This window comes from Cyanistes caeruleus, chromosome 1 (assembly GCF_971803275.1).
Source record: "Cyanistes caeruleus chromosome 1, bCyaCae1.hap1.1, whole genome shotgun sequence".
In the NCBI taxonomy this organism is placed as follows: domain Eukaryota; kingdom Metazoa; phylum Chordata; class Aves; order Passeriformes; family Paridae; genus Cyanistes; species Cyanistes caeruleus.
In genome coordinates this window covers 13,203,452-13,275,540 of record NC_141701.1, presented here as the reverse complement: position 1 = coordinate 13,275,540, position 72,089 = coordinate 13,203,452, and the positions used below count along the sequence as shown (strand labels likewise).

The 72,089-nt window shown below is 41.1% G+C and overlaps 1 protein-coding gene and 3 long non-coding RNA genes across 7 annotated transcripts; 2 read left to right on the top strand and 2 right to left on the bottom strand.

Annotated features, from left to right (window-relative positions):
- Positions 1-15,359: 15,359 nt before the first annotated feature.
- LOC147655314 (uncharacterized) lies at positions 15,360-21,577 on the bottom strand. The gene is made up of 4 exons (XR_015283987.1): positions 21,488-21,577; positions 18,526-18,704; positions 17,476-17,555; positions 15,360-16,363 (listed from the first exon to the last, which is right to left on the bottom strand). It is a non-coding gene; the product is annotated as an uncharacterized LOC147655314 (long non-coding RNA).
- Positions 21,578-21,773: 196 nt separating this feature from the next.
- LOC147655312 (uncharacterized) lies at positions 21,774-53,013 on the top strand. Of its 3 annotated transcripts, none has more exons than XR_015283980.1 (3): positions 21,774-21,890; positions 25,510-25,598; positions 52,760-53,013. It is a non-coding gene; the product is annotated as an uncharacterized LOC147655312 (long non-coding RNA). The 3 variants fall into 3 exon arrangements; XR_015283971.1 differs by having other exon boundaries at positions 21,880-22,079; XR_015283975.1 differs by lacking the exon at positions 21,774-21,890 and adding an exon at positions 21,924-22,079 and having other exon boundaries at positions 25,507-25,598.
- LOC147655313 (uncharacterized) lies at positions 26,363-39,377 on the top strand. Its single transcript, XR_015283990.1, has 2 exons — positions 26,363-26,543; positions 36,017-39,377. It is a non-coding gene; the product is annotated as an uncharacterized LOC147655313 (long non-coding RNA).
- HAS2 (hyaluronan synthase 2) lies at positions 34,147-53,139 on the bottom strand. 2 transcript variants are annotated; one of them, XM_023921445.2, is made up of 4 exons: positions 53,007-53,139; positions 43,717-44,343; positions 39,118-39,219; positions 34,147-37,091 (listed from the first exon to the last, which is right to left on the bottom strand). In XM_023921445.2, the coding sequence occupies exons 2-4, from the start codon at positions 44,341-44,343 to the stop codon at positions 36,159-36,161; spliced, it is 1,662 nt and encodes a 553-aa protein (XP_023777213.1). In that variant the 5' UTR covers positions 53,007-53,139; the 3' UTR covers positions 34,147-36,158. The 2 variants fall into 2 exon arrangements, with proteins under 2 accessions (XP_023777213.1, XP_086735569.1); XM_086879443.1 differs by lacking the exon at positions 53,007-53,139 and adding an exon at positions 45,147-51,563.
- Positions 53,140-72,089: the final 18,950 nt, after the last annotated feature.

The following is a 72,089-nucleotide window of genomic DNA, read 5'->3' as shown; positions in this document are numbered from 1 at the left end:
AGAGAGCTGACAGTACTGGAAAAGACACATTAATGATGATACTGTTTGTGCTTGTGTTAGGGGTTTTTGTGGATATATATATGACACAGAAAAAATTACAATTTTTTAAATCTCTATGCCGGTCAAAGTATAGGTTTGGTCAAATAAAGAGGGAAACATATGAAATAATATTTAAATCAGTTAAAATAAATATACAGGTGGAAGTGGCCAATCTCTTCTGTAGCTAATTTCATTCGTCCTATGAGCTAAAGACTGGAAGAAGATTTGGAAGTTGACAAAAATGGGAAATTTTGTTCTATATCTTCCTTTACCTTGAACATTTGCAAGGTTCAAAGACTTGACTGAATTAATAATTTTAAAATATATTTATAATTTATTTGTGTGTACTGAGTGAGGTGGATTCAAATCACTAAAAGGGCTAATACATGTCAGTTACCCATTTTGACTTATAGGCTTTGACTGCACAAAAATTACGTAAGATTCTTTTTCTTTGTTTCTCTTTTGGCTACATGGTCAAAAAGTTCATGTGAACTCTGAAAACCATAAAAACCATAATCACTGACCTTACGTTATTTGTCATGGCAATAAAAATGTATGAAAATGATTCATATGGTGCAGGTGAGATCACCAGAGTACTTTTGAAATATGTACCTGTGTGTGTTTTATTCAGTATTTGTTGGAGATTGCCTGATGCAAATTAATTTTATGGAAAACTGAGCAGATAGCCACAGCTGCACTTCACAACTGCCAGAGATTTCTGTAACTGGCAATTTTCCAACAAGTCTGCTAAGAAAGGACTGAAAAGTTTACCACAAGCAGCTATACTGAGGCAGTCTCCAGGACTGAAACCAACTGGCTGTTGTTTTACCATGTGGTTACTCATAAATGTATAGAACATTGGAGCTTGTTTTGAAGTCAGGTTGTTTATAACTCCAAAGAGACATGTTAGAAACCATTGTATCAAAATTCATTGCTAGAATTAATTTTAGGCTATTCCATTGCTTAGAAGATTTGATGTCTTTTGACTTTCATAATATTTATTCTAGTTCCCAAATGACAATATCTTATGAATTACCTCATAGGTTTAAGGAAGGAGTAATTTTTGAAGTATTACTTTGGCTAAATATTTAAGCCATTTGTGACTATAAGTTAAGCTTTTAATTTAAATGATAAAAAGCTAATTCAGCAAACTACAATAATAACCTTATTATTTATTGTTCTTATCATATTACTGGCAGAGAAATGAGGTGAGCAAACTTAGAGGATAGACTTGTCAGGATACCGGAGGGAAGCTCTACAGAGACAGTCTCAGCCAAAGGTCCACCTCTAAAACCACAATTTAAAGGGAAGACTCCCCTGGATTACTGAGACAGCAGGTCTTGGCTCTCCTGAAGGGGGATTTTTGCACTGCCTCAAATCAGGATTGTGGAGTTGAAGAGTATGGGCAGCGATGAAGAGTGAATTTTGCTAAAAGTGGTTTTAACTGTTAATTGAACAGTTAAAACATTTCAGAATGGTTTTACATGCAGCAACAGAGAGCACAAGCAGACTCTATGTTTCCTTCCAGTTCATTCACTGACGTGTTTAAACAAACCTTTGAAAAATGTTTCTATCTACATTTTTTTTTTTTTTTTCCCATCCAGACAGCTCTGGAATAAACAAGGAGAATATTTGAGAAAAGAACATGAGAAAATTGCAAATTGTTCCGGTAGCAGCTTGAGGTGATGTTTATTTTTTGTTTGATTCTACATTTTGTGGGGAGCACTGTCTACAGTTAGAAGCAAACAGCTTTGTGAACAGACACAAGAAACTAGGCAGAGGAAAAATGTGTGCGTGCTTTGCTGGATACTAGCTTGTCCTAATCGATGTGATCAGATCATTTCCCAATGCAAAGTACCATCTTAATTAATTTATTTTTTTTCTAGCTGTTCTTCAGTTAATGGTAAGGAACTGAAAAGGTAGAAGGAACATGTCAAATTAAAAATTGCTTACCATTTATTCTTATTTTACTGTAAGGGAAAAGAAACAAAAGCTGGCAAATGTGGTTAGTCCAGAAAACCACTCTGTCACTTCTTAATTTTCAACAGCTTAAATCAGGAATTTATCACAAATTCATGCTCAACTGGTTTCCAAGTATGGGAGCCAACAAAGTTGGAAATTGATGAGCACTGTATTGGCATAGTCAGTTTTCTGTCTCTTTGGTGTGGACGTATTTGGACAAGTCAGTGATGTGATGCATTGCTATGGGTGCTCTGTGTCCTGCTTGGGAAATATTGACATCCTGCCCTGCCCAACCCATCTCAGTGGCCTAAAGACACTGGAGCCAACCAGATCTGAGTCATGCAGCCCACAAACACATGGTGGCCACAAAACTGAGTTGGATGCCTGCTCTTCAGAGCTAAAACATTAGCTTTGGACGTTCTACTTTTGTGTCCCTCTGTATTGAAAGTTTAGGACCCAACAGGAGTCAAATTCAGCTCAGTAACTTCCTAAGAGTGTATTTTGTTTTGAAGAGAGGTGAAGAACTTTAGAGGAATGATGCTCTACAGCAAAACGTTCTTCTCATTGGTGAGAAAATGCCTGGATGGGAGGATTGGCTCCATCCCAGGCAGAAGATGACGCTGTTTCATCAGGGACAGTTCTGCTGACATCAGACATGTTCAGCTGGTCATTAATTTAGATCTTGAATTTAAAATAGCACAGACCTCACAGAGTAAGTCTTGTTTTATCTGAGCAGGTTTGTGTATTTTTTCTGTAAGTCAAATACTTGCACAGTGTTCATTCATATAGCCTGAAGCAGGTCACATACATGAAAATCTGATCCTGGGTAATGCTGATCAGGATTTGTCCATGGAATAATTCTTATCAGAGCAATAAGAACTCAGAGAAACTGCAGGAAGTGCTGACATTTGTGAGTGAGACAGTGGACAAAAATGGATGAAACAAGGACGAAAAATCAGTCAGCTCACAAACAACTCTGGGGACAAAGGGAGGATAACTCTAAAACAGGCCTAAGCTTCAGTGTCTCTCCTTTGAGGTGGGAAACAGCAGATGGGACACAGAAAGACTTTTTCAACATTTTTTTAAATGAATGCAGGACACTGCTGCTCTAAGCAGGAGTTAGATCACTTTCCTAAGATGACAATATCCACATGAGGACTCTTCTGACAGAGCTGGGAGCTATTTTGGGGACCCCTTGAGCTTTCCACATTCCAATTCCTTTACAGTATGAAATGAAACCAAGTCTTTATATTTTTTTAATCAAATAAGTATTATTGCTTTCATCTGGTCCTTCCACCGTCTATAAATACTTTCTGTATCTTCACTGGACACATCACTCTAATAAAGGCAGGGATCAGAAGCTAGCACAGTATCTATTGCTGGCTCAGGCAGCCCCTGACCAAGTCTTGCTCTTCTTTCCTGGGGTTTTTCAGGGAGAGAAGAACAAATCTGAAGAACAACTCTCTAGGCCAACAGATGTTTACTTAGCAGCTGTATTGAAAAGAGGGCAACAAGAGAAGAGATCAGATCTTCTGTCTTCTCCTTGCTATAGCAAAGTGGAGTCAAATATTCTGGTATAAAACTTGCAGGGAAGGTGGTTTTAGCAGAGAAAATGGCTAAAGGAAAGAGACCACAACCTCTGTAAATACAATGGCTAACTATATTGCAGTATCCAATGGTCTCAGGCACCATGGCTTTCAGGTAGATGCTAAAAAGCTTGTTCCAAAACAATCAAGAATACAGATCAAAGAATACAGAACTTACTCATACCAGGAGAATAGATATTTTAAACCTTAATGATTTACAGAACATATCTCAAAGCTGTTAGCATTGCTGTACAGATTTCATTGCTCATGCAGAGGTGGGCAGGGCAACCTGCAATAGTATTGAGAAGAGGAAGGTCCAGAGTGGGACTTTTATTTAAACCATTTCCAATCACAAATCAAGGAGTGGCACTGCATGAAGAAGATTGTGGTTTTTTTTTTCATGGAGATGAGCCCACAGGCCAGGAGCAGGGCAGAGGAGCAGTAAGAAATCTTTCTTTCTGTTTACAAGACACCCTGCCCAAGCTTACAGGATTTAGTGCTAAAGGTGACAAGGCTGCAGCTCCTTTTGTAATGTTATTTCCAGATTAGGGTATCATCTATATTTTTTGGCCAAATCAAGCACTCAATTCTTAGTAGTCATTATCCTAAAGTTTAGGCAAGCATTTCTCTAGGCACTATTTCCTATGTAAAAAATCCAGTGATGTAAGTTATCATAGGGAGGCTTGCTGTTAAACCCAATTAGACAAAAAATCATGGAACAAGCAGTCATAAAAAGGGCAAAATTAACTAGTCCTGGATGTCTTGAATATGCTTATTTGTCTGGCAGAGCTCTTATGATTCCATGATTAATGAAAACACGTGCTCTGGCCACCAGTTCACATTGATGATGGTTTTTGTTTGCAATCTGTGAGTGACAGAGACATTTCCACGAACAGTCAGAAAATCCTCAGTGATGGATTGCTGTTCAGGCAGGGTTTTTAGTGTGACACTGTAGAACAGGCTGTTCCTGGCCAGCAGACCTGGGGCGTTATGCCCTGGCTCTGCTCCTTCTGGAGGCAGCTCTGACAACAGCGGGAAGGGGCACCTCACACTCTGGCTTACTTGCTTCCTTGGATTTTTCATGTGCACATGTAACACTGGCATCACCTCTCCCATGGCCTGTCCTATCTATGAAGTAAAAAGGACCCATCTCTCATCTTGTATACAAAGTGTTAAACAATTACATTTGGACATCTTTTCCTTTTGCACCTTGCTTTTCTGCAAAGTCAGAATGAGATTATACATATCTGTACAGGCTTCTATTTCTGGAAATGTGCTTGTTGCTGTTTATCTTCTCCATGTACCCTTGGGTTTAATGACCTTATAGGCCTATATTATAATATGGATCTTTGTGAAAGGAACTGAAGCTGAAGTTGCAAGTTTATGAGTTTATGACTCAGAACCAGACTTGAACTGAGACGGGATAAGAGGTCTTCCTATAAAGACCTAATTTTATCTATAGCAGTAATACAATCTGTTAAGGACAGTAAAGGTAAGTGTCAGGAAAGCTGAACTCATGCTTGCTTTCATACCCCTTCTCTGCTTTGGGACAGGCTGTGCTCATATTATTACTATTGTTCCTGGGAACAACTCTCAGCTTGCATGCAGGAGCTTTCTATATCCCTCCTTTCCTCATTGTCTTTTCTTCTGGCTGTAGCACCATGAAATTTCAGCCACAGACTCAGCATTTCCTGGACTTTCCTTTAGAAACTTACTATTTTCTATTTTCCTCCTCATTTTTTAAGAGTTGTGAACTCTCTTTTCAGAGACTCACCCTTTATTTTCTCTGTGCCTTAATATAAGACCAAGGTGAATTTTTACTCCCATTGTGTCAAAACAGTTTGTGCAGCCCCTGCTCAAAATTTGCTCACAACCTATGATCTACTTCCTTTCCTGCCCAGTGGTTCAAACCTTCACCCTACCCCAACACTAAATACTGTGTTTAGTAACAGTGTCCTCTTTGCTCATAAAAACCATCATCAATCTCATATTCCTGGTTAGGTGGGTTTTAAGACTTCCCTGTGAAACCACATAGAAAATTCCCTCCTATCCTCAGCCACTCAGATGCCCAGCTTCCTTAAGACCTCCAACCCAGGCAGCCCCATACATTAGAGAAAATGGTGATATCTCCTTTCCTTCCTTACTGCCTTGTGGCAGATGGGTTCTCATGCCACCACTCTTAGGTGAAAATTACCATCCACCTTCATATCTTACTGGCCCTGGGGAGAAATGTCAGAATTGCAGAGCAGGGATAGTCCTTGGCTTTTCTTACTCTGACACTTGAGCCTGATGCTTCCTCGCTGTCAGGGCACAGTATCTGTTCTTCAGCTTCACAGGTCTAGAGTATGGGTGAGATGTCTGGAAAAAGTACTGCCTCCAGAAACTCCTCCACAACTGGTCCTACACAAGTCTCTTTTCCTTTTTGGCATGTCTCTTTTCTGCTAAATCATAGAGTTTCTCAGTTTGGAAAAATGATAATGGAGGCAGAATAGAGCACAGTTCCATAAACCCTGGCTGGTGCAGGGAAAACAAACAAGGTCTGATCTTACTGATCATTCACAGTCTCACAGAATATAAAATCTTTTGGAGCACCCAATAAAATTGTCAAGCACAACTAAAAATAGGCAAAAAAGGAGAACTTTCTGTGTGGCCTGTAGTTACATCGTGGCAAAATAAATAAAATAAATAAATAAATGCCAAAAGGGATTGACACATTATTGGAGGATGAGTGCTTTGTTGACTATTAGATACAATGCTCTGGATGTAATTTCAGCCTCAGGAAATCTCTACACTGTTGATTTTTCGAGGCTGGAAGGCAGTAAAAGGACTCTATATACCCAAATTCTCATACTTTTGTTTCAGTATCTGCTAATAATCATTGTCAGAGACAGGACACTTGGCTAGACAAGCTTTTGATTTGACTGGCTATGGTATTTCTTATATTTTTTTTTAACATACTGGAGCAGCTTTGCCCAGAACTTGGAGTACAGAGTTTATTCTGGTCTGCGTGCTGCACTTCTGTCCTTTTGCTGATAGCCAAGAACGACAAATTTAAAATAAGGCTTATGACAGCAGCAGCATGCATGGCACAGGCTGCATGGTAATGAGTTGGTTTCCTGAGTTAAGCACAGGAATGACTTCAGTTACTGCCCATAAACAGGATCTGAACATCCAATCCCTTGATGGTGGAGAGGGCCTGCAGTTGGGGTGGATCACACCCTACTGAGCCCAGAAGCTCTCAGCCCTGCCCGATGCTGTGATTTCAATCCACAGTCTGAAATTCAGGCTACTCTGTCATAACCACAAAGCCTGCCACAGCCTGGGAAAAACACATGATCCTCTTGTCAGACTCAGTAGGTAAGAAAAAGGATGCTGGCAGCAGGTAATGATCAGTAAGCAATGTTGCACACCATGTTCACAGAGGGAATGGAAGCACCCTGCTAAGTTCACCTGATCCTTGGGATCTGGGCAGTATTATGTTAATGGTTGGACTCGATGATATTAGAGGATTTTTCCAACCTAAATAATTCTGTCTGATAAAAACTCAAATCTCAGAGTTAAGTCAGTGAAATATTCCCCAGGCAAATCCTTTTCAAACCCTTCTCTGAAATGTAGAATGATGATGTGTATAGAGTAAAGCCAAAGAAAATATTCCCTAATATTTGGAGAAATAAAGCTTTTTTTTTTTTTTTTCTTTTTTTTCTTTTTTTTTTTTTTTTTGCATTTACACAGCAGGACATGCAGGAAATTTCAGGGGCACACTAAAAGAATCAGTGCAAATATTGGTCAGCATTTTCAGCAAATGCTGGTCTTTTTTGCGTGTTGGCTTTTGTATTGTTTTGTTTTGTTTATTGGCTCTTTTCAATACCCCAGGGGTCTGCTGGAAAGGACAGAAATATAAAAATCAGCCCTACAAAATGCTGAGAGCCCTACACTGGCCTGGCTGTTGTGAAGGTTGAAGACACTTTGCACCCATGGGCAAGGTCTCTGCTGCAGGATGAGTCCTGTTAACAGGTGTGTGATTCTATAGGTTACTGAAGCATAGATTCAACTGTCCTAGGTCCCACAAAGTAGTAGCATTTGGCAGACCCTATTATTAATGATACTGTGTTTGCCAGTAATGTAAAACAATAACGCTTGTGAGTTAACCAAATTCAAATCATATGAAGATTTTCCTGTATTCTGTCCAAAAAGTTCTTGTAACAGGCTGATTCATCCAATATCATTTCTATCCCAAGAGCAAGGGAAGATCATTTTCCCACTCTTTCACTGTGGGAAACAGAACCCAAATCAGCTCAGATTTAGTCCTCTTGGTGGTCACAGACAGACACTACCTTTTTTCTAAGAGAGTGTATCTAAATTTTGCTTGTAGCTGTTTCCTAAAGAAGTGACTGCTCTTTTGCTGTAAGGTTGCTCATACTGTGGAAATCCACCTAATCAAATAGAATTGAAAAACAGCAAAAAACTATTTTCCTTGCTGCATCAGAGCCATCTGTCTGGGTAGCAGGTCCCTGTGGATTAATGTGTGAAATTCAAGACCTGGTACTGTGGTCTTTATTTAGGGAGCTGTAAATACATGCAGAGCAAGTGCTCTGAGCTTCCTTCTGGATATTAGGGTAAGATCTCAAACCATGTACAAATTAATCTGTTAACTCTTACAGACCCTCTCAGAGCCTTTCCACTCCTTATGCCATGAACTTGTCACAGGAACTTTCAGGACTTTTTTGGGGATTTTTTTCCTCTTTAGGACAAAACTTTGGTATCATGAACGAGGTATCATCTTTGCTGTCACCTAGTTTACTTCCAGTGAGAAGACAGAAGCAAATCTCTGCCTATCACGTTGATCAGACTACCTCCTGCTTCTCATGGCTCTGTGATCCCTGAAAATCCACACTCATACTCTGCTGCTTCCCTATAGGGAATCACAGTTAATGCACTGCTCATGAGGATTGGCCCACCTGCCTTGGGCAGTGACTTTAGTTGTTTGCAAGTTTTGACTCTACAGAAGTTGCTTAATTAGCCCTTTTATGAAAACCAAAAGAGTGCTCAGGCCACCTGAAATCTGATATTACAAATATTACAGTTGCTTAGTGCTGCACAAAGGTGCAGGAAGAAGATGGTGTTCTGCTACAAAAGGTACTTGTTGTAGATCAGTGATAAAGCACAACAGACAGGTAAAACAAATTCAGGAGAGCAAAGGTCAAAGTCAAAAGCATTATTTCAGATCAGTGTTGTGATCAGTCTCCATGTGTCAAATGCACTCCCACATTTGAAACCAAAGTGAGGAACTTGGGGTGGCTTGTGCCAGTTCTAAGTCCCATGGTTGTGTCTTCCCCATGAATTGGACCAACTGCAGGACTTTCTTTCCAGGCCTCCTCCATCTCACTTCTGGAAGTTCTGACCAGACCCTGGATTCTCACACTGGGGTGATAAAGTTCAGTCTGTCTACAGCACCCTATAGACTAGTGATGTTTCTGTGGAACATAATTTAAAGATATTTTCATTTTCTCTTAACAGATCTAGAGGTGGAGGCAAGGCAAGGGTGCACACATGTGCCTTGACAAGGTTATTTAAATCCTCCCGTGGCTCTTTTTGTCACAGTTTGTAAACTCCTGCAGACAATTCTGGTGAGTCAGATATCATCACCCATTTCAGTGACAGCATCACTGCCACATCACTGTGCTTTCTGGCATTTTTCTCATTCCTTGAGTGACTTCTGTGAGCTGTTCTACAAAGCAGATACCTTCTCTTCATGGATACTTCTAAAATCTTTCAGGGAAGGCATAATTTCTCTGCCCAGATTAGGAAGGGGCTCCAGTTTACTGGGCAAGTGGGGAAAGGCTGGGAATAAGAGATGGCCATCACTTATTATCACATTAGCTCTACAAAGATCACATTTCAGAAGTAGCTAACAATGCTGTATAAGCATAGAGCAACTAACAAGAAATCAGAACTTAACTTGCCCAGTTAAGAACTGTGCCTCTGAGGGCCCATGAACAGTAAGAAGTTTATTTATATGCTGTATCCTGTTCATCCATCTTGCCATCATGCTAGAGACTGTGTATTCTTTCAGTCCCTCCCCTCCTCCTCCCTTTCCTTCCCTTTCCTCTTTCCTTCTCTCTTCTTCCCTTTCCTCTCCTTTTTATCTTCCTTTTTCTCTTCCCTTTCCTTTCCCACAATGTACATAAGCACTCAAAGTGTCAACATGTTAGAAGTAAAAAATATACACTGAAATGACTAATGGGACTTAGACCTATGTGGTAATGGGCGTCACACCCAGACTGACCTCCATATGTTCTTTTCCCTCTGTTTCCCTTTCTGGAAAACATGATTTAAGTTTTTATCAAGTGCATAGTTAACATCTTTTAGTTTCAAGGAAAAGTTTAATTTGAAATTGAATCTGCTGTAACATTACTCAGTTTCTGAATATTGCTATTTTTCCACAGATTACCTGTGACTTCCACGTAGAAATTATTAAAAAACTTTAGAGATGGAAATTCAGGTTATACACTTTCTAAGTATTAAATTTAAAAACAGCTTTTCAGGCTGATTGTTGTAGGACTAAGTACTACAGTACTCAATGTAAGTTTTACATACTTGCTAATTAAATCCACATGTACAGATGTATTATAGACATATAATATGGGAGAATGATTTCTGAACTTCCTCCTTTGAAGAATTCCAACATGTAGTAAGGTCCTTAGGTATTTTGGAGTAATTTTTTACCTCATAAAGGTCATTAGCAGAAACTTATTTCCCTGTGAAATAAAAATACATTTTTTTGATGAGGAAAAGTACTGCTCTGACTGCTTTGGGATACAGATAGAAAAGGTACTTCTTCTAGAGAAGTTAAATACTTTACTGAAACAGATGGGTAGAAAATAGAAAAGGATTTCTGAAATTGCAACAGTATCCACAAAGGAGAGCAACAGAGCTGTGATGGGTCTGGAGCACAAGTCCTGTGAGGAGCAGCTGAGGGAGGTCAGGGAGCTCAGCCTGAAGAAAAGGTGGCTCCAGCAGCATCTTATCATTCTCAAAAACTCCCTAAAAGGAGGTCATAGCTGACCATGGTCTGGCTCTTCTGCCAGGTCACAGTGATAAGACAGGAAGGAACAGCCTCAAGGTGCACCACAGGAGGTTTAGATTGGATCTTAGGAAGAGATTGTTCATGGAAAGGGTTGTCAAACTTTGGAACAGGATGCCCAGGGAAGTGGTAGAGTCACCATCCTTGGAGGTATTTAAAAGATGTGTAGTTGTGGCACTTAGGGACATGGTTTAGTCGTGGATTAGTCAGTGCTGGGTTAAAGGTTGGACTTGATATCAAGGGACCTTTCCAAACAATTCTGTGATTTTACAAAATTAACTCTCAAAATGAGCTGAGCTGTCAAAAATGCTTGAATCTGTTCATACAAATGTAGTTTAGTTAATTTTAAAAGTCTGATTGGCTTTTACATAATTCTTCCATTGATTAAGAAGAGATGTACATCAGAAACATCAATTTTTATAGAATCTTCCATAGTGTCTATCAGTGCACCCTTAGCTTCAGGACTATACAGATATTTTAATGTCTTTCTCAGTCCATTAGAGAAATAGGCAGGTTGAAACACTCTTCCAACTCTACATACAACATCAAAAGTATATTCAATTTACTTTAGACTTTAGAAAGCACCACAGACATAATATATATTAATATGCCAAATTTTAATAACTAATCTCTTTCCATTGTAGTGGGAGGAAATTAATTTGCAAGTACAATTAGTGATTTAGAAGCCATCAGTGAAGTTCTTATGATGAAAACCAATTTGTGGTTACACATTTTTGCTTTCTTTTGTACATAAAAATAATTAATTTCTGTCCTTCATATGGAAGAATGGAATTAAGTCACTGCACTTTTTAAGATGTTCCAGTGTACCCCTTGTTTTAATAAGTTTTGAATAAATAAGGAAAAAATTGATAATATCTGAGTTCAACAAGAAAATGTAGGTTACATGGTTCTGCCTTAAAGATGAGAAAATGTTAGGTTACATGGCTCTGTTATTTTGCTTTTTTTCTTAGAGCTCATGAGAAAATTGATTTCCAAGAATTTGTTTTTAATTAGTTAACTGAAATTCTCACAAGTGTCCTGCAATCTGAGAAGTGTTTACTTGAAGACTTCCATCTAAAATGAAGGGCATTGATCAGCAGCTGAGACAGCAGAAAGACAGTAGTTAGGTGCTGGGGGTAGCTTCCATCACTGGGGTTCTAGCCTAAAAATATTAACATTCTTTGAGATCTTTACTGTGCTGTGCAGCCTGAATCTGTGCTTCTCAGACACAAGGACAACATCACCCATTTGTGTCTTATTCTACTCCTGCCCCTTTGACTTGTGTTTTTCAGCCACACCAGTTCTGACATACTGAGAGGAGGATGTTCCCTCCCACTGCTCCTGTGGGACCTTGCAGATCTGAGCTGGAACTGCCTTTGGCTGAGGAGGAGTAAAGCCTTGAACTTCAGCTTCCTGGGTAAATGCTTTAAACCTCTAAATTGTTAGATTAAAAGCAACAGTTCTGCTTCCCTTCCAGATGCAGGGTTCATCCAAGGCTGGTTGTGCTTTGTGCAGAAGTGAAGGCTGTCAATACACATTCAGCTTTTCCAGAAAACACTGGCTGGACTGAACCTGTGTCGATATCAGTGTGGGACTGGCCAGTTTGCAAGTCTCAAAGGACTGCAGTCATAAGAAAAGTACCAAAATGTTCAGCTCTGGAGGGACAGCAGCAAACCAAGCTGTCAATCACTGGAAGTACCTAGTGAACTTCACAGGGAAAATGATCACTAGTTGTGGCTCTTTTTATCTCCTGCAGGGATAGGCAAGCTTTTGTGGATTGTAGTTTTAGACTTAGACATTTCAATTCTGCTCCTGCTCCCTGAAAGCATCTGTTGGTGTGGTCCCCTACATCTAAGCATGCAGGCACATGCATGCAGGCACTGCCTTTACATGAAGCTTCCCAAAACTGAAGCAATAGTGCCTGGAAATATTGCAAAAAATATTTCAATGCATTGGTTATTCCTTGAGAATTTTCTAAGCACACCGTTTGTAAATGTAAACATATTGTTGGCCAGTTAATGGAGTCAAATGTTTTAGCAGCTCTATGAAAACCATCATGTGGCTAATTCAAGTCTTTGGGAATTAGCAAGCTGACTTCTGCCAGAATCTGCACAGAAAGGGAACTCTGTAAAACAGGATGAGGCAGGACAGAGATTTACGCAAAAGTGGGGCTATTTCCAAAATTACTTATTAAGAAATGGTTATTTTTTTTTTGTTTCAAAACAATACTAACTAGAAAGTCCTCTCTATCTGTATGTCATACTGAAAAGAATTCACTAACACAAACATTTTAAATGGAAATTTGTATGTTATTTTAAAAGCTCCAAATTTCTTGTGGGAGGTGATAAACCCTTCCTTTCTCCTGCAGACCAGATGAGAAAAAATCCATGCTGTTTCTAGTGTGATCTTTTTCCTTATAAGTAACATCAAAATCAGCAGTTCTATTTAAAGCCATGTGTTTGTCTCCTATTTTTCAAAGCAGCTTCTTTTGTAGGAAGGAAAGCTAATGAGTTACATTACCTTTATTATTATGAGTTACATTCCTACATTTTTCTGAAGCAATACTGTAACTATGCATACATTTACTAGCATCTGTGCACTTTGGCATGCTGCTGCTTCCAGTGTGGATTTGGGGCCTTGACTAATGGAGTCACCTTTTTTTTTTTCATTTGCAAAAGAACACTGACTGCTGATGTGTACTGGATGCCTCAGGGAACAACTGAAACCAAGAGAATGGCCCAGTAATTATGGAACATGCTTGAGGAAAGGTTCACTCTTGCACAAGTGTGCAGCAATTCCAGAGCAGGACAAAAATCTCAGGCTCTTTTTCCACGTGGTTTTATCCTTCAGGGACATAGAGCACATTTTTTTTCAAAAGCAAATTCAAGTGGCTAAACTTAAATAGTATAAATAGAAAAACTCTTTAGCTTAGGATATGATGCAGCCTTTGAATCACAAGGACATTTTTCCTTCTAAGCCTGCTGTTCTTTTTAGTTATATAATATTTACTCTTCTAATTCATTCTAGTTCTACAGAGAGTAGGAGGAAATCTTTTGTCCCTAAGTTTCTGTTACTGTCCTTTCTTTTGAATTTCTGGGAAAGAAGCTTAATGTAAGAAAGCTATAGAGCTGTGATACGTTGCATGTCTCCACTGTGAATTTGACTGATCTTTTTGGCCTATGACTAACTTAGACCATGCAATTCTAGACACTGAGATAATTTCAGGATACCTTAGCTCTTCAGAACAGTGTAGTAGAAAACAAACTCACATGGATAGTGTTACTCAAACTGAAAAAAAGGAGATCAGATGGCTTAGATTCTTGTGGTATTGTAAATTCCCTAAAGCATGGAAAACCTGGATTACTGCCTATAGTTTGAAAAGGTGAACTAAGAAGAATTAATTGGCAATTGAGCATATCAAGAGAATAAAAGGGAATTAATAACAAGGCTCCCAGAACTTTCCTGGAAATCAAGTACATCTACACCATTCACAATTTTGAGCAGCTCCACTGATTTAGCTGTAGTAACCTGGGCTTCTCTCATGTAACTGAGAACAGAGTATGATTGTTAGTTTTAGATGAAAAATTCTCCATGCAGATGGCATTCAGCTTGATCTTTCTATGAACTGCCAATCTTATTCTTAGCTAGCTGCTGTGTTTCTTCTGGAAAACTTATCTGTGCCTGACATGAACAGACAATGTGCCTCAAGAACACCAAAATGTTATCAGTTCCCTCATGTTATCAACACCATGAACATGAATCCTAAGGACACTGATTTGACAAAACATTTGCTTGCATCCTGGTTCATGATAAGGCTTTTTGAGTTTGATTCCTGGTCTCTGCTCAAGAATGGAGATTTTAAGGTTTTACATCTATGGCCCTTTCTACTGTTTTGGAGATAAGGGCGAAAGAAAATGCTGTAAAGGGAATATAGCAGACTATCAAATGGGGGAACAGAACAAGAAAAATATAAATTTATTGTATCATCTGTAAAAATTGTTTATGGAAGTCTAAAGTCTTTGCTTGTGACTAACTCACATCCTTGGCCCTATATTGGCCAAAGTCTGATCTCTGCAACTGTTTGATGTATGTTTCTGGAGAAAAGGACATGCTCTTTATCTCTGACCATATGGTAAAGTTTTCTCTTCTCTCCTTATTGGATTTATACTGACAGAGAAAAGGAAGGAGGTTTTGGAATAATCCCAGCAATGTACAGAGACAAATGATTAATGCTTCCTCTCCTGGATGCTTGATAAGTAATGCAACCTCAGACATCCTGAAGGAAGATACTGCACGTGTGGACCATACTTCTCATAACCCCCTAAATCTGAAACCTTGAAATTAGTTAAATACAGTCAGCTCTGCAGTTAGAAATTCTGTAAGGTAATGCCTACATAAAAGGAATCTGAAGTGTTTGGATTAAATGGGTGTCAATTGCATCTGGAAAATTAAAAGTAATGGAGAGAAGACAAGATGAAGCAAGAAACAGACTTTATCAATCTCACAAGGAAAACATATAAACATCATAAAGCTGATTTATAGTCTCTTATTTTGCGTATTTAAACTAAATATTTTATAGAAACTACCAACATTGACTGATAATACCAAAGACAAGTAAATTTATCCTGAATGGTCTTCAGTTTATTCACTTCCTGAGACATCCTGTTTCAGTATAGAACACCCCACAAAATGCCTAAGACGATTAGAAGGTTTGCACATGCAAAATAGGGTTCCTACAGGCTGTGGATGGGTATTGCCACCACTTCTTTATGTCCTGTGGCCATGTTTTGCATGGCCACATGCAAAACATGCACTAATTGCATGTGACATTGTGCTGCATGCTAGGGTGGGCATCCAAGATTGCTCAAAAAGACCATGCAACCAAACTCCCTCTTCCCACATAGAAAGAACCAGCATCCCCTGAAATGACAAAGAATGAAGCAACAGCATGAGTTTCCAAAGCAACTATGCTTTGTTAACACTTCATGAGAGAGTATTACCATTTATCTAGAGCTCTGAAACTCATCCCAGAATTTGGGTTAATAAAGAAATCAACATTTTGTCACTTTTTTATTTTTTTTTTGCTAGTATGCAGTAATACAAGAAAGCAGCAGCAGCAGGTTTCTCATTTTGTGTGAAATTGCTCACCGTGTGGGCATTTTGTTGGATATTGGAGAAAGTGAATGGTTTACATCTGACTCACAGTGTTTTGGTGAGTAGCACGAAAGTCTCTCTTCATTCATTTATCCTTATTCATGTTGCCTATGAACTAGGTTGCCACACATTTTTATGACATCAAATTATGCACTTAAGTGCTAATATGCTCTTTCTAAATACTCAGGAAACTAATATTCAAAGAATTTGCATCTCTATCCAAAGTTAAACTAGTGTTTAATGGCTCTCTATTTAAAGAGTAATTATACTATCAGAGATGTAGGCCACATGCAGATCATCCACATAAATACTGTCATACTTTATAAGTTAAAAGACCATTTTAGACTGTGGAGCTTTCCAGTCTGTCTGACCCTGGTCCCTTCAGCAGTAAAGGAGCACCAGCAGGTGATTCAGTGCCAGTTGTAGCAACATGGTCCGGATGTGTAAGTTGAAGCATAGATGAGTCTAAATCTGTCTCAGTGGATAGGAATTAGTCTTCATTTCTCAATCTATTTATGACATTGTCATAAAGTCCTGCCTGGGAGAGGAGAACAAAAAAGTCACCTTATGTCTTAAAAATTCATCTTACCATGAATTAATGGTGCAGAAATGTGAAACTAGCAAGAATAAAGCATTTCCTTCCTGACTGCAAAACTAATATAATCCTAAATTTAACTCTGGTGGAATAAAGACATAAATGTATACTGGGAAACTGAACTAAAGACCCAAAAATACATCTAAGATTAGAAAATCTCCACATTCACGTCTAAAAAGAAAACTAAACACATTTTTCAAAGCATGTTTTCCATATGTAGCTAAATTGCAGAGTATTTCTCACCATTTATCACCCTGATCCATCTGGATGGCTGTAATACTGAAGGAAGTGGGGCTACTCTGCAGTTTCAGAGGAAACCAAAACAATACAAGGAACAGCTTTTGACACCCTGCCACAAAAACCCAGCTCTGATGCAGCCCCAAAAATTATCATGTTCTATCTTAATGTTTCATAAATACAATTTTCTAAGGTGTCCTCTCCATGGGTGCCCCTCAATTCTGCAAGTTATTTAAGTACAAGCTCATGCACATGGTTTCCACAGGAAGGGCTGCATTGCACAGACTGCTGGGAGCCAAAGGAGAAATCAGACTTTAGATTAAGTTGAAGTCATTTGCACTACTGAAACAGCAGTTTCCAGACAGACTTCCTGGCTATTTTAGTGACCCTGCTCCCTCCCTTGTCCCAGCTTCCCCCCGCTTCATCACCCACAGTTCTTGTGCATTAGTTCTCACTCAGGACCTTTCTCAGCTACAGAGGATTTGCTCCAGGGCCTGCTTCCCACTGACAGTAGGAGACAGTACTTTTCTCACTCCCAGACATCCCCCAGACCTGTATCAGACAGCTTTTGCTGTCTGAAATCCCTCCACACCATCCACAAACACATTCTACCCATCACAGTGCTGCAACCCAAACCCCCAGGGTTGTGCAGAAGAGCTGCTCCGGGAATTGTAGCCAGCAAATGACTGGCTACAGTTCCTGCTGCAAAATGCACATATGCATAAATGTGTTTTACTGCCTGTAGTGAAAACAATGGCTTACAGGATTATGTCTTGCCCTGGGGCATACCAGGATCCTAGCGGCAAAAAAACCCCTACCTGTGTCCATGTGAAAGTAGGCATCTATGTTTGAATGGATAAGTAGATCCCAGAAGATTCATAACTCTATCTTCTGCCTACTGGACAAGGATAGAGTGAAACTTAATTTTAAATAATTTTGGTAAGCTGAGAAAACATCTACACCCAAGATTTGTTCTTTGAATTACTTATTAAGCAAAGACTGAGGTAGAAGTAACATTTTTCTACATGAAAGGTGATATTAAAATAATATTAACTAACCATGCAGTGATCTTGTATTTTATGTGTGTGTAATTTAAAAAAAGTTTAAAATACCTATAATTTGCAGATGTAGTGGTCTCAGTATAAAAATATCTTGGGACCTGAGAGCTTGTTTACTCTTTCATCTCTGTCAAATGTCTTCATATAATATAAGTAGAAGATAAAATACCAGCTAGTCCCATTCCTAGCTGCTAAATAAATGTAGTGGTGTTACTGACAGGGAAGGAATTAAAATTGTCTGGTGGGTTTTTTTGAGATTTGCTTTGAGATATATTTGCTATGTAAGCAACATGGCAAGCTTGAATGCCAGCTGGCAGAATGGATCCAATGCATCCACCTTCACCTCAGGAGGGGTAGGTAGTTTACTCTCCACAATTTCAACCCCTTGCTTTCAGAGATGTTAAAAACAAAAAAAAGGAGTTCACCAATGCCTTCAGAGATGAGGGGGCTGCAAGGGGAAATGCAATTCTCAGTTTCTTAGCACAGTAGGATAAATAATCTGATGACATCATAGAAACTGTGACAAAATCCATTTACAGTGGTGTGCCCACAAATTTTCATTCACTCTTCCTGTAAGTTCAGGTAGGCAAACATCGACATGTTATTTTAGGAGAGAAGGTTTAAAAATACTGACAGCCGGCTGTTAGAAAAGGCTGTTGCTTTCCTGGGCCAGGAGACACACTCATTTCAGCCAAGGGCTTGGACAGCACAAGAGCTTTATTGTATCTGTGCATCATACCACACTGCTCATAAACAGTCAGATTATTCATGACTGAAAACTTTTATTTAATTTTAAGAGTGAAGACTTACATATCTTTAGCTGGAAATGCAGTTGGTAGCAGTTTAAATTTCTTTTTCTTAACTAAGTGTTAAAATTGTTAGTGTTCTGGAGAGGAGCAAGATGACAGAACAGCCTGTTTGTCTCTGGTGTTTACTCACTCAGGACAGGGAAGAGCCTAAAGAAACATCTGGTGTCAGCTTTTTTTCCACTGAGGAAAAAAAAATAAAGCCAGTAAGTTTTTTAGATAGAAAAGATCATGAGTCATGAAACTTCAGCTAAAAATCACAGAAAGTTAGAGATGGTGAAGAGCAGCTATATTTGTTTTTACATAATCCATAATGGAGAATGACATTCTTACTCATGTTTGGTTTTTGTTTTTATTTTTGTTTTAAATTCTGAATGCGTCTTGATTTACATTTCCAGCTGGGAAGAAGTTTGTGAGAAATTTAGGTGCACAGGCCAAAGGGGCGTGAAGGGTGGGAGCTAGGCAGGCCACAGCTGGGAGCTTACAGTGAGTGCAGAGTAATGAGGTAGCAGAAAAATTTCTTCCCCTCTGGCCTCCCTCTCCACCTTCTCTCTTTTTTTTTTTTTTTTTTCACTTTGAAAAGGGACAACAGTTTCAGAAAGGAAAAAGAGTGATTTCTTTTCCCTTTTTCTTCCCCCTTTCCTTTCTATTCTCATTCAGTCTTCCCACAGGTCACCCCAGGTTTCCTGTGTCCTAGTGGGAGCTGCAAGAGACCAGCATTGAAGTCCCAGGCAAAGCCTCCTTGTCACTTGCAGCTGGACACAAAAAGCAGCAGAGGACCAGCCCAAAACCTATCACTGCACCCTGTGCTTGGGACACCCATGACCGTCCATTGAGGCCTCAGGGTGGTGTGGTGTGAAAATCCTTGAAACTGTTTCCCCATGCAAATTTCTATGGGGAGAATGGAGGGGTTGATATAAAAAAACCACCTTGTGTTAAAATTTCCTCCCTCTCAATAACGAAATGGCCTTGCTAGGAAATTCTGTAATCTAAGTACAAGCTTAGCAGCATCCATCAAAGACAGGATGTGAGCAGTGCTTGTAAAAAGTTAATAACCTCCATGGTGGGACAGGGCAGAGCAAAGGGAAAGTGCTGAGCAATGGCCAGGAGGATCCTTTCATCTCCCAGTGAGCTCAGTGACTGGAAATGTGAAGTTCACTTAAGTTAATAGCAGTTTTTAAATGTCTTTTAAAATTACTCTGGATAAACAAACAGAAAGACTCAAATCCAGTTTTTTCTGACTCTAAGGGTTTTGGGGTTGTTTTGGGCAGCCTCATAGGTCTCGAATTCATATGAAAAAAATGAAGTGCACTTTTTAAGCAAACAGTAACCAACCAGGGCAAGTATCCATCTGTTCTTGACATGAAAGATTACCTGAAAATACAAGGTTAGTGCACATCTCAGTAACTGGGGAGGAGAAACATAAGCCCTACATATTTTTTTTCTGTGTATTTAATCCTCTTCATTGTTAAGAAAAACCTCTTAAGTGCTTACATGCAGTTCATGCAACTTCTGAATTCTTGATAACTGCATCCCTTTTAAAAACTGAATACAAATGCCTACGTGCACAATTGCACCTAGATCATACACAAATGGACCTAATTTATTTTGGTGACAAACAATGCTGTGAAATACTCTGACTTAATTTTAAAGAAAAGAAAACAATGACCAGTGCTTGTGATGCCACAAGCTGTGTCATAAAATGCACCCAACAAACCATTTACATTGCAAAAAAGTTGCCCCAACTGTTGTTTATATTGGAAGTAAGATTAGCACATTCATATCCTCTGGCTAGCAGATAACTATCAGCTGCAATCACTTGCTACCCATCAGTGGCAGTGAAGAAGAGGACATTCTCAAAGCTGAGAAATGCATAAGTATTTATATTGTTTTAAAAGGACAGCTTGAGCCCATTTCGGTTTGCTGGAAAAAGTATTGGTAAAAATGTAGTAAAATATACTAATTTATGTGAGTACTGTGTAGAATGCAATCCAAAACTCATTATGAGTTTAACTGGTGCAAGTCAGCATAAATCTGCTGAATAAGGCTGATTTATTCCAACTGAGGAAGTATATTTGGATATGTTCTACTTGATATTTCTTTACATTTCTTGATGAAAAAATGTCTGAGGTTGGTGAATTATTCCCAGTGCACCTGATAGATGGGCTGTTCCCAAAGGCTCCCCAAAACATTTCTACTCTCAGGTCTTTTGCTCTACTTCACCTGCTCAAGATAAGACTTCCGACTCAGTCCGGGGCTAGAAGGAACATGTCTCAGGCCATGCTGGCAAATAAGGAGATATTTTGGTTTTATGTATTGGTGCTCAAATTTTAAAGAACACCTTGTGCTTTAAACCAAGCTAATACAGGACACCAACAATGTCTTTTTATTCTTCTTTTCTTTCTAGAGGAACAATTTTATGGCTGAGGTGGATTGATCTGTCAAGACACCTGCACTATACAGACTTATGATTACAGGCTATGATTAATAATCCAAGGGGGCTTCTTCAGTTGCATATTTCCTAGTATAATATACAGAACAAAAAACTGTAACAGGCTCTTTACCTAAAACTCTAATTCATAGAATGATCCAGCCCTAAATCACATATTATGAATGATCTTTTGAATGTGTTACAGTGTTGTCCATGTGTAAGTTTGCAGCTGGGGCAGAATGTGAGTGAATTTATCATGTAATTTTTTCTTTTTTAAGTAACATTTCCGATTTTTGTTATGCAGTTTGATTTGTTTATTCCCCATGAGAAAAATATAAGTATTAAAAAAAAAAGTTATTTTATAAATAACAATGTCCACTGTTTGTTTACACATTTAATTTCTGCAGATTTTTTGTGGACTGAGTCCAGTAAGAAGAAAAATAATTTCATAAATTCCTATTTCTTGAAAGTGTTAAGGGGAGGATACGTGTGGGGGAAGGATGGCACAAAAGAGGAAGTAAAGGGAGTCACAAACCAATGACCCATGGAGGCTTCCTGTTGGAGTTATACATTGAAATGATCTTAATGCCCTTTTAGAAACCGGGCAGATTTGGAAATGTCTTCAGATTTCACAATTGGCTTCTGTTTTGTCACGAGACCAGCTGAGTCCTCACATCGAAACACTTTCAATCTTTCAGACCCAGCTCAGGCCCTCAGGCCCGTGGTTGTCTCTCAGCAAAATGGAAACATTCATCGAGCAGCAAGTGCCCCACTTCCAGCCCGGGAGATGCATTCGGGCTCCCCCCGCGGTGCCGGTTCCCACAGTAGGCCGGAGCCCTTCGGGGAGGTGTCGGCTGTCAGGAGTCAGCTGTCAGGATAATTCATGGCCCCGGGGGAAAGGCGAGCCGAGGAGCAGCAGCCCGCTCCAGTTGTGGGAGGTCAGCCACATCAAAGGCGGGATGTGCCGCGGCCTCCGAGCGGGGAGGAGCGGCCGCTGCTCTTGAAGTTGCCAGCTCTCCTTTCTCTGTGAGGGCCGGGCGGTGTCGGGGGATCTGTTTGAAGATCTGGGGAAAATCTGGGTTCATTCAAGCTGGAGCTGAGGAACAAAAGAAGAGGGCTCTGACTTAGTGAGTCTCGATGTAGTTTTTGTCAAATGGGTTGGAAATAAGAATATGTGGGGCGCTGCTGCTTCACTTGGCTTCTGCACTGGAACGGTGCAAATTCGCTTCGACTTCTCTTTCAGAATGCAGCAGACAAGGAAGAGTAGATCCATCTTCTCAGCACAGGAAAGCTGTGTCAGGGGTTCAGGTCCCTCAGAATGTGTGTTTGTTTCTAAGACCGTATATCTTTCCCACTCCTTGAATTAAGAAAGTTTGGAAGTGAAAAAAAACTTACTGAACTTCTGTTTTTCACTTCTGTTCTTAAAACCGAAGCAAAAGTTTGCCAGGTGTGTGGAAAAAATATGAGTTTTACTAAAGCATCTTTGTGGTGAGAGAGGGAATGGACAGGCCTGGAGCTGTCAGGGGAGAGAGCACAGATGAGAAAGACTGGAGATTACTGGGATGGACGAGATGGGGCATGACCAGAAAAAATGAAATTTGCAGATTTTAGTTCATTTCAAGTTTTACAAGCTCTTGATGTTCAGTTCATTATTGAATTACGTCTGGAAAAGTGATATCTTTTATTCCTCTTACATTCAAATGTATATACAAAATATAAATATCTATCTATCTATATACACACATGTATATCTATATAAATATCTACATATATCTACATCATATATCTACATATATCTATATATGTCACCAGGAAAGGAGATATATGAAAATGTTTCACTTCTAATGAGTGAATAAACAACTGAAGATGTCCTTGTGTCTGGGAGATTGCTCTGGCAAGGTGTGAAAAGAGTAAAAAGTGAAGATGAAATGGGAAATAATTTTTAAAAATATATTAAAAAAATAGTGGAAATACAGTTGAGAGCATTAAAATGGATTTTGTATTTGATTTACATGGCAGTCATGATTCATTTTAAGCTATGTTTTTGTATGGTCTTTGGAATATATTTGTCAGCCTATTATGTCTGCAGGCAGTTTTATTCTACCAGTTACAGCATTGAATAAGCTGTAAATATAACTTGCTTAATACTTTTTCTACTGCATAGCTGACTGGAGCCCTTTGGGGGGTGGACACAGCCTGGGTCACGTCACAGGGAAAGTCTGCTGGATGTTCCTGCCCGTATTCCTCTCTGCTGGAGTTCCCTAGGATATCCCATCTCTCCTTTTCTTCACCTTTGCCATGCTTTTTGAGTGCTCCCAAGTCTACTGAAACAAGCTCCCCTGGGACAGGCAACTTAAGATGGGTTTGCCTGGCTCTGCAGTGGCTAAAATGTGCCCAGGACATAATTGCTCTGTAAGCAGGCAACACAAGAAGGGTACATGTGCTCAGTCCAGGTTTTTGATCTGGAACATAGTGTAAAAAGGACATAGTGTGATGACATTTATCAGCACTGGCCATCTCGTTAACAACCCTTTGAAATGAGCAGGCAAATAACACCTCAAGCCTATTGTTTTAAGTGAAGTTGAAACTAACCTATAAACATGTCCCACTTGCTTTATGTCTTTGCTTCAAGATAACCCTAGATGGGAGATTTTTGCTAAAAGCTGATTATCTAACTGACAAGTTAGCCCCCAGAATACTTGCAGATGACTAGCATGGCACTGTCCAATTGTGGAATGGTCTTTCCCACTTTGCCAGCTGTGAAAGCACAGACAGGGTTCTACAGTGAATTAAATTGCATAAGGAAACCAAATGGTATTTACACCTTCTCCTTAAGTTCCAATGTCAAAAAGCCACCTCTGGATATCATTGCTGAAAGACAACAGGGAGTACTCTAACTGAATGTCCATGAGAGCAAAACTGATCAACAAGGTTCTCTCAGTAGGCCAAAGGGTAAGGAAAGTGGTGGTATGTTATGCATATGTTATGCAAGTTAGGATTTCTGGCTGTACCTGTTGTTGCTGTTAGTCTATGGGACTGTCGTTCCCACAAATTTCACACATATTAAGCTTGATTAAAAACAACCAAAGGAGTATTTAACACTCAAAGAATCCTTTCATTATGAAGAACACTGAGATGCCTGTTACATTTGCACTTAATGAAGTGCATAAAAGACAGTTGCTAAAATATGCTGTTCTCTGGCATGTAGCTCAGCTAACAGAATTTGTGGGCGGGTTTGAAACCTGGTCTCAACACCAAATCTAAAAAAAAGGCAACATTTCTGAAAGTACCAGTCGTATCTTGACAAAAGTATGACAGGACCATGTGGGCTACAAATAGCCAAGTTTGTAGAAAATACCCATGTAGAAATTCTGTATACCTTGGCAAAAATTCTGTCAACTGTCTGATCTCTTCCAGCAGAGAAGTGGAAGTTTCCACCCTGAACTCAGATGTTGTTACAAGGAGGTAAAAGAGCAAATGAAGGAATGAATTGCTCATAGTAAGCCACTCACTAGAAAATAGTAAACAGATAAGATAGAAATATCACAAAGCAGTACATGCTGCATATACCAACAAGTGGCAGCAGAAGGATAATTAGCACTTCAAAGAATTTTTATTAAGACAAGTAAAATAAAAAATAATAGTCTTCCCTCAGGCAAAGTGTACATTGAATTTAGACCTGTAGATGCAGGCAGAGATCACTGCCTCCTCCACTATATGTATGGGCTTAGTATCTCACAAGACTAGACCTGTAGCCATGCAACACTGGACCAGAAATGTGCAACAGTTTTACATGGAGCTACACTGGGAAAAGCCTGCTTCAAATGGAATACTAGTAAATTTGAGACTGGATTTTATGAAGTGTGTGGGTGGTGGTATGTGTCAATTAGGTAATTCCCATTATCCTAGTGTCCCTGCTGACTTAGAATATACACATATTGAATTCATTAAATCCAGTGTTGATCTAGGGAAGAAAATGAAGGGAATCTTCTTCTAGCTTACAGATAGAACTGATTTAAGGTTTAAGAACAGCACAGACTCAAATTTTCATAATTGCACAGTACATTCAGATAGAGGTTGTAAAGTGCTTTGAACCACAAAACATGTTGTAGCAACCACCTGCTTTCAGTTCTGGTAGCTCAAACAAGTGAAGTAGGATAGACTTGTCAGGGAGAAGAGGTGAAATGAAAGATCTGATTGCCACAGTAATTCTAGAAGGAAAGATTAAATTTGGTTGGGGTTTGAGAGAGCAGATAAAGCATCAAACTCATTATTCACGTCCATATTTTTGACATGGTTGTGGTGTTTGCCTGAATATTGGGGGTGACTCTGGACTATAGTTTGGGAGCTACCTCAGGGCAAGGAGCAGAGGGCACAGTTGATAGAAATGGAGCTAGTCCAACCTCACATGCCTTCTCTTGAGTCCTACCCAATATCTACAGTCTGGCCTAAAAAGAAAGACTAAAAAAGCTGAAAGTGCTGAAAAAGCTATTTGTCCAAGTGAGCATGGCCTTGAGCATTCACTGAGTTAACACGAAACCTTTTATGGACCAGCAGGAACTCTCTGGGTCATGGGAAACTCCAGTGGATTGGAGGCTGACATAATGAAAAGGAAGGCAGGAGAAAAGCAAGGAGGATGCAAAACAGTAAGTGATAAAGTTAGCTAACATGTCTTTTCTGGGAACAAATACAGTCAAACTGCAACAGCAAAGAGAGCAGGAAATAGGGAAGCTGCAGACATCAGTTTCTTCATTTTGATGAAACTTTCATGACATTTCACAGCACCATGTCTTGAGCAAGGACCTATGATCCAAAGGAACCACTGTAAGTTACATGGTTGGTGAAAATATATAGATAACAATTATATGACACCGGATTGAAAAAAGAAGTTGCATTTCAAAGAGGATGACTCAGCACGGATACAATCAAGATCTGCCTAGGATCCATTTTATATTTGTGGAATTTGGGGATCAGTCAAATGGAGATTGAAATTTAATTCAAAACTCTAGGATGTGATAATGGTGCCACAACCTAACCTATCTAACTGGCCGTTATTCAGCATTGAATGATGCTAGTTGATGCATCCTTGAAACATTTCACACAGTTTTATAAAATGGTCTTGAAATCTTAGAATTCCGTTGGTGGAAATCTGGTTTCATTGAGCATTTATATGTACAAAATCTCTGTGAATTTACAAACATGCTCAGAACTTAAAGTGGAAAGCAATTTCTGAGGACTCATATTTTCAACAGAAGTATGTTAAATGAGAATGCATTTCACTGGGCTTCAGAATTCCTTAAATGGAGAATTTCTTACCTTTCTGCTAAATACTAAAGCAAAATTAGTGTTGAATTTAACACTAAGAAATTCAACAGTTACCTTATAGCCATATAAAAAAAACTCTCTTCAGTTATCTTCAGTTTACAGTTAGCTCTTGGGTGGAAGTTACAAACAAAACTGCAGAAGTCACAAGCTCGGCTCTGATGCTGGTCTCTTCTTTTAACTGGTCTCTGAAAACAACCAGTTTTTGAGGACTCTCAGAGTTGTGGAAGAGTGTTGGAACCTACTTTTCCAGAGTATTCTGTTCCTATGTAAGTAATGTAAGACTGCTCCTTCTAGCATTTTAGCGTTTGTATGTTCCTGTTTGCAATGAGTTGTGGCTTGTCTGAATTTTACTGTCTGAATTTTACTGCATGAATGTAATAATAATAGGACAATCCATGGATGAGGTCTTCTCTACTCTTGAACAGACTTACTGTGGTGTAAGAATGGCTTTTTTGGCTTTGATTCCAAATAACATAGGTTTAAAAGAAAAAAACAAAACAGGTGTGCCTGAATAAACTCTCAAGAGTTTCATTGATCTATTTGATTAAAATAAATGACTTAACTTTTACTAAATAAACTGACATGTGCAGACAAGGTTTTTAAAAGATGCAGCCCCTCCCTCTCAGAAGTTTGGCAGCAGCAGCACAGGACGATGCCAGCTGGATTACAGTCTACTTGTATCAGGGCAAAGACAGACAGTGCTTTCTGAGGGAGCTGTAACTCTTGAAGAAGTAAATAACCCTGGCTGTTGGCTGCTGCTGTTGCCTCCACAGCTGGGGTCATAAAAGAGACTGATACTGAGATTTGCCTGGATAATGCTATTCAAATATTTTACCTGAATAAGCATTGATGAGTATGGTTTGCATTAACCTGGCTGACCTGGTGCTGAAGCAGGTGAGGATGCAAAGCATAAAATTTCTATGGCAACAGGTATAGAGGTGGGAGCTTCTTGCATGCCTCACCTATTTCTAAATCAATATGAACTATTTGTCATCAGTCTAGATGCAAGTCTTCTAAAGCACAGTATTCCTGGGCAAGTTATTTTAGTTGCTTACGTCATGCAAACAGGTAAAAGTGGCTCTGCTAGGACACAGTCCTACATCACAGCATGCTTTGCAGACTAAATGCACCTATTGAATGATCCATTAGCTCCTTTTCTACTTTTCTTAGGAAAACATGTGTTCTTGCATCATGATGACTTGTTCTGCCTGTGGTCAATAAGACAAATCAAGATCAAATTATTTAATGTGTATTAAACTTGAGCTAACTGCGTGATCTTTTTAAACTTCTGTTAATGCTGAGGGATTCAATGTAGGTGAATCAAACCAAAGGTTTTTTCTAACTGTTTTAGATGCATAAGTAAATGATAAATGTACAAAACAGAGGCATCACTTTACCAATACTGGAAATGTGGCCTTATCTCCCTTGGAAAACATCTGTTTGTTGTTATGCAGCTGTGCTGTGGGAAAAGCAACCTTCAGAGCAGAGAAATACCAGTTCCATTCAAGCTTCAGGAGCAATTCAATTAAAACAAGTGTTAACTACTGGAGTTTATGAAGTGTTTCCTGCCTAATCTTATGAAACATCTGTAATTGCTATGGGTGGTTAGGACTTTAGCTTTATACCTGCCTGGCTCTGCTGATTTAAATAGAAAAGTTACAAATTAGATACGAGGAAATGGCTGAAAAACTAAAGGATGCAGGTGTCTTGTGCAATGATGCTGAGTTTCCCAGGGCTTTCCTTGTTAGCGCATAGGGTATCACCCAAAATTCACAGGAAGAAACCCACAAGGATAATAAGCTTTTTGTTTTATTTCAGCACTGGGTTGATCAAAAAACTTCCCACAGTTCTTGGCAAGCTGAAATCAATGTCAGATATATTTCCAAATGACTTCTTCACTGGTTAGCTGTTTAAAAAAAACAAAACAAAGGCTATGGAGTGATTTATCATGAGTGCAGAACACACTTGCAGAGACCAGCACTCTCCCCAACATTTACCAACATACTACAGCAATGTATTACTGAGGAGTGCATTTCTGCTGACAGATTCTTTCCACCACAATTACGGAGAGAATAATGGCTGAGAAAAAACACCCATATGTCCCCATTAACTTTGCAATCTGTCTAATCTGTGTACTTACAAAGCCTTCATCACATCTCAGATATTATAGTGATAACAGGAGAGATTAGACAGACTTCAAAGCTGAAAGAGAAATATGAACGTTGATTCCTAGCCATGATTAATTTGGCCAGAACCTCACACTACTTTAACTTAATTAAGAACATAAGTAGCAATCAGAGCAGTGACAAAGCAAGAGAGGGACCAAGCTGTCAGCTGAGGACAACATGGACTCCTCAACAGGTAAAGACACCCATGCGAGATCTGTCAGGCTGCCCAGGGAGTATACCCTGCTGGGAGTGGGCAGGTGATTCATTCTTCATAGGATGAATCCAATTCATGACAGCATTTGTTTTAGAAATGGAACTGTGTAAAGCCAAATGACCATCAAATAATTAATTACTAGAATTAAAGACTTTTTATTTTAAAACTATTAGTTATAAAAATTTAAATTAATGGATCTGGCAGATGCCTGTGATCATGCTCTCATCTTACAGTATGTATAAAACAGTCTGTCAGGAAAAGAGTAAACTGCTTCCAGTGGGCTAAGAGGGAAGACCATGCACGGTGACAGATGCACCCAGCACAAAGCGCTGTAGGTTCACACTCTTTTCCCCCTATGGTAACATGCTGATATGCCAATGCCAGCAGGCAGAGCAGCCACAGTAATGCTCATCTGGCCACAAAGGGATGTGCTATGCAGTGAGTTAGCTTATTTACAGCTTATTTATGCTTCTTTCAGTGATGAAATCCCTCTTCTCCCTCCTTTGCTGCCAGGACCAGATGTCTTACTTGCACACCCGACTTCTGTGGTTCCTGGCTAATATGGGTTTGCTGCACGTACAGCATGTTCTGTTCTACCACGGGTACGACACACATGCAGCCTGTGCATCTGTCATGCTGGAGTTGCCTCAGAGGGGCATAATGCAGTCGTTCCACCAGCAGCCTGCTTCCTGCTCAGCCTGAGCAAAGTGCTGGCAGTGGGAGGCAGGTATTTCAGTTCTGGGCTGTGCAAAGTCCCGTGCAGAGACAGTGTATGTCCAGAGGCACACCTGCCACTAGCTCAGCTTCATTTGCTTTGCAGCATCTTCTCCAGTGCCTGCAGGAGGGAAACCCCATATGCTGCTCTTGTGATTACGTGAGCACATTTTGGTCACACTTCTAGTGTTGAAGAGGTAAACTGTCTCAAAGTCCTAGCTAAAAAAAATATGGAGAAGAGGAGGTGTTACTAAATCAAATCAGAATTGCCCTTATTCTGAAAACACATTCTTAATGGAGTCTTCTGACAATTTAAATAACCAGGCTGAATAATTCACTTGACAATTCACAAGTCCTGTGTCTTTGTGTGCACATGACACAAGCCCCTGGCTTACCTAGAGAGCAGTCCTGTGTAGTTTAAGGTATATATACATCTAAAAGCTTTGAATAGCCCAGGGCATCAGTTTACACTGCCTTAATTATCATACAATATCTGTGGCCAATGTAATATAACTAGTGACTCTGACACTGCAGGCTTAAGCTACCTCATGATTACTGCAGAGCAAGGATTTGCCCAGGGCAGACCTCATGGAAAAAAAGTGCTGCAAATTCACTTGGCTTATCACTGATCTGGCATAGGTTGGTGTTTTCCTGCCAGTTTGATTTAATCAATTTATTACCACAATTTAAGTAAAGTTTTCTTTGTACAAGCTAGTACAAAGCTTGACAAAACTGAACAGAAGTTTCAGTTTTACAGTTGTGAGCATAATTTCCCAAGAAACATAAATCAAACCAAACCAAATATAATAATACTTAGACTACAATAAGTAAAATCACAAAGATTTTGGTTACATCACACTTCCTTGTGCAGCTAAGGCTTTCAGAGTGCATATGTTTTTACACATTTGACCAAATCTGAGCATCTACAGAAGTCACCATTTAGGGAAAGGCTATTCTAACTGTGGGAGAGACTCTTCTGTTGGGTTGTTTTTACTTCAGAGCTGTCCCTGCTTTGAGCAAAATGTTGGACTAGATGATCTCCTGAGACCCCTCCAACCTGAATTAAACTATGAGCCATGATGTGAGCTGGCCACTGAGCCTCCCGTAGGCAGTGAACAGCAACACGCATTTCTAGGGAATGAGGTCATTTCATGGGTATAAGCATGAAATAAACATTTTGTGTACTGTGCAATGCTGCTTTTATCGCTCCTATCAAATGTTTCCTTTTCTGAAGGAGGAGCCCTCTTCTATGATCCTCACAGACCTTCAATGCTGAGCTATCTTCTAATACATCTCACAGTGCTGTCATGACTATCCAGGTATTATAGATGGTTGCAGAATCCAGGTCAGGACCAACTCTTAGGAAGGCAATGAAGAAAGAGTGCAGACAGAATTCATTGGTATCTGCAGCAACAACTCACTGGACAGGTTCAGTCTATAAGCTACATTCATTACAAAGAATCAGTATGGAAAACTTAACAATTTTGGGGAGCAGATACAGGCTGCAATCTCATAATTAGAGCAAGCTGCCCACTTGACCTATTTTTAGCCACATTCATCTTAGTTCTTCATAGTTCTTCTAAGTGTTCCATGCAGCAGGATGTCCCCAAAGTGCTGAAGGGTCAAGACATGGAAAGAAGTGCTACTTTTACCTGTAAAGACTATGAAAGAAATAATTATATGGGCAGAGGAACTTACAAAATCTAATTTCCTGTGATTCACTTGCTAGCTGTCATTCTTTCATGTGCTCTTTCTGTGGGTTTTGTAATTTCTAATATTGTGTCTGATAATGTCATATTTCAGACTTTACTCCCTTGGGTTATATAAAGCAGCGCTGATCATGAGCAAGCTCTTAATCCTTCCTGCTCTCACTGAGATTTGTGAGAAGCAGCCACAAGAAGGTCTTGTCATAACCATATTTTTGCAGAGTGTGTCCAACTGGAACAAACTGAAGTACTGGAAGATATACCAGCAGGGATGCTGTAAAAAAAGCAATGGAAGTATTAATCCAATGAGTCTTAGACACCAGTCAGTTTTTTTCCTTGCTTCCTTCACATGACCAAAGGACTTAGAGAAAATGTGTGGAAAAAAGAAAGGTGTGAAAACTGCAGAACTAAATGACATCTAAGGATCTCTTGAGAGAATAAGATCCCATATGATGTTCAGTAAAGGAGTGAGCTGACCTGCTTTTTGCTTCTCAGTGGAGTAGTGATCACTTGTATTTAATCTAGTAAAAAATGCCAGGGACTGTTTTCAATCTGGTCATCATCTGATAACAGCGATCACACCTAAACTCTACAGGCTCCCTGACCAGGCTAGTTCCTGCTGCATGTATCAATCCCACCTGTGTCCAGCATTTTCTGAGGCAGAACTCTCTAGCCTATGACAAAAACATGCCACAGATTGTATTTGCACTTGAACGGTAGAGTGTTATCATGTACCAAAGGGCAGAAATATGGCCTGGATCTCTCCTTTATTTAGTGACAATGTAACTACAAGCTTATTTTCCTCTAGGCAGTTTGATAACTCATAGAAATCTTAGTGTTATTTTAGGAGAATAAAATTGATATATTTGGCTGAGACAAATATTATAGAAAGTATAATATTTATTCTAAAAAGTATAACATGCTTCTTAGCTGGAAGAAGCAGGAACAACTTGTGGCACATATCCATCCATCCATCCATCCATCCACCCATCCATCCATCCATCCATCCATCCATCCCAAAGCTGAAGCAGCAAATTTAGGCTAAATAAAAGTTGGGGAAAAATTGTACTTTATTTAAAATAATTGTGTTAACTCCAGAGAAAAATGGCATTTGCAACAAAGCCCCAGTAGTACCAAATCTGATCAACAACTTTCAGTAGTTTTGTCTCCTTGTTACCATCTTAACTCTTGCTAAGAAAAAAAAATCAGACCAAATTTTTTAACAGACAGATTCACAACAGCTTGTGCATCAGGACATGTTTGGCAGTATGTGTCTGACAGGAATTTTTCTGCCTCCTAGAAAAGTTCTGCTAAATATTCATGCATTTCCCATTGAAAGAAACCTGATTCTTGGCCAAATGAAGCTTATTAGCAGACAGAAAAGGAGGGGTCCTTCCTCCCTACTGCAACTCCGATCATTGTAGGTTTTGCATCACACCTGGTCTCTGCAAACAGATGCTCTTAAACCCAAATTAATCTACTATGGAAATGATTTATAATTTGAGATATTGCCAATTCAAGACATTTTTTTGAAAGGTTGTTTTTAAACTTTTATGTAGAATTCATAATTTGTGGGGCATTTTTCAGCACCATCTGTCTATCAGAGGTGACTAAAAAAAATCTGTATTGTGAAAAATGTTCAAAACAGACCATGAATATTTCCTTTAATATGTTTTCTTCTTTTGACAGAAGTCTCAAAAATATATTTTCTAATATTGAAAACCAGGAAATGTTATTAAAAATCTTAATTTGTTTGGGAACACTTTCAATGTGAACTGTTTCATACTCTATTTTTCTGCTGGAACCTTTTTCTAAACAGCTCAACACATTGAGATGAGTGACCCAGTCACAGGAAGGGCTCTGATTTTTTGGGTACTCAGTACCAGCTGCTGCTGAGTTATTTGTGCCTGGGGTCAGGATGGATGTGTTTGGAACAGAGATGAAATGAGCCTCCGTGAGGGTGGGAGCTGTCAGCACATGCTTCAGAAAGGATGACAGGAGAGTTCATATCTCTACCCCAACCCCTTGCTTAAAGTAGGGGCGGCTCCAAGGTCAGACCAAGCATCTCAGGACTTTACCTAATTTAGTCTTGAAACTCCCACAGGATGGAGGGAGGATGCACTGTCCTCACAACCTGCTTAGGTGTCTTCATGGGGAAGAAGTCCCTATTCATATCCAGGCTGAACCCTGAACCCTGAACCTCTCCCCTTTCAACTTGGAGTCTTTCACTGTCAAACCAAGCAGCACTGTGAAGAGCCTGAAACCATTTTCCTGAAAATCCCCCTATAGGTGTTGGATGTGACCTTAGGGTCCTCCTGCCAAAGCTATTCCTCATCCAGCCCAACCAGCCCAGGTGTTTCAGACCCTCCACTCCAGCCCAAACCAACCTGGACTGAACTTGCTGCAGTTTATCAATGATGTCCCTGTACTGGGGAACTCAATACTGGGCACAGGCTGAGAAAGCTGTCTCCTGAATAACTGACCTGTGGCAGGTCTGTGTGAGATTTCACTTTGCCCCATGTCCCGGCAGCAGTGGCTGCTGCCCATAACCTTCAGTGACAGAAAATACACAGCTGCACTTCAGCTGTGCCAGGGCAAAGGGGGCTTGACAAACAGCAGTAATGAGGAGCAGGAGAAGACCATGGACCTGTCCTCTGTTTCCCAGGCTATGGAGGGTGATAATTTCCAGTGGACACAAGGGCATCAGCTCCTATGTAAAAGTACTAAAGTACTTCAGCCATAAACTTCAAAGTGCTTCCCAAAAGGAAGTTGGATTGCTATTCCTGTTTTGTAAATCAGGAAGCTGAGGAAAAAGGGAAGGAAGTGTTTTGACTGAATTGATCTAGCAGTTGCTGGCAGAGACTCTGAGTGCTGCCTATGCTCTGTTCTACCTCTCAGAGCAGGGACCATCCCCAGCCTCCTCAGGCTTGGAGGCATTGCACTCCATGGGCACTCCATGGCAAATTCCCACTTGGAAATCAGGCTGGTGATATGCAAGCAACAAACTGTGCAGATTTGTGGCTTCAAAGTACAAGTGCTGGTGAGAAATACCATGAATTAGTCATAATCTTATCAAAAATATTTTATTTATGAACGTAACAATTATACTATACAACCTATATTGGAAATACATTGAATAATTGCTAGAATAAATACAGGCAATTAATTCAATCTTTTTATAGAATGAGAAGATTTATTTGACATTTGAATGTTAACCCAAGCTTTAACTTACATCATAAATAGTTAAAAGGCATAGTCAAGTTTTTTTGATTTTTACCGTTTCTCTTGCTTCTTTTTAATACTGTTCTATTTTGTAATCAACATGAATCAACTCTCCAATCATTAACATAATATTAGTATGACTTTCAAGCAATCATGTACCTCAAGATAATCAGACAATAAGGTAGTGTGTGTGCAGTTCATTCTACAGCAGAATCTATTCATGTCTGCATAAAAAAGAGAAGCTGAAAATGCTTCTGAGTTCTTTAAGCATCATATGCTGATTTCTGCTTTACCACAGTGCTTTTAATACCAGAATCTAAAAAGGTCAGCTGGTCTTTCTGTTGCTCTTTATAAAGTATATTAGGGCTCAATGCCACATTCCTTTGGCTGGTGAACATCTGCAGAATTTAGTCCTGAATATTATTTCTCAAAACTATGGTCCAAAATAAATGTCCAAGACTGATTATTAGGCACCAAGGAAGTGATGCATTTGCTAAGGCTTGATGTTTTCTGATAAAAAAAAAATTGGCTTATTTTCTGGTAGATATGCTGTAGTCAAAAACAAATTATTGGGCTCAGTACTGGGGTCTGTATTACCCTGGATGTCAGAGAAGGAGATGTGTTTATTTCCTGTAAACTGTACGAAGGGCTCTGCGGAAGGTTTATAGTACAACACACACATTTTGAAAATGTTGGTAAGGTTTTCGGTACTAGCAGATTATGAACAACTATGACCATCAGTGAATTCAATAGCAGTTTCAGATGCCCAATATTTTTCCAGATCAGAAGTTTTTGACTGCTCAGGTCCCAAATAAAATCAGTGGGAGGCTTTCCATAGCAATGTCTTTTCCAGTGGCATGGAGGCCTGCATTGCCTTATTGTTTATTGTGCATGCCAGGGATATTAAGTTCTCAGCAGAGAAGGAAATTTCCCTTTCACAATGTTACCAAAACAAAAAACCCAAATTGCACATATCTACCCCTTTGGCCTTTTATTATGCACAAATATGCTTGTATGTAAAACCTGACAACTTTGGGCCTTTCCTAATAAATTCCTTAAAAGAGCACATTTAAATGCTTTTTCACAGAAATAACCATTCATTAGTTGCAAAAATGCAGAGAGACTTTTTATTCTTTCTGTTGTGAACAATATCATTTCAGCAGAAATTTGGGGGGAGAATGTATGATTTTTTTGTCCCCAAATATATTCTAAAAGGCTAAAGAACAAAATGTTGGGGAGGCAGCTTTTTTTGGCAGATAGTAAAATATAAAATATGTGATTTAAAAAAAAAGTTGGCTTAAAAATACACACACACAAATAATACAATAATATAAAAATACAGCTCAGCCAATGGCCTCTTAAAATTTACCTTTGGCATTACATTTGGCAGCCTAAAACAAAAGACCCTTCCTATAAACAGAACTATAAAAAAAGAGAAGTTCATAAATTAGGTTGCAAGGGGTTGTACGGTCCTTTTCTTGTTTCTCCAAACTCCCTTTCTTTCTGTCCACACACATAAGCATGACCAGTGAGGTATATAGAACGTAACACTGTCAGGCATATGCACAATAAAAAAGTGCATAAACATAGAAGTTCTCCCCTTTTCTTGTGAACAGGTCGTAACTGTGTGGTTTGCGTCCTTCCCCCCTTGGAAACAAAAAAAAATATCTTTTTTTCCTTTTTTTTTCTTTTTTTTTTTCTCCTTACTTTGGCAGGATGAAAATGAACCCAGAGGAATATAAGTGTCCTATTCCCAGCAGCAGTGATCCATTTCCCTTGGCAACATATGTCTGATGCCACAGATACTACAAGGTCGTTGGGTTGCTTTACAACTCTGGGTAACTTCCCACGGAAACATCATACGTCTAGCACCATGTCGTAGTGTTGTTGCTCTTTCTTCCGCCTGCCACATTTGTTGATAAGAACCATGTACAAAGTCAAAAGCAAAACCCAGTAACATGCATAGAGTATTGTGCCAATGATGAGAACTGTCTGTTTTGACTCAGAAAATGGCTTTTTTGATTCCTTGTAAATAGTGAAAATTACGCCACCTAGGAGGATTGTAAACCAAATGGAGACTGGAATGAGTCCTATAAAATTAACTACAATGGTTTTCCTTCCTGACGTGCCCCACCCTGCTTTGTTTATCGTGGCAATTGCAAACATCTTTGCTGGCAGTAAACTTGACATGTACAACACTGAGTAGAGTGACATGAAAACCATGACAATGTTGCCCCTAAGGAAGCTGGCAAAGGAAGACTTTATCAGGCCAACTAACTGAACTGTCAACAGGAAGAGGAGAATGTTCCAGATTTTTCCCCTGTAGAAGAGCTGAATGACTGTGGCAATAAGGAAGAAAGGAAAGAATCCAGTGATTACAGCTTCATAGGTCATCCACAAATGGTGCTTGTGGAACCACATGGCATTGTAAAGCCACTCTCTAAAGTAGGATTTACTCCAGCGGGTCTGCTGATTCAGCCACCTGAGATACTCTATCGGTGTTTCCGTAAGGCACTTGGATCTAGCTGTGTATTTTGTTGCATAGCCCAGACTTAGCACTCTGTTAGTTAGATGCCTGTCATCTCCAAAGCTGCACTGGGAGCCCATAAACTCTTGATTGTACCAATCTTCCACAAATTCATGGAGTAAAGAGTTTCTGTACATTCCCAGAGGTCCGCTGATGCACTGTACACAGCCAAAGTAGGACTGACAGGCTCTTTCAATGTTAAATGCCATCCAGTATCTCACACTGCTCAGAAAGGAGATCCAGGAATCGTATTTGTTCAAAATCTGCAAAATAAAAAAAAAAAATTCCCTTCAGATGAGCTCTTAAAACAGAAAATGTGCACATTGGATCAATAAGGAGTTTGCTGAGACTGGAGTACCATTAGATGAAACGTGGTGGGAACCTCACTCCTGTATCCAACTCATGGCAAATCCAGGAGCTATGCAAACATTTCAGCCAGGACATTGTCAGGAAGGGTGATATGAAACCTTCAAATGTCTGTTTCACTGAGAACTTCTTTTTTTCCTTGCAACCTTTCCTACTCTCCACCAAGAAATCTCCTTATTTTCTGTGTCATTCTTCCATCTCTTTTTCTCCCAGTTAAAGACCTGCTGGATTTAGACGTTCCCAAGAGGAGCTTGGGAGTTCATGGCCTCCTGCTGCTTTTCTGCCCAAGCACATTTCTGGGACCCACAGGACTCCTTCTAGCCCTCCCAAAACTATGCTGGAGCATGAGAAAAGCTGAGCACACGGTCTTTTCTCTACATTTTTGGTTAACCAAAGAGGTTTAACCCTGAACTATGTTCTCATATCCAGCATTAGGTCCTCTGAGGAATAACCTGTTCTGTCACTGCAGTACCAGCCTGTTACCTTGTCCCAAGACATATGGTAATACTCCAGTAGAGTCTTGCTCAGGCCCACATAAATGTCTCAGTCTTTCTGTTCTGCACAACCCAACTGCACAACCAGTCTGAACACTCAGTAGATGTATGAGCGCATGCAGATGCGCAAGTCTGTGGCTTCACATCCAGGTTATCAACACACACCTTGTGCCAGAGGATGTGACAAAGAAATGTGTGGATTTTTGGCCTTCTACAATTATAATGCATTGCCCTGAAACTAGAAAAAAATAATCTTTTGCTCTGATTCTCCTAATTTCTGTCAATTTTAATTCCAGAACATATTAGAAGCAGTATGGCTTGGGGATAGGCTCAAGACTGGCTTAAATGTATTTGGTGTATGCTGGAAAATGAACTGGGGGGATAAAAAGCCCAGAGGCTTCATTCTGTCACCTTTCTGCACAGAGGACACACATCCTTCCAAATTCAGATGCTTACGAACCTTCACTGTCACAGCTGAACCTGTACTGCCTTCCCTCACTTGTAGTCACTCACACATGCCTGGAATTTCACATGCATAGGCTGTGTATGCCTGGTTTGTGGACAGTCTAGAACTCCAAAGCTATTCAGGTTTCTGTGGGAATCCTAATTTCTGGAGTTACAAGCCACATGCCTGAAATACTTCTGACTACTCGGGTGTTCATTAGCAAGTTCTTGCTCATTTATAAGGTTCTTTCTCCTCTGTCTCACATAAAAAGCCCAACTGGGTATGGAGGACTGATCTTGAGGCCAACTGAAATAGGCATACACATTTCTCTTTATAAATTGCAGCAGAAGCAGTTATGTCAAAGGGAACCAACAGCCTTTTGCTGTAGTAATCAGCTAAATTCAGTTATGCTGAAAAATCCTAACACACATGGAACTGGTCTGACTTGGAAGTTTTCTATTGCCCTGCCTGACAGACATGGGAGACCCAGCAACACACAGAGTGCACAGTGCACAGTATTTCAAAATTACTTTTATTTCTAGCAACCTTGGCTACTAGTAGTCAGTAAATATAATTTAAGTGCTTGAAGTTGCTGAACATGGCTTTGGGAGACCTGTTCTCAATTCCTTGCTCCCCTGTAGCTTTTCTTTGGTACCTTGAGCAAGCAGCTATACCCAGAGGCTCAAAGATGCCACAACAGTCCAGACAATGCCAGTGCCCCCCTTTTCACACATAGATGGGCAGAATATTATTTGTTTGCTTGCTATGGATGTTAAAACCATACAGTGCCCATATCCAAGAAGAGTTTCCATTCAATGAACTAAAAGATTAAGGTATGATAAGAGCGTCTATAATGGCATCACATATATATATGCACATAAATATACACATAAATTATATTTAATGCTAGTTCAGGAAGAGGAATCTGTTGCAATGCAAATAGTTGCTGAAACACTTCTGTTATCTGAAAATTGTTGTACTCACCTGCACATCACCTCCAACTCCTCCAACCATTGGATCTTCTTCTAAAACTTTTACCATCTCCACTGATGAGGCTGGATCAAGCATTGTATCTGAATCACAGACCTACAAGTAAGGAAAAAACAAGAACAAAAATGAGTTAAAAACAAGATTTTTTTTTTTCTGTTAACACCACAGAAGAAAATAAAAACCATGCAAGTGGTTATAATGACTCTAAATGCATTTTCTCCTGAATGCAATTAAATCCGACTTTGAAGTCTGCACTGATGTTTCTGTTAAAGGTCACTTGTACCAGGCAGCAAGGCGTAGTGCTGCACAAAACACAGAGCTTGTTAAGGCTATGCACACAAACAATCCTCTGTATCAGCTCCATTTGTTTTATTGGCACACTGGACTGGCTTCTTTGAGTAAGATATGGGGCACTGCAGAGTAAGATGGTCTCTGTGGGCATGCAGCAGATTCCTGTTCTGCTCTGACATAGAATTTCCCTGCATAAGCTGCACAGTTGGAGTACCCTAGTCAGATGCTTCCCACTGCCATATAAGAGAAGGAGAAAGGAGTTAAATCCCAGGCAGTTGTTATTAAAAAGAATAAAAAGCCAAGTAGGAGTCTGGGAAGAAATCTAATAGTCCTTTCACTCACAGAAGGCTTTAGCAATTCATGTAAAATATTTATCTCGTATTTCAGAACAAACTCATTTTTAATTTCAGATGTATGATGTGTCATTAGTAGTGCAGGGATTTGACATTTGATGTAGAGAAATTATTTGCTATTTTCCTCTGGTATTCTTATGAAAAAATATGTAAGGCCAGAAGGCGTGAGTCCTGAAGTTCAGTACTCCAAAAGACCAAGGCAGAAGTAGATGACACACAAGGCATTTCAGCTACACAAACACTCCTAGTCAACTAAACACTGTGTACATTAGGAAATTGGCTTTCCCCTGGAGAGTAGGAGGAGGGCTCAGACAGGCTGGCTGGTCTGTGAGGCAGCTGGCAATGCTTTCATTTGCTCTGAGGAGAATGACTCGGGCTGCAGTCTGTTTAAAACAAGAGGGTGTCTCCTTGTTGCAGTTCCTGCAGCTGAAAGAACTGGCCACACCGTGTGTGAGCTCATTTCACAGACACCTAGGAACTGGAGCAGAGACTGTCCCAGAAACACCCCTCTGACCAGCTGGGTCCCACCCTAAAATTCTCATGCTGCCTCCAATTTGTCCCCACATTGCATTCCTGTGACTTCAAACTGGGTCAGTAGGAGCAAGTCAGTAGCTCTGCTTAAGCAGCATATTAAGACAGATTCTGCTGAGGCTTTGTAATGGGTGTGCTAATTTTGGTTTCCTTTCATGCAAACTTTCTATCAACCTAAGCCCTCTCACTGCAGGGGAGAGGTAACACTTGTGTCTGCTCTATGAAGGGGGAGGAGAGCACTGTGGCTCTGCTCTGGACCAGACTCAAAAGGAGGGGTTACCCAGGACAGTTGGACAGCATAGCTTTGGATGCAGCTGAGACTGCAAACATGCTCCCCTCTGTGCTCGCTCGGAGAGGGCCAAGAGGAGAAAGGTGATGAAAGCTCTCATATCTCTGTCAGGAGAAAAGCCACAAGCATCTCCAGCTCCCACTAACTTGATGCATCCATCTTCTCTCCTCAATGGCCTCATCCCACAGCATCTTTTTAACCTGGCATGACTCCAGCTTTAGTGGAAAACTGTCATCAGTGGCATAGGTGACAGTGAGCAAAACAATTCTGCTGAAGAGGGGAAATAATGCCTATACTTTTACCTGGGTCTTCCTGGACAAACCTGTTGCTGAGTGTTTTGCACAGGGAATCTAGTTTGCTGAATTCCCTTGGTGCCCAGGCAGTGACAAGCACACCATTCTTTGTGACCATGAGTGGTGGGCTGGGATCAGCTGCCTCCCAGCCCCTTTGCTTTCCCTCCAGCATCTGTCACTTGAGCAGCTCCCACCCCATCAGATGTATTTATCTATAGCAGAAAAGCCTGCCCACGATCCACATCACTAATTTATTAGAGATGAGGAATCCTGAAAACTCTGACTTTTTGAACCAAATACCATCACATGTCCTGGGCATGCCAGCACAGTGGGTATGTCTGGATTTCTGGGACAAATTTAAGAATCCATCACTTTCCATCTGGATGAGGTTTTTGCGGGTGAACAGAGGACACACCCAGAGAAACACAGACAGGAGCCCAAATGAACACTGACACCTGCCTAGCCAGGGTGTGCCCAGGACAGCCCAAGAGACAGTTTGCCATCTTTCCACACAAGGGCCGAGTGCCTTGGCTCACAGTTAAGTGAAAGGGACAGCTGACCTTAAGGGAACTGTTCTGTTCCTTGCCATGGGCAGTGACACTTTATCCAAGCTGCTCTGTGTTCAGACAGCACTGGGCTGTCCACACAGGCACTTCCATCATGCCAAGATGAATTGCACCCTGGCTACCTCACGACACTGCACTGATAATACCTGCCAGTTTAACTCCTCCACCTGATTACTTGCACACTCATAAACTCTTCTAGGATGGAAACAAGCCTTCACAGCAGTTCCCAGTACTTAATGAGACACCACTAATGAGTAACAGCTCGTTATCAGCACTAGTCTGACAGTTTATGATTGCCTGTTCATAATTCCAGCGTGTCTTTTAAGAACTATAAGGCCTACAATTTTGGGGTTGGGCAGCAATGCTGACTGGCCACCTTTTAAAGTGCTTAATCATTGATGCAGACTGCTTAGCCCTTGAAATATTTGGCTTGTTTAAAGTAATTTACCCTGGGTCACCCCAAAGGACCATTTGAAATATGTCAACCTTTATTCATTCATAAATAAAGCCACATTTTAGCTGCAGTTTTTTATGACTCTGCAGTAGCCAGGGCCACCAAAGGGCTGCATTTCTACTACAGATGTGACTGTAGATGTGACTGGGGCATTAGTCAGTACTGCAGACTGCACTCACAGCAGCACTACAGTCCCTGACAAATTCATTAGAACTTCTGAGCCAGGTCAGGAGTGTTAACTGGACAGAAATATATCTTCTATTTTCTGAGTTTTTGCTATGACTGTTGAAATAGAAACACTTTTTTCCAGGTTCCCTGGAATATAAAAGAGCTGAACTGAGTGAGGAAACTTGCAATGAATTTGCTTCCTCTCTGCCTTCGTTCTCTTCAGTCTGGTATGTCTGTGTAAAGTGATTACAAACCCATGCTAATAAAGAAAATCAGCATTTGTATAGTTCCTCACAGCACAAAACCAAAGCACAGACAATGGAAAGCTTAAGCCCATTGTTTTGAAAGAATAAATCAGTTTCAGTTTGGGAAGTGGTAGAGGATGGGTTTTAAATCTTGGCCTTACTTTCCTAGCTCCAATAACAGAGTGATTCCCGGCACTCTTCAGCTTCTGCCCCTCCTGTGCACTGAAGACTCGCTGCTCTCAGCCCAGCTACTGGCAGCCTCTCCAGGTCCCTAGGACACTGCACATGGGGGCTGTGCTGTGCAGGGCGTGCACACACACCCACACAAGGCTGGGCACCGGCCCCAGAAACACATGTAGCTCAGCCATGCAGCCGCCCTGAGCCAGCAGAGAGCACCTCGCAGGGAGCTGCTGCTCCACTGCAGGAGACTGCTGGATGCTCTGAGTGTGGGAGAAGCTGGGAAAAACTGAGTGTTGTTCATTAAGAAAATAATCTCCCATTCAGTGGCATTAGTCAAATGAGCCCTCTTGGCCTAGATTTCTAAGGAAGGGTCCTCAGTGTCCAGCCAGAGGATTTGATCCCACCTACCTTCCTCCACACATGACCCCTTCCCCTTCCCCCAGTCAGCAGGGCTGTTTGCAGGAGCAAACAGCTTCCATGTAAGTAAGGCAAAAACATAGACAATATTTCAGGGAATTCAAGGCAGCTGGAAAGATATGTGCCTCTGCTGCTTTGGAAACAGAGAGAGAGGACCCAGCCTAACTCATTTCTATGTGAGTAGTGTGTCATAAGGGCCTTAAAGGCCAAGTTGCAGTGAATGAGGTAATGCAGCTGTAAGTGATGAAGCAAAAGCTTCTTCAGGCTTTAGCTGAAGAAATTTTCTTTCAAATCTACACATTAACTCTTTTATTGACTACTCCACACAGCCTTCAAAGCCCTAAAAATATATCCCCATCTTTTTTACAGACTTCACCACTTCTTCAGGATATTCCCTAGTGAGACCAAATATCTGTCTGCTCATATATGGGGCTGCTAACAAACTCACCAAATAAAGCCTTACTTGAGACCTTCACCTACAGGAGTTAAGATGGGGCTTTCAGGAGGTCACTGGCTTTGTCTGAAGCAAAACCATTTGGATGAGGGGGCAGTACTGAAGGCAGGGGAAGGATTTCAGATTTCTCCAGTAGCTGGTGCACAGATTTAAAAATGTCACAGATAGACTGGCCATTTTAAAAGGTAGCAAAATACCCTTTTAACGGTCAAGCTGTTTCCAAACAGACTGAAAGGAGCACTGTGTTCATCAGGGACTAGGATGGCCTCTAACATGCTGCACAAAATATACAAAAGCTGCTTTCTTTCAAAGTGTGTTTGAATTGGCACTGACCTGGTGCTCTAATACCTACCTGTACATAATCCACGCTTCTCCCCAGTGCTTTGAATGCTGTGTACATTACTTCTCTTTTTCCACCCCATTTCTGCATGATGCAAACGCTTTTGTTGGACAGGACCAGCTGAGATACGTGTTGCATGCTCTCTCTGTGAGACTCCTCTGTCTCACCCGGACCTTTGTCGTGGAAGTTATTACTCCAGATATAAGTGGCACAACTGTCCCTACCCATGATTTCAGTGAAAATGTCCATCATGTAAACGTCGTCTTCTGAGTTCCCATCAATGACCATAACAACTTTAATTCCAGGGTAGGTCAATCTTTTTACAGAAAGTAAACATTTTCTTAAGTAGTCAGGATCTTCTTGATAGGCAGCAATACAAAGGGCAACTGTTTTGTTCAGTTTGATTGGAGTCTCTAGCGACCGTTTCATTTTCCTGTGCTCTAGGTAGGCAAACAGGCTTTGGATGATGAGATGTGATGCCAGGATAGCACCATAGAGTCCAAAGGAGAAGTAGTAGTTGTCTGTTTGGATGAACTGGTAGCCCACAATGTAAGCAGCGGTGATTCCTAGCAGGAGGGACACCCCAAAGAGTGTGGTTCCAAGTATTCTCAGGATACATATAAACCTCTCACAATACATCTGCAAAGAAGTAGAGAAACCATTAGCAGAGCCACCACTTGCTGATGAAAGACATTAGGGGTGCATGTGGCTGCAACACAGATCTCAGCATCAACAGATAAACGCTGAGCTTCTGGTTCTCAGACTCACTGCATCCCCTTGTTCAATGTAACATCTCTTTGCAGCACTTCCTCCATTAAAGTACCATCCAAACAGACTTAATGTAGCAGAGATGTCTTCTGCTACTCTCAGTGCCGTCACAGAAGGTGCTGTCTGTGTCAGGATCTTATTTTGGCAGCCTGGGCTGGTTGGAAAAGACACTCTGTCATATTATCCTGAGGAGGTTGGAGAAGGGGCTTTTGGGCTACCATTCACTTCATATGGCCACGGGAGAGTGGAACAGCTGAATGTCTGGGCAGCCCCTCCTCATCCCCCATCCATGTCATGACTGCATCCCACCCTGAATTGTTTCTGTCGCTTAGTTATGTTTGCAAAAATATTGGAAAGACATTCTTAAAACAGATGCCTGAATGTATTTATAAGTTTTTAAACAGATGTCTGACTATATTTGTAATTTATATTTATATAATCAGACATCTGCTTTAAAAGGTCTTCTCAATACCATTGCAAAAAATGTATTATTCATATAGCATGTACATAGACACATGCACACGTGAGCATGTGTGTATAGGGGCTAAAGCTTAACTGACATTAAGTCTGTGACAAAAATATGCATAAATTTAACAGAGCCAACACTCCAGCCTGGACTCAGAAATTCGCTAGGACATCAGCTGATTCTGACCACTTCTACATGTTTAGATTACCTGGCTGTAAAATCTTCTAACCTAAACTCTGGGCTATGGAGCAACTGTCTGGCCTGCAGGGTGCTCTGGCAATCTCAAAACAAATGGATAGGCGGGCAGGTGGAATCTATTGGTACCTAAATACCTTTTCTGACAATCACATTACCCATTTTTCACAACAGCTTTCTCAGAACTGTAAGAAGTTAGTGACAACATTTTCTGTCAATAGATGCATTTTATATGAGGGACATAAAACAGATGATGTCTGCTTAAGACTAACCCAGCAAGTGTGTTGCAGGTCAATAAAGCTCATGCTTGAATATTTTGCTGAATTTGGTCCTCTCAGAGTAAAGGATTTAATATTTGTGTTTTCTTGCTATTATTCATATTTTCCTTGCTGTTATCATCTCACTCATCTGCTGCTTATGTTTGTTTCACCATTTGTTAGCCAAAGCTGGAGCTGGAATGGGACTTCCTTACATCATATATGTTTTTAACTCATCCTTGAACAATTACTACCAAGACGCAGCAGCATAGCTGTCATCAACTATATATATATATGTCTGAAAAGTTACAGGCTTGAAACAAAAAAGTCAACACAGAATCACTTACAACATAAAAATAAACTAGGCAAGCATGAAGTCTGAGGTTACAAAGACTTTGTCTTTTTCCACTGGCTATTTAGGGTCTTAAATTCCAAGACAGGAGGAAGCCTCTTAAATGTATATTTGGAGGCACTGTTAAAGAAATCGGACTCTATCTCTAGGACTTCCTTGAATACTTAAGGCTGGGATCTGACAGGTGCTGTAATCATCCACCAGCAAAAGGGACCCTCCCTGTTCTGGCCTGTCTGAAAATCTTTCACAGCAGGGGTCATAAAGATGCGTAATGAAAGACAGCTTACCACTACTATAGGTGAATTGAAACTCAGTGCCCAAAATAGACTTGCTTTAGAAAACAGATTAAGTAATGGATCCCCTCTAGATTACCTCGAAGTAAAATAGCCCATGTGTTTACTAATCTCTCAACCATGCAAAAATGTCACAAACATCAAGGTAAATGTCTCATTAACGGTGCACTTGTACTCTGCTTTCCCATTTGGGGTCCTAAAGTCTGCTTACGTTGAGAATTCTATGGCTGAAATAAACAGGACTTACATTGAGATCTGGAGTGGCTACATTTTAAATGACTATATACTGTAGCAGGTATCTTTTACATTAATTTGCTGTTGTTTTGCTCTAGTTATGAAGCGTTTCTGCACAAAAGGAAAAAAAACACAAACCCAAATTCTCTGATTTTGTCATTACAGCACAGATCCTCTCCATTGCAAAAATCCAGTCTTTTAAGATCAAGAAATTAATTTCTGATGTTAATAAAACTTTTTTTTTTCATTTCACTGTCAACCTTAGCAAAATAAAGAGTGTTTTGATCTAAATTCCTGGCTTTCATCAAAGAAACCTTCGTCTTTGTATGTGCAATTGAGGGTTTTATGTATAGTCTTTTAATTGACTGAATCTCAGGGGAACTGAAGAAGTTGCTCAATATTCTCAAGATTTAACACAAGGTATTGATAGCTTGCCCAGCAGAAATGATCTTTATCAACTTACTGATACTGAAGCTAGGCAGCAGCTGCATCAGAGACTTTCAGATCAGACAGTGCTATTATGAGCATCTAGCTTGGCCTGACACAGTGAAATACAATAATTCTATCCTGCAATTTGGATGCCTGAATCCCTTACAGGCACCTTCACCTAACCCCGTGGTCTGAACCCAGTATGAGTTTTACACAGACTCCAGCAAGCAGACCCAAGGTTTGCATGCACAAGGTGAATAAATGTAAAGAGCCTTCAAAGCCTGCTATTGAGCAATTTGTTGTCATGACATTACAGCTCTTTCAGCGATGGAGCTGAGCAGTGCTCACCAGCCCATCTAGTAGAACTGAAATGTGAAAGCCATATGATAAATCCTAACACTGTGCAGGCTGCTGCTGATTCAGTAACACATTTTGATTCACAAAGCAGTGCCAAGTACATACGTGCCTTGTAGTGACTGTACAGTAGCAGGCAAGGAGTGCCTTTCTTTGGAGGCTCCTATGGGAAAGCATGACCAAGAAATGAACGCTGACATCAGAGTCCACCCTGTGAACTGTTTGGCATTGTGTCTCTTGGCGTCCTGATAAAGCCAAATATATATACAAAAAGAGTATTTCTCCTTTGTGAGGAAGGTGAATTTGCTTCATTATTAACAACTGGCATAACTAAAAGTTGTACTATTCTAACAATGCTTTCATGGAAAACATCAGATTAACAAATGACTGATACCTACATACTACACCTAATGATCTGGGTATTAACTGTAGCACTAGAGATCACACTCCTTTCTCAGACTGAATAATGCCTTAGATCTCAAATTAGAAGAACATAGCAAAATATGCTTGTTTATTCTGAAAAGTATTTAGGCTAGCATTTACTATAGTTATGGTACACAGATCTAACTTTTATAAGATCTAGACACTTGACTGAAATTCATCAGGTTCTTATGTCCTGTTTTGAACTGGGTCTTTACTCAGCAAAGAACACTGGTGACCTCCGTGTTTACATAAAGTAATTTTTCTTCCTCCAAAATCCTGTGGCAAAGTTCATCCACATGGCTATTAATCAGCTTTCATGTATCTCTGAGAGTACCAGGGGCCAAAGATAGTTCATCCCCTTATGAAGTCAGGAGGCAAAGAGAATGAAAAAGCTTATTTTGTTACTATTACGCAATAGGGGCAAATAGATATCCAGAAAACCAACATTCACTGTGAGTGCCAGAAGATAGCAATATTATCTGCAGCCTGTTCAATTTTGCACCCTCTGTTGTGTAGCTGCTATGAGGACAAAGGAAGCAATCAGGTGGCATTGATTGATACAGGACATGGAACCAGTGACAGGGGTCAAACTGAAGTCAGGTTTGCTTGAAACACGTAGGATGCATCTCACAGCATCATCTCTTTCAGAAATCCCCTCTCATGTGCAACGCTCAAACATTGCCACATAGTAATTCTAGGTAGCTTTTCCTCAGAAGATTAACAAGCAAGAGAGGGAGACACAGAAAGTTTGTACCTAACATGTAATGATTTGGGAGGTTGTTTGAAAGAATTAGCACATTTAGAAAAACCCAAACCACACATTGCAAAACCCAGTATCTATCCAGACGGCAGTAATAAAGGTTTGGTCACAAATGTGCTCATTTTTCCCTGTACTGGGCTTGGCTGAGATGGAATTATTTTTTCTCATAGCCCTCCAAGTGCTCTATTTCGTATTGGTAGCTGGGAACACAACAGTGATTGTGTTGATAACACTACAGTGTTTTGGCTACTGCCGAGCAGTGTTCCCACAGCGTCCAGGATGTCTCTCCAGCATTTTCTCCCACACCAGTGTCCTATGGGTGGACAAGGTCCTGGGAGGAACATAACCAGGAAAACTGACCCAAACTGACCAAAGGGATATTCCATACTATATGACATCTGCTTGGATACAAAGCTAAAAGGAGGAGGGGGAAGCATTTGTTGTGACATTTGTTTTCCACTACTGAAGCCCTACTTCCTGGGAAGTGGCTGAACATCATCTGCTGATGACAAGCAAAGGACAAATCTTTTGTTTTCCTTTGCTTCATCCACAGCCTTTTGCTTTATTAAGTTGCCTTTATCTCAACATAACAGGTGTTTTGCCCTCTCATTTTCTGCATCTACATCCTGCTGGAGGAGAGTGATAGACCAGCTAGGAGGGCACCATGCAGCCAGTCAGGGTCAACCCACCACAGTCCCCTTCACTTTTAAAGGTTACAAAGAGCTGTGTCTCTCTCTAGACACTGGGGGATGTGGTCACATCAGCAAATAGTGCAATACCACACAAACAGATCTGCAAAGAGAAACACCTGGTGCTGAGAGCCTAACTCCACCCTCCATATATTTTTGTGCTTTACTCTGAACTAAGCGTAGTTGGACGCAATGGACCAAAAACCTGAAGTGTCCTCCAGATGTATACCTTGCAATTAGTTTAATTCAAGAGGAATCCAATTTGGGTGTCCAGTTATTGCTTTGCAATAGAAACTCAAGCAATTTCGTTGAAGGGGGGACATTTGTAGCAGCAGCTTTGATAACACCTCCTCATTGAAAATAAATTGATAATACAAATCAACCTCACATATGAGATCCACAGATCAGCTTTGTCTGGAACCTTTGTGGAAACCAGAAGTGCTGAGCACAGAAAACCTTTGAAAACATCTCATTTTTATGTGCCTGTATGGAAGCTGAATTCTTGAATATCTATTCAACCTTAGTGCTGCGGCTTTGAATTCAGCAAAACATGTAAGTGTGCCATTAAAGATAAGTGTGCACTTAGGTATTTTGCTGAAGAGGGAAATCACTGGATAATTTATCTTGCAGTTCTTTTGAAAAGGCATAAAAAAATCTTTCTCTGAAATATTGCTATTTCTAGGACACTTGAGATAAAAATGCAAGTATATTTCTTACAAATTTATTGTAGAGATTAACCACCCTTATGAAGGTTGTTGGATATGTCAATGCTTAACCACTGCATTTCTTACATTAGAGAATGTGGATCAGGGCCTAGACAATTTGAATTTGCTTCCTAGTGTTGTCATTCACCTGTTGGGTGACCTTAGATACGTGAATCCACTTCTCTCTGTCACAGCTTCCTCAGCTGTAAAATGGAAATCATGATCATGCAAGAAATTTTTGGAGGTCTATAAAACCCTTCATAAGGTTTAGGTTACTCTTTTTGTGCTATATGAGATCCACCTGTTCTCTAGTTCCATATAAATGCTTTTAGTTAAAAAGCTCCAACAAAAACCAACACATCCCTTGCTATTTTCCTTGCCTATATTCACCTGAAGGTATAGTCTGTGGGGATTTGTCTGTCTAACAAACATGCAACTCTAACTCAGCAGGATGCTTGAGGTCAGTGAGGTGGGCACCATAAAAGTCAGCACACACAGCTTTAAGTGCATACAGACACCAATGGCTATTTTGCACACAACCAAAGGAAGAATGTAATCTTTATAAGTCTTAATACCCATTTCCTTATGAGAATAATAGCACTGACTGCCACAGAGCAGCTGCTTCAATGACAAGAGTGTAAGTGCCTGCACACACTGTATCTGGGCTTATACACACACTCTCTGGGAGTACATGGTTACAATTTCTCAGACAATTTTGAACTTCATTATTAGCCTTATTCTTGTTGCAAATTAAATCATATATCATTGGAATACAAATTACTGTAGGTACCTATTAATCATAAGCATAAGATAGCTTAAGCATAAGTCCAGACTCCCTCTTCTATTCTACAAACTGCAGAGAGGAAAGTGAAAAGTTTTTCTCTATCTGTACACCTCTATTACAGCATAATTCCATATCTGGAAATTTTGGTTATTTATAACTTCAAGATTTTGTGTGACTATTGATCTTCTGGAAAGGGCTCACATAAGACTAAAGTTAACTCTGAGGTTAAATTGAAGAGTAAAAAACAAGATTACTGATAATGGGAAAGTCTATCTGTATGCACAGGCTCTGATCAGCAAATTACAAATCTCCTATTTGTTCAGTGTTTCCTACTAAATTGCCCATATTTAATGTCTTACAGGTTTGAGTAGCCAATGTGGAATGAATTCTGTGGCTGCAGGTTGCATTTGACCCTAATGTACACAATAATACACTAATTAAATTAAACAAAAAAAAATCAAAAACAAAACAAAAAATCCCCAGACAAATGCTCCAAGAAACAAAACAACAAGTAAATCATATTTGTACTCAGATAATTCGGATTGTGGTTAGGCAAAAATCTAATTTAGAAATGTTTTCTGGTTGATGGTTATGAAGTCCATGGATGCTTTTGGCACAAACTTATTTCATGCCTTAATCCAGCAAATAAATAATTATCTAGGGTACACAGTTTATAATCTTGTAATTTGTTTATGAAGCACAGGTCATACCTTGTTTGACTAAGACCCACTGCACTGAATGGAGGAATACTTTGCTGCTCTATACACTAATCTTGAATAGCAAAAATATGAAGCAAATGAGCTTTCATGCCACAAATATGAAGATCTGAGTTTTTTCCCAGTGAACATGCCTGGAAAACTCCACTGAATCCAATAGAGCTGCTTTTCCTACTGGGAAAACTTTGACCCAGGTTTTTCTGCACTTGGATGTAGTGTAAGAAAGATTTATTACCCTTATCTAGCCCTCAAAAGAACCCCCAAGGCACCCACATTACACACAATGTGTGCTTTCAAAAAAGTGCATGGGTGCCAACGGAGAAATGATCCCAAAGGCATAAGACTATGAAGCTGAGCAAAACATGGAGAAGCAGCTGTGCCCTAAGAGATCTGGGGTCACTGCAGCCCTGCAGAATCACAGAACCCCTAGGGCTGGAAGGGACCTGTGAAGATTGTGGAGCCCAACCCTCCTGCCCAGGTATGGTCACCTGGAGCAGATGACACAAGAACGTGGCCAGGTGGGTTTGGAATGTCTCCAGAGATGGAGACTCCACAACCTTCCTTGGGCAGCCTGTTTGGCTGTCCTGCCACCCTCAACATGAAGAAGTTCTTCCTCCTTTTGAGATGAAACTTCTTGTGTTTTAGTTTAAGGCCATTGCTTCTCGTCCTGTCGCTGGACGCCACCGAAAAGAGTCTGGCACCCGCCTTAGAGATATTTATATGCATTCATGAGATCCCCTCTCCGTCTTCTCTAGACTAAGACAATTCCCATCAGGAGCGCTGTAATGCAGTGGGGTCCTCTCGGGGCAGGGAAATGGGGTAAATTCCCTCCCAAGGGCCAATGTCCCCTTCTGCCAGCATCGCTACGGAGTCTGGCGAGGCTCTGACGAGCTGGCTCTCGGCCGTGTCCGAGACACAGGAGCCGCCGCTCCCAGAGGAGCCGGGCAGGGCTGCTTGGGACGGAGGGCTCTGCAGCCGGGCAGGAGGCGCGGGGCCCCGCGCTGGCCGCGGGCCGCACACGGAGCGGGGGAACCCCGGCCCGGCGCCGCGGCCAGCGGGGCGGAGCGGCGGCGTCACCGGGCGGGGCCGGGGGATCCCCGCGCGGCCACGTCACGGGGCCCGCCCGCGGCAGCGACCCGGGCCCGGCTGTGCCGCCGCTGCCATCGCCCCCCGCCGCCCCGGCGCGGCCCTCCCTCGGCTGGGGCGGGCCCGGCGCGGGCGTGAGGCGCGGGGAGCTCCGGGCAGCCCCCGCCCCACAGCCCTCGGCCCCCGGCCCTGCCCCGGGAAGCCGCCCTCCCCTCCCCGCGGCGCCCGGCGGCTCGGCAGCGCTGTCCGAGGCGGGACGTCAGCCCCACGCCCGCCGCCTCGCCGCCTTCCCTCAGTCCCAGCCCTCCCTCCGCTCCTGTCGCGTCCCCGCCCGGCCCTGGATGCGAAGGCGAGGGGCGGCCGGAGAGAATCCGGACTGGGCTCTGAGCAGGTCTCGCCTTTCCCGCTGCCATCAGCGGAGCGCCTGCCCAGCCTGGGCTCGATTTTATTCTAATTTCAGATGGTTTATGGGGCGGTTGGCTTTTTTTGGTTTTTTGAGTTTGGGGGTTTTTTTTTGCTTTTTTTTTTTTTTTTTTCTTCCCCAGATCTTGAAGCTCAGCAATGTCTTAAACGGATTACACGGAGGAGGGGTTGAAGCTGAAAACCTCATTCATCCTCACGGCGGTCCTATTCATTGCTGAAATAGGTGTAGCGTAGGAGCCGGTAAGATCCTCCCCCAGCCCCACTCGTATTTTGGGGATCTGTTCCAGCTTTCCTCCCTTGAATAGTGGGGATGGGAGGAGGGGGTCTGCTGCTCTTGAGCTGACAGAAGCATAATCATAAATCACCTACCTTGTTTGTCCTTCTGTCCTTTGGTCATAGAGGGGCTCCAGCCAACTGTGTGGTCTCACGTAGCGTTGCTCCCGCTGAATAGTTTCCAAGTTTGAGGTAAAAGAACAAATCGCACTTTTCAGGGACTTACTGAGACGCTCAGAAATAAAAAATAATTAAAAATGAAAATAATAAAAAAAATCGTGTAAGGCTATTCAGTCCTACTCATTTTCTCCCACGTGTTTTCACAATTATCGTGTATTTGTCTTTCTCTGCTTCAGTTTCTAGCTCAAAGTTGTGGGATTTTTTTTCCAAATAATAGTAATAATAATAATAAAAATAATAAAATAATAATAATAATAATAATTAAAAATGTTAGGAATAATAAATTAGGAGTTAGTTTCTCATGGTCGAAGCTGAAGATCTTATTTCAAACCCGGCTAGCCAGGAGCCTGGAGAAGTTGTAAGGCAGCGTCTGAAAGTTTGAGAGATCAGCATCAGATAAAGTCTCTTTGGTGATACCTTGCTGCCCGAGTAACTGTTTCAATGAGGTTTCTCAGCAGCAGCAGCAGCAAACGGGTAATATTTTCCAGACGTCTTTTTCTTTCCTGCTGCTGCTGCTGCTTTTCTGCCTCTTCCACGTTATGGGGTCTTTTAACAAGGGAGACTTGACTTGTTTTAATAGGCGGAGGATGGGAAGAAGGAGGGAACTCCTGTAAGGAGGAAAAAAAAAAAACCCAACCCTCCCAATTGCCATGATCTCAGCCAAGGACCAGTTCAGCGCCAGGAATTTAATTAGCCAAGTTGCAAATTTTTTCAGAGAAATACAATACACATATGTTGCCACCAACTGGTTTCCTCTTCATGTCCCGCAGTTGGGGGAACCCCCCACCTTCCCCACTCCCTGCATCCTTGGGCTCGGGCTGTGGGATTCGTCCCTCCCACAGCCACTATTCGGCTGGGACAGTTTTTGCTGCTGCTGCTGGTTTTTATTAATAAGGGAATTGTGTCTATGAATGGATGAATTTAGCAATTTTCAATCCTGCTTTACCCGTTCACTCTCGGGAAGATTTGTTGTAGTAAATCCCCTAGAAAGCTCCCACTGATATTAATACCCATGCTTATTGTGTTTAAAACAATCCAGGAAACACGTTAGGCCATTTAAAAACTGGGAATTGCGGTGTGGGGTTTGTTTTGGTGTTTTGGATCGGTTTGGTTTTGGTTTGGGGGTGTTTTGTTGGGTTTTTTTTGTCTTGTTTCGTTATAAATCCGAAGTGCTAATTGTGTCGATGGTTCCCGGTTAGCCAGGAGCACCAGCAGCTCGCAGCACACCCCATTGCCGCTTGCCGGCCGCGTTCAGCGGCTCCGCTCTGCCCCGCAGGCGGCTTTCCCCGCTCGGCCTGCCCGCTCCCGCTGCACGGCACCCGGAGCGGCTCTGGGTGGCGCTGTTGAGGCGGCGGAGCGGGCGGCGCGGCGGGGCTCGGGGCTGGAGCTGCAGCGGCCGCCGTGCCCTGGCGGGGACCCGCGGGGGAGGATGGCGGGGATCAGCTTCCCCTTCCCCCGTGCTGTTTGCTCAAGGACCGCAGAGGTCGCCGCTTTGGGGCGTCGAGCCCGCAAAGGGAGCCGTATCCAGACACCGTTGGGAAATCCGGAGATGACTCTTCGCCTACTTATCGCCCCTCGTTACCTTCTGCTGCGGAAAAGCTCCAGAGCGTTCTGGGGGCTTCTCGTGTGCAATAAATGGTTTAAAGCCGCTGGTTACCTAGGCTGGAGATTTTTTGAGTACCTACTTTGGGGAAGTGGTTACAGTTACAGATGTGTTCAGTCGCTGCCACGGGGACAGTGGCTTTAGGATGCGCATTGAAGCCGAGCTCCTTGAATGATCAAGCTGTCTCAAATAACAAACCTGATGACAGTTTAAGCCAGAGTTTTGTGGGCAGTGTTAACCTGGCATTGCCAGGGAAACCAGCTGTTTCACCTTCCTCCTCACTGTCCCTTTTCCTATATCAGAAGAGCTGTCCTAGGTTAGAAATTAGTTGTTTGGTGAGAGGGAGCAGCAATAAAATAAGAAATAACTTGGGCTGGATGAAGGCAAAACAACCGGCAACAATCTGGTTTTTGATGGTTTAGAGTGTCCTTGAAAGTACAGCATGACTTAACAACCATAGAGTCTATCGGAGCTTTCAGGTATTCCTCCGTCTCAGATCTTCCTATCATGGCAGGTCCATTACTGCAACCACCTCCTAATCTGTGTCCCAAAACCTTTAGGTACAGAGCCCTGCACACCTCTGTCATCAGGCAAGGGACATGAAGCACTGTCTGCTGCAAACGGGCAGAGCGCAGAAGGGTGTCCAGAGGGCTACTTGATCCCCCTCTCCACAGGAGCCACCCCATTAAGCAAGTATCTGGTGTAAGCCAGGCTTATAACACGATCACTGAATCACAGAATATTTGGTGCTGGAATGGACCTTAAAGATGATCTAGTCCCAACCTACCCTACCACTAGACCAGGTTGCTCAGAGCCCCATCCATCCTGGCTTTGAGCACTGACATTGTGGGTTGTGGCATCCACAGTCTTCATGGGTAACCTGCACCAGTGCCTTACCACCGTCACCGTGAAAAATTTCTTCCTAATATGTAATGTAAATTTCACCTTTTTCAATTTGTACCCATTGCTTCTTGTCCTGTCGCTCCAGTTCCTGATGAATGATGAATGTTTGTCATTTAGCCAAGCAAGAGGCTACCTCAGCAAGCTCTGCTACTATTGTACACATAACCAAGTTCTTGTTGTCTGAGTCCTAAGGTGTGATTTCCTGGCATCAGACTTTCTCTGGCACTGTCAGAGACAAGAGGATTAACACAGGTGTCCCTAGTCCATCCATCCATGGCTACTCTCAATACTGTGCCTTGGGGCACTGGTGCTACCAACTTCATTTGTGTTCCTTGGGTTCTTGATGGCCTTGTCTTGATTCAGGGATATTTATGTCCTGCACAGAGGACTTCACATCTAGGATAATTTCTGAAATGAGGTTTCAGGGGTAGGGTGGGTTTGTTTGGTTTGGCTAAGAACTAAAGGTTAGAGATTAATTTTTTCAAGTGAGCATTTGTTATATATGAAATAGCTTTTTTTGTTTATTTGTCTATTTGTTTTTTGTATTCAACCTTGTAATAGTTGCATTTGAAGACTGCATGTCTCCTCTACTCATGAATGTGCATTACTCTGGAAATACACAGTATCCTATTGGCTTAATCCCATGCTCCTTAGGTTTGAACAGGGATCAAGAGACAGTAGATCAGAAGCACAAATTTTTGTGCAGCAATAGCAGCACTTAAATCACACCAAAACTTTGCTTTAGAAAATGACATAATGGGAAATGGTGAGTTTCTCATGTCTATAGCTATTTCCTTCTCAGCCATAGCTCATGTTGTGTGATCACACTGTCAGAGCAAGTGGGATAACGTAGGTCGGGAAGTTAGGTTTGCCTACCAGGAAGGAATTAAAAGTAGGAGGATATGATTAATGCCAATCCACATAGTGCTATAGAAACCAGATGTAGATGTGTTTCATTAGAAGTATATCACATCTACATTTATATGTTATGTTATGTCTACATGGTTACCATTATCAAACAATCCTGTCTCCTAATTGTGATTTATAGTCACAAGTAGTGAGGAAAAGGGAGTTCTTGGCCATCACTGTCCATGGGCATAGATTGTCACCAGGAGAATAATCTTAATGAGCTAATCTGACTTAATCTTCTAATGAGGCAATGGGTTTGTTTGGGACAGATCAGACAAAATATATTTTTGGGGGAGATTAGCATAGACTATGGTTAAATAAATTGGTTGCTGCAGAGTAAGTTAGTGGATGAATTGATGGCATGTAAGCCACTCTTCAGCAACTATTGAGTACTCAGTTTTACCCTGAGGGAATGGCTCCGTGTGCATTTTTCCTCTCCTTTCCTGTCACCCTTAAATATGTGAATACTCACCCCCAGCATACACACATGCTTGAGCCAGCAGAGTCTGCAGTTCTTCACTGATCCCTTCAGTGACCTGTGCTGAAGGCAACTGCAGAGCACCATGGCCATTTCCTGCGTGCATGCGTGAGCTGGCCGTGCAGGGCGAAGGGATCGGGGCTGCTCTTGTGGAAATGAGCAGCCAGTGCTAGCAGACAGCCCTAAACAGCCTCTTCAGGAGCTCTGCTGCCAGGAGAACAGGAGCAGATCTGGTCCCCCAGTGATGCTGAGGTGGCTGAGCCCGCTGGCGCTGAGGGCTCTTATCTTGCGTTGTCTCTAAGGTAAGGATTTACATGCACCCTTTTATTGCAGATCAGCTATTGTCTAGAGCTTATCAAAAAGAAAAGCAAGAAGCAGACCCTTTGCAATGCATAGTTGTCTTCAAGTAAGAAAATGAGAGAAAATAAAGATCTTTGTCATGGAACAGTGAAAAGCTAGAGCCTGAAGGTAGATGTATTCATGCTAGACAGAAAGCACATTTAATAGCAAGCCTTCTTTAAACAGTTACCTGAATGATGAAGGAGAGGGGTGGATTCTTATGTTTTGAAACCCTCTGGATGCTATTTTGGAAGTTACATTTTAGTTCAGTGAAATTTATTTGGCCCAGTACAAGAATAACTGAATGGATTTCCATAACAGGCAGGTCAGACAAAGTGATCCAGCAGTTCCTTCTACCTCTAAACTCCATGGAGCTATCGACAACCAAACTGATATGTCAGGTGTGTTCCACACCTATTTTCACATGTAGCAAATTCTGCTGGAAGTGAGAGAATTACAGAAAACCATATGGAGGTAAGTGAAAGCAGAAAATCATGCCCTAAATTATGATTTTATGGTAACTGAGAATCCACTTGAAGATTTTAATATAAATATCATGGGCAGTTTAAGGCATAGAAAAACTGAGTGCAGACAGACCTAACACTCTGTGGTTGTTTTCACCATATATAGAGCCATTTTAGTGGCTTTCAATGTTCTGGAAATTTAAATCTAAGGTTATTTATATGCAAAGATTTACAGGGTCCAGAGAAAACCATTGGTACTTAAAATTAAATCACTTCTGCAAAATTGAAACTTTCCAACAATTTCTTTTTAATATAACAGAGAAAGCCATAACTTGAAGCAAGTTAGAAGTTAATAGCAGGCAGGTTCAGACTAGAAACAAGTCATGCACATTTGGATGTGTCCAGAACTCTTGGCTAGAATGGACTATGACTGTCAGCAAAAATTCTTGTCAGGATGGTTTGAAGTAATGGGTTTTAATGTGCAACCAGCATGGAGCAGAAGGAAAAGCAGGTCAGTTAGAGGTTTCTTTTGTGAAATCTAATTTAAGAGAAATAACTTAATCACATGCTTATAGTCTAATGTGACAGTAGTGAGAGTCCAGTTTAGAACATCTCAATATTAAAGTAGAAGCGTTATGGTCTGTAGGATCCATACATAACACAACGTGAAACAAAGAGCATATACAATTAAAGGTAGATCTATACACAGTGACTCTGCTAGTGAATTAGACTGACCAGAGCCAGGCAGCTCAAGGTTGGCATGTGTTCATTCACACAATTTTGCTGCTGCCAAGCTCCTGGCAGGGCTGACCTTTAACAGTCTGGACAGTCTGACTATCCCTGAAGGGGACCAGGTCATGGGACCCCATGGAAGAATGCCTGGGCCCTTATCTCCAGTGGGCTGCTCACAGGATGGGGAAATACTCCTCTACATTCCCAGACACCTTCAGATGGAGAAACTGGAATGAGTAATGGGTTTTACACATGCCAGTATAGTGGTTTTAGAAGCCTCCATGACTGGTTGGGGGCAGTTCCCTTTATTAATCTCCCTTCTTCCTGGGCAGAGTACTGAAGTGGTGCAGCCAGTCACAGCCTGCTTGCAGCATTGCCCTGGCCTCTGAAAGCCTGGTTGGTGCAGTTGTTCTCCCAATAGTGATGCTAGTAGAGGCAGTGCAATTCCCAGCCACCACATGGGAAAAAAGGCATAGGGATCTCTAAGGTGCTTATTTTTTATAATGACAAGAACAACAAGAATAGCAACAACAACAACAATACAATTTTAAAGTAATTGACATTAAATACAAATTTTCATTGACTTTAAATTTGTATTGGAATGAAATTTTCATTAACTGACATAAAAAAAGAGCACGTGAGGCTTTCCTAGAGTGTGTGAGATTTAGGATTTTATTCATTTTTAGGATGCTCTTTTATCTATTGCTCATGCTTACCAATCAGTTCAACCAAAGTTGCCATTTTACCTAAATAATTGTGTGGTCTCTTGCTTACTTACCATGAGCACATATTTCAGATCAGTGTTAGGAAGGTGAATATGACTAAATTGATAGGCCCTCCCAACCATCACCAGCTTCATGAGAGGTCGGTCACTATCCTGCAGGCATCTGAGTACAACTACCCCAGGAGACCTCAAGGAATGCAGCTGCACTCCCACAAGTTAGATGCCCATTTTCTGCCAACATTTCTCTCCTTTGTACGAGAATTCACCAGAAATCAGAGGACACGTGTATCTCTTATTCCTGTCTCTGGAAATCCTATATCAGAGCATCAGCTCTCAGTTAATGACACAATTTCCACCAAAAGTAGCTAAAAATCAGGAGTGAAACTAACACTTTTGTGGTGCTGTGCACCTCCCAGCTGGCTGCTGAGCAGCGTGGCTGTGTGGAAATTTGGCTGTGACATACACAGTTTACCAAGGAAGGGTGCATCTCAAGATAGGACCCAGCACCTTTTTGTGACAACACTACCAATCAATTCCTACCCCAGGACTCTGGATTTTTTTCCAGTCCAAGTTCTTTCTTGCTTGTCATATACACTTAGGCTTTAGGAAGGGTGCAGGTTCCATTTTGTGGAGCTCTATGTCCTTCATGGATTTTCTTGGCATGTGTCTGGGTTGAATACTGGGTTGCAGCACACAACAGCTGAGCTGTTTGGGTTATTAGATGGTAAGGCAGTCAGTAGCTGAAGATTTTTGCTTGATGTTATCCAAAGCATCCAGAATGTGTGAAAATGTCTGGCAGTGTTGTATTGTAGAGCAGGAAAAGAACCTGAAGAGAGCAGGGCTGCTTACAAATAACAAGTATCAGAGAGTACTAATGATCTCCAGCAGCTTGCACACAAAGGTGAGATCTCATCACAAGCAAATGCTTTTCTTGCTTTCCACTACAATTTGATTTGCACAGGCAACTGTGCCACAGCCCTTTGACAAATGTACTTTTGAATGTATGTGCTGATAACAAAGCACACCTGTGAGCAGTGACAGTCTGCAGAGCCTGCTGATTCCACTGGCTCTTCAGATCTTTCACTGAAAATGTTTTCTGTTCTCCTTATAAGGGCAGATTTCAATGACACAGCTTTATGCCTGTTGTCAGACTGAAGCCTTGACAATGAGGTTTTTCCCTGACCAATGCTACAGGAGTTGGTGACACATCAGAGCTACCAGTGAATTGACAGAGATCTCTCTGGGAGTATTAATATGCCCTGATATAGAGCTCAGCTTTTCCTGCTGCTGCTCACTGTGCTCTGAAGTGAGTCTCTGTCCTTTGTGGGGGAAAGTCATTCTGCTGCTGGGAAGTGGAAATTGTCCAGGTAGATACCAGCATGGAAGCAATGCCATGAGAAGTCATGTGAACTTCCATGTACATGTGTCAAGGAGAGCTGTGAGCCTTGCTACCCTCTGGCCCCACTGTGGGCTACAGGCAGTCCCTGGACCTCTGGCCCCCCAGGCAGGGAACAGCACTCCTGGCAGCAGGGCAGGGGGGTAAAGGCTCAATGGTTTTTCCAAGATCTTTCCAGAAAGTCAGCATCTTCCTGAAGTAATTAAGAGCTGCTGTGTTATGATGTGGACTGACTCTTAAAGGAGTTGAGAGGCTAAAGAGACATCCCCCCATTGCATCTTCCTGTGTTTCAGTGAGTGAATTTTCCTTACTGCAGCTGGAGGATCACACAGTGATTATACTTTAATAACCAGATCACACAGTGATCTGGTTATTAAAGTAACTCTGGTGCTCCTGTCATGTGTCTTATTACACAATGGACTGTGCAGGCAAACACACAATTTAGCATAATAAATAAATAGAATTATTTAGGTTGGAAAATATCTCTAAGCCCGTTAACCTAGCACTGCCAAATCCACAATTAAACCATTATTTAAACAGTGATTTTGCAAACACTCATATTCTGTGACCAGCGGTAAAACACGCCATCCTATCAGCTTTCTGAAACTCTGGGTGCTTCTGGACTTGACACTTTAAAAATCCCTTGTCTGAAAGTACCTTCTTGAGAGTCCCCTGTCCTCCCATGACATTCAATGTCACCTGCAGAGGTTTTAGCTTTCTGAGGTCAAGAAAGTTTTGTTTTGGTTTTGTTTTGTTTTGTGTTTTAATATGCTCATCTGACAGCAGGTCAGGCTGTCCCTACTGTCCCAAACCAGGGAGGATGAGCTTCAGTCTCCAGTCTGGTTATGAGAACACAAACTAACATGACCCTTCAGAACCAGTGGATAGACTCTAATTAATTTCATTTACTAGAATAAATGAAGACATGATAACATACTAGGCATATGATTGCTGGGAATTATGTTACAGCAGCTTAAGATCTTGCAGCCTATCACTTGACCCAATCAAACAGACTCATTCAGGCCATGCTAATCTATATTTTTGTGCAAATGCCTTAGCAATTTTGGGGTTATCTTTTTGCAATGGGTTTGCACTTATCACATTCTGTGACTCAGATGATTATGCACCATAAATTCCAGCATGTACAATCCTACATGCATGAAGCAAACAGATTACAGCAGACACAAGCCCCTTTAACATAGATGCATTAAGGGTCTCAGTCTCTCTGCTAATCCTGCAATCACCAAGACTTAACAAGCTCATTTCTCTCACTTTCCACTCTCTGTGGAATCCACAGTACTGATGTATTTTTCCTGCATATTGAGATGAATTTTAGGTATATCCATGACTTCAAAATCAAGGGTATAGGTGTATGAAGAGGGAGAGGTAAAATCTCTTCACAAAAATCTCTGGATTTTGTAGCATTGCTCAGTACTTCAGGTTGCTACGTCCTGCTGATTGCCTTTCATTAAAACACCTCGGTAGCAAAGTGCCACTAAAAGGATCTGTGCCACTTCCTATCAAGCTATCATTGAACGGGCAGTTACATTGGAAAATGAGAGCACAGCAGGATCTCCTCATGGCCTCACCTAGGGATATTCTCAAAGGATTTTCCTTCCCACATTTTCTGGAGATTAGTATTAACTGGTATCGATTATTATGAATGATGAACTCAATGAACACATATTTTGAAAGAAAAACACAAGATATTTAGCTATAGTGATGACACACAAGGCACAGATTTCACACCATTGGTCTGCAGATGGCTGGGTAAGCCTGTAAGTCTGGGGAACAGCGTCTTGATTTGATTTCTGCAACAGCAGCAACATAAATCTCCAACTGCTAAGACCCCAAGTCCATTCACTCTAGCAGACCCATTTCATTGCCTGGCTTTTGGCCAAATCTGTCATGGGGAAGAATCATGTTGTAATGCAATAGCATCCTGACTCTGCAGGATGCTGTTTGATCTTGCCTGTATAGATGGGGCTATGTCCTTCCTATGACGGCATTATGGCAGTGTGCTGCAGCCCTTTGAAGATCAGGGGTTTTCTTCATTTCTGTAAGTTGTACTCCTTGTGGGAAGGAGACCCATCCTGAGTGGAGACAGAGAAATCCTGGGAAAAGCAGAACTAAATTAGGGAACACCTTCTCATAAATCTCTGTTCCCAAAAGAACAAGAGAAAAATTTGCCAGTGCCCTTTGCATTCTGGTCCAAGGGCAGTGACAGCTAACAGACACTTCTTTCCCCACTTCCCTTCCAGACACATCTGCTGGGTCCTTTGAACCTACAGCCTGCCTCCTAGTGCTCTGGAACAGCATCTGATGGCTTTTCCCTAGGTTCACCCTCTGGTGTCCCCAGCTAATAGTTATACCAAGGCTTGCTTTCTCTTTCCTGGTGCCCAGGACGGCAGGAATTAGTTACAGTTCCTCATAACAAAGGAAAATATGGACATGTTAATTGTTTATTTTATTCAAGAAATGTGGGTGAACGTATTGAGTTGATTTGTGAAGGCAGGCAAACACCAGTCATTGAAGAGACCTGTAACATTTTTACTGCTTCCTTAAAACTACAAAGTCATTCATGAGGGACTCGAGCTCAAGTCCAGGCCTCAGGGATACTTCTATAGCATCTGTGCACCAACACTCACAGTCCATAAAACCAGGGTACCACCTCACCCCTTCCTGAGGTTTGGTTGTTATTTTTAGAGTGGAGCAATGGAAAACCAAAACCTCAAATCCTTCTCAAAGCTACTTTTATCTTGGATCCTGTCTTTGAGTTTGCTTAGCTGCTCTAGCCTTTCACTTCCAGAGGAAGTAAAGGTCCATGTGTTTCAATGAACTGTCACTGTAAGAGGTGAATTTATGCCCCTTTACTCCATTTCAGACAAACAGTGCAAGCCTAAGGCAAGCTTGAAGATTCAGGAGGAGAATCACATGTTCCCTATTGGAGTTACCAAAGATGTCAGAAACCCCCAGCTGCACGTTCAAAGGGAGTTTAAAGGTCAAGTTTAAAGATGGGAACTGAGGAGGCTCAGAATGATGGTAACTCATGTGTGGGTGTCTGTGGCCTCGGAGGTTTCAACCCTTTGCCCTTCTTAGTTTTTTGTCCATTGCCAACCCAACAAAGAGTTTCAAATGGTTTTCCATGTGCTGGTGCCTTCTCAGCCCTCTACACCTCCAGTGCCAGTTCTGCCCTCAAAAGCAGAGTAGTCTTTCAGCTGAGATCTGTTGGGAGTATTTGAGTTTGGAATGTGGGGTGTAAAAGCAGCTTGGTAGTGCCCACTGTGATAACATCCCTCTTGGGCAAAAGACTTATCTCCATGGTCTCCATTTATAGCTAAACAGATGGGAAACCTGAATGTTAGACTTTCTTTGCACAAATCTTTCAGTCTCATGTAGTTCAAAAAATGGTGTGCTGTCCAAAGCAATGAAAAACAAAGATGCTATTAGATTTACCTGTGAAGAAGACCTTGAAGAGAAAAAGTCACAAAAAAGTGAAAAATATAATTCTAGAAATACAATTTTGTATCAAAGCAAATGATGCTGTGACCATCAAGACTTGCTTCAAGTTTTGCTTCTGTGATGTCTGCTAAGGGTTGTGGCTCTGCTGATCTCAGTTAGGAAATTTATTTTAGTCATCTTTTTGGATACTGTTTCAGCTAGTGCTTTAAATACCTTAATATTTTGGAAATTTCTCTATCGCTCATTAATTTCATAGAAACTGGCATGGGAGTTAAAAAACATTGGCAAATTAGAAAAAAATAAGTTAAACAGACAAGGTAAAAAACACTTTTCTAAAAATACTCTTAAAATTGATTAGAAGTGCCCATTGCAATTAATCCCTCTTTCATATCCCAATATCTTAGCTGTTTTTGCCTGCGTAATGGAATATCTACATTTTTAAATGCCAATGAAGTTTAACAACTCTTAGTCACAGGGAGTTGCAGGCAATTAATAATGATTCTGGCATAGTGAAAGCTTCCTCTTAAAAGTATTTTCACTTTTTTCCATCATTAATCTTGGATGATGTGTCCACGTCTCTTTCTTTATCTTCTCTCTTCCAGGAGCTGGTCTTCCCCAAAGCAGCTCAGCAGCTGTGAGGGCTGCTTGAGCTGGCTGCAGCAGGGAGGGCAGGGCTGCACAGTGCTCTGAATCCTTATCATGTGTCTGCTACGGGGAACCCCCATCTCATCTGCTGTCATTTGTTTCATCATCTTCTGCGTGGCTGATCAAACTCCTCAGCATCTGGGCACTGTTTCGGTAAATGAAGTCAAGAACTAAATTCCCCAAGGTGTGGAGGTGCGTAGAGCTAGTTTGTGGTGACGTGTTACACTTGCTCATCTCTAGTTCTTTCTCAGAAACAGAGAGGAATAGTCCATTAAAGCAAAATCTAAAAGGGTTTCTTGAAATATTTTTTCTTACTCTCTGTCTTCCTCTGTTTCTTCAGGAATCAGGAGGCCCACTGAATATTCCCCATTTCCCTCTCACTCTCTTGATGGGGGATAATCACCCAAGCAGCACCTTGTGTGGTGCAGGGTTAGGCTTGTCTTATAGTACACACCACAAAAAGGGCTCACAGGCATCTCTACAGGATATAAATAGCCCTGATACCATGCTTAAGTGTCAGTTCTCTTTCTGATCATGTTTTTTGACTGTATGAGCACCTGTGGGGCTGCCTCTGATTTGGCCCATGCAGGTCTCTAGGTAGGTCCTAGGGGACCTAGAGGTTTGGGGGAGCATTTCCCTACAGTGTGGATGGGCTCCAGCACATTATGCCTGACCAAAACCTTCTATGCTGAGTCTTCATATGACCTCTGCACAGCAGGCCAAGCTGCTGGAGCAGTTTTCTAGGAAATCCTGTTGCTGTTTAGCACAGGAGAAGATGGAATGTGAAAACCTCAGCTCAGACCGAGGTCCTGAGAGTGGTTTTCACATTCTAGTCTGAATCTATTTGGTAATTGAGATACCAGGTATGGGATGATCCTTTCCTCCTGGTCCCAGGTATCCTTGGGTGCCCTTGGGTTGGGTGGACCCAGCCAAGTGCACTCTTAACTGCCTGCTCTGCTCCCTTTCACCTCCACCCAAGACAGAGGCTGGAGGAGAGCAAGCAAAGCCTTTCCCTCGTGGTGGGGTGTCCCATCGACACCTGGCATGGACAGGGAGGGTTAGTCAGAAATCACTGGAAACGGGGCAATCTGGGAGGAATCTGCTCCCTCACACAGCTGCTATTGCCTAACGTGAGCTCTGCACGACACAGTAATTGGTTCCAACTGACTCACAGCAGAGCTGGCGAGGGAAAGTTCACGTCACGAAGGGCGTGCGTCTCCTGCGTCGGCGACACGGCATCGCAGAGGTCCTCAGCTGGCAAAGGAGCTGGGCAGAGAATAACAAGAGGGTTCTCCACTGAGTGTCACAGGGAGAGCTTTGAGTAAGGAAACACAGCCAGATCCTTACTGTTCCGATTAAGAAAACACAGCAGATCCCTTTCTCTGCATTGTGTGTGGAGGGGTCACTCCTCTGTCCAGAGAGGGCACTCTCATTGCAGATATTTTAAGAGATCTGCAGAGGCAAGTGATAGCATGGCTGATTGTAAACTATTACTAATATTAGCTAAGAGCATTTCTTACCTTTGATCTAAGCTGTGGATATTATATGAGCTCAAATCAACTGTATTTGAAAATATTTGAAATCTGTTAAAAACAGACTCATGCTTCTCTCTTTGTCTTCTGTTACTGGTTAATAACATTAGCAGTGCTTAATATTGTATTCATTAAAAAGGGGATAAGTGACAAAATAAAGGCAACATGAATTCAGTCTTTATTTACATAGGCGAACACTAGGATTTACTCATTCTTAGGCTGCATTTGTTGTAGCCCTACTTAAGCTGACAGAGTGAAACCAGGTTTCAGATGCACAGTGGTTCCCTTACAGCTATAATGTAACACTTTTGAGTGAGATGAGTTTTGAGACACAGGATTGTTTTGTGCTAGAGTTGTGATTTCTGGCACCACCCTTTCCAGAGATTTATAATATTAGTGGGATAGTGCTTTCTTTATTTTCTTTTCTTTTATTTTCTTTTTCTTTTTTTTTTTTTCGTTTTTTTTTTACTGGGTTATATATGAATGAGGCTGTGCCCTTTTCTTTTATTTTCTTTTCTTTTCTGTTCTTTTTGCTACAGCTCACTGGCTGCTTCCCTTTTTTCCCAGCCTTGTAGTATTTCCAGCCTCCTCTCCCTTCCCCCAGTCTGCCACAGTGTCAGTGAGAAACAAAACTGCTGAAACCTGAGCTTTCTGGCTAGAGAAGATGAAGAATGAGAGGAGGTGGTAATTAAACCCTCCCCCATATTATTCATGCAAAGGAATTGTCTTTGAACACCACTTCATCCTGGGAGCCTCTCTGAGTTCAAAGAGAAAGTTGAGTTGTTGTCATTCTGGGGCCATAATCTAATCACAGTGTCCCCCTTTGATTTAAAAATCTTCTTAGGAGGTGGCAAATATCTCTCCCTGTCTACCCTTTTATATTTTATTTTTAATTTTTAGTCTTAAGAATGTGGTTCTTGTTTTTTTGGCATTTTTCTTGTAGTGCAGAGTTTTATCACCCCAGTTAGACTGGTTCCTGTCACTTCCTATGATGGTTTAAGAGATCTAAGCCTTTAGCAGTATCAAGAACAGAAAAATATTCCTCTCTGTAATTGCAGTCAATTTTCTGTATACACGATAAGACCAAAAGGCTCTCCAGGAGCCTCCATCTTTCAAGGTATTTCCAGATTCACACTTTCAGAATCAGCTCTGGTACAAGTGGTGTTTCTTGGGACAGGCATCTACCAACTACTGGGATACATCTACCGTTTTTAATCTCTTGGCAGCTAAAGAGCACTGAATGTGTTTCTTCATCCTCTTCTTGCCCTGTTTGCTCTGAAGAAGCCCAGCAAAACGTCTCCAAACATCATTCTATTTCCACCCAGACCATAAATGCTGCCACTGACTCACAGGTATATGCCCAGACATAGGAAGTAGGAGACTTCAGGTGATCTTAGCAATCCTTTCCTTTTCAAGGTTATTCATTTTATGATTCTCTGATACAAACATTTAACATGTTTAGTGTTCTTTCTTGCAAGGGCTGCTCTGCATCTGTGACTTGAAGCAGATAACTAAATCATCCATAATGGTTTCTAAGATTTTTTCTGGAAGTTCCAGTGTTACTCAAAAGGTTGGTGAGATAGGGCCTATTCCCACTTCCACCAGCTGCTCTCCAGGTAATGTCCACCCCTGCTGTCAGAATTTATTAGGTCTGTTCAGAGCACAGATACTTGTTCAAGGTCCTCCTGCAGATTCTTGCAAAGTTCAGAGTCTGCAGATAAATAAAGGCAAAATTAAGTTATGGTCACTGCAGGCTGAGGTGTTTCTGAGCACATGCAAGTGATTTCTTGGTGAATTTTGGCTCCTTGGCAGTGTAGTGATGGTGAGGAATTGCCTGTTCAATTGTAAGCATGAACACTGGGATGTGTGTCTCATCTGAGGCAAGATTTCAGGACATCTGAAGACTGTCCTTTAATTCTATTACAAAAAATGTAAAAAAAAATTGATCAATTTGTTGTGAACAATAAAAAAACTTTAGGAAAAATTCAATAATAAGAAAAATAATGATATAAAGTAGATTTTTTTTTAGCTTTAAAGCTTTAGACACATGGCTTTATTTCAAAAACACCAAATGCTAGTAGCTCCCCTTGAGCCCATATGGCTCTGCTCAGTAGACACAGTTAAAAAAATCCTTACCCTTTCTTTACATATCTAAATATACACCTGTCACACTTATTTTTAGCATCTTGTCTTAGATTTTTAGTTCTAACAATTTTTAGGTACAGATTTACAGCAGACTAATAGTTTCTTTTAATCTGTATCTGGCCAAATCTCTTTTATGATGCTTATATAATTTTAAAAGCTGCTAAGTAGTTTTTATACTTCTCATACTTGAGTTCATCTCTGCTAACTTTGTGTATCTAAGTATTAGACACTGAGCTCAAGATGGTCACTTAGCTTCTCTCACTTTTCAACAGAGACATATAGGCACTGACAATGACTGTTCATCCCTTCCTGAGGTTGCTTGGATTACTGTTTCATGAGGCATCTGGAGTGATCATTAAAAGGAAGTGCCTAATTCTTAGACAGCTAAATGAGAAGAAGCTTATGCTTCATACCCTCAGCACTGGCTTTCACAGCAACCACATCTGCTTCAATAAGAACTGAACCAGTTCAGCTAAAATGCTGCATAATTATTAGATAAAATATCTGATATTCCCAAATTCCAGTGGGGCACAGCTGATAAATCTCTGCCTTGTTTTCTACTTCCCACATGAAAATGGCCAGGCTGAATACTGGTTTGAGTTGGAGCAATGAGAAAGGAAGAGAAGATCACCTGAAAGATGCCTCCCTCTGTAAATGTGTATTCAAATACGCAAGAAGATGACATGAAGGATTTTGCAGCAGTCTAGTTAGGGATTAATATTTGTATTTTTTGATAAACCCCTTCATATAACTCTTTTTTCTGGCAAACAGAGAAAGTTTGTCTTTTTCTGTAAAATACACCATAACTTGCACAATGGGGTGAAGCTCTCATAAAGAGACAGTTTGATAGAAAGTAGCTGTCTTTTGCTAAACAGATGTGGGTTCAATTTCAGATGTCAAAAATAAAAAAATAAAATGCTTGACAACAGAGAAATAAATAACTGAACAATAACATAAAAATTAATAATTTTCTGTAAATTAAGCCAGACTGTTGGAATCATAGCTTCTGTATTTAGTAAAAGATGCTGCAATTCTGTGGCAGCTTGTTGTTCTTCTCTTAGGTGATATTTATCTGCACAAAATATATATGAAAAGATACCAAAGTGTGGTTCTTGAATCTCGGTAATTTTATGTTGGTCAGTTTACAGACAAATTCAGGATGCCCTGACCTAATCTGAATGAACTCAGGCGATATAAAATCACATAAACATACATAGTAGAAAAAGCAGTATTCTGTTCAGAATAAAACCAGACCACAGTCAAACCACCCCACTATAACCCATACCCCAGATCTCTGGTTTCCATTCATAAAAGCCAAATGAATGAATAGGCAAGGTTATTGAGGTGGCTTCCTGAGCCACACTTCCAGCATAACGTGACAAAGGATGAATTTGTGTTTAGAACTGGCAGATTCAGTGACTCCTAATCAAATTTGTGGGTCTGGTTCCTATAAATGACCAACACGACTGTGATCAGCAATTGCATCAACATTAGACAATTTTGTTGTGGTATAATGTGGCTTACATCTGTGGCTAAAAGGCAGGAAAAACTAAGTTGTTTTTAAATAGACATTGCTTTTCTTTAAGATAGAAAGCAATGTAAAACCCTTATACCAAAAAAAAAATCTTGAACCACTTATCTTTACAATTATGTTTAGTTGTTTCAAGAAAAAATACAAAATGGCTAAATCTTACCATTATTTTTGCTGACATATATTTGGTATATTTCCCTTATATTCCACTCTTTGTGACTAAGACCACCATAAAGAGAACAAAGGCATGATTATTATTACTGTAACTGGAGAAGAAAATATCTCCTGATTGAAATAAGGAATAAGTTTCACAATACACCATGGCAATTCGTTGAGTAACTTGGGGCAAGAAGTTTTAAATTTGAGTGGAGGGTTATGGGACTCTTAATTGAGTTATTCATTAATATTTATCATCTACAAAATGAGTTTACTTTCTCTGAAGTCTTTAGACACTTGTAGATTTTTGTGGTAAAAATCATCTTTATGGTATTGGTCATTTAATTAGTCAATGATGTATTGGGAAGCCAAAGTTATGTCACATCCCCATCTGCTTTCATTACTGGCATCTCTGATGATCTTTCCTTTCATGGTCTGAGGTCAGCCTTGGTGACTTGCATTTTGGATGCCCACCCTTCCTCTGAAATTCCCTGAACCCTACTGTCACTTTTCTTCTGACGCTACTAATTTCCATTTGCATTTTTCTGCTCACTGACCTTTAGTGATAGGTGTCCTTCACTGGACCTTGTCTGTGCTGGTAACAGAGGGCTGTAGGTATTTTAAGGTGTGTCCTGATTTACACAAACAGCTGTATTTTTTATCTTTTATGACAGAAAAAATCACCCCAAATTCCAGCATTTATTGGCAGTGCATGGAGGCTCACTTTGATGGTTTGGCCAGCCTGAGTGTCCATATTATCTCAGTGACAAGAATTCCTTACTTATCTCCAAGGATTCGTAGATTCCTAGGAAAGAGGAGTGTTCAAGTTTTAGCCATTTGACTTTAGCAGGTTTGGTTCTCATGCAGTCAAAGCCCAAGGGTATTGCTTTAAATGCTTAACTAGAAGCAAGAGCCAGATAAACACAGAGCAGAAGGCCAATGACATCCTATTGTAAATCTATCAAGCAAACACAAACCCCTCCCTGACCATCAGCCTGATTCCAAAAATGTGCTTAATGGAAGATTCATGTGCCAAAGCACTCCTGTTACTGGACTGTGCAGAGCTGAGGTATTATTGAATCCTGTGTCTTTCTCTGCATTTCCAGCTCTGTGGCTGGAGCTCATGTCCTGCCCTGCACTGTCCCAGTAGCTGTAGAAACCAATGGAAATATAATTCAACTTGTGAGATTCAGTTAATTCAGTTATTCAAAGCATGTGGCTGCACTGTCTTCCAAAACACCCTGCAGCCAAGCAACCCTTAGCTTGGCCATAGCTAAAAAATGTTCTAAAATACTCTTCTGAGGTCAGCAGCTCTGTGGTAGGACTGAGGAGTGCGATAGCTGCGAGCCTTGGTGAGCACATTTCGTACGAGGCTCAGAAGCACCGCTGCAGAGGGTGCTGCTGGCTGCTGCTGCTGCTTGGAGGAAGCCCATAGAGGCTCGTTCTTAAAAAGTCACAGATATGCACTGGAAAATCTTTGATATTTATTTTTGGATACAGGGATAAATCCTGGCTTTGTAAAAGTGAGGAGACTTTCCATTGATTAGATTAGAGCCCAGACTTCTTTTTCCAGTTTGATTTCTAGCTGAGCCCTGTCTCAAGCTGCTTCCTGAATGAGTGGCAAGGAGAATTTTGCTTTTTATGTTCACCAAGGGCAGGGTCTGAGGCTGGGAATCAGCCTTAGCTACCACCATTGCACAGAGTGATAAACAGGAATTTGATAATGGCACACTCTGAATACAGACAGTATAGATTTGAGTTCTGGGTAGCTGCAGTTTACTAATCTCTGCAGCTGCTGCTGAGAAATTTTCTGGTAATAGCTAACAAATTCTTCAGCGAGATCAGCTTCCTCACCAGAAGGAAACACATTTACTCGAATGGATTCATTTTCTCATATTTTATTTTTCATTTCTTCTCTTATTACTGTGTAGAAAATAAGAATACTCAGCCCATCATACCTTTTCTGTCTGTAGATTTTCA

Coding starts and splice junctions, on each gene's coding strand:
- HAS2 (XM_023921445.2), bottom strand. CDS start 44,343: ATGTATTGTGAGAGGTTTATATGTATCCTGAGAATACTTGGAACCACA. Junction 39,220..43,716: donor GAAGCGTGGATTATGTACAG/GTAGGTATTAGA, acceptor CCTTACTTGTAG/GTCTGTGATTCAGATACAAT. Junction 37,092..39,117: donor GAGTTGGAGGTGATGTGCAG/GTGAGTACAACA, acceptor TTTATTTTGCAG/ATTTTGAACAAATACGATTC.